The sequence below is a fragment of the Bos javanicus genome, chromosome X (genome assembly GCF_032452875.1).
Source record: "Bos javanicus breed banteng chromosome X, ARS-OSU_banteng_1.0, whole genome shotgun sequence".
In the NCBI taxonomy this organism is placed as follows: domain Eukaryota; kingdom Metazoa; phylum Chordata; class Mammalia; order Artiodactyla; family Bovidae; genus Bos; species Bos javanicus.
This window is the reverse complement of record NC_083897.1, coordinates 18,900,139-18,972,227: the sequence shown is the minus strand read 5'-3', so window position 1 is coordinate 18,972,227 and position 72,089 is coordinate 18,900,139. Positions and strand designations below refer to the sequence as shown.

Below are 72,089 nucleotides of genomic sequence, written 5' to 3'. Positions count from 1 at the left end.
TAACCACTGGACCACCAGGAAAGTCCTCATATATTGCTTTTGACAGTACAACAAAATTGGAGATGAATGTGGCAATGCCTTATAAAATTTGACATACATGCCCTACAAACAAGCAATTCCGATAAAGATGTTGCCAGTAGCATTAAAAAAAAAAGTGTGTTTTGATTAGGAACTCTCTTAAGCTGTATAGCACCATTGTCTACATTAATAAAAGGTGCCCCCTTGTGGTGAAAGCAATCTTATGTGTGCACAGTGCGGCAACCAGATGGTATTTTCCTGCTTAAAAAAAGCAACTCATAGTAAGTTCCATTGTTTGACTTGGTGAAATGGCTTGGGGCTGGAATGCAGCCTCAGTTACTAGCTTGGTAAGGGGCACTTCAGAAGTGAACAACCTTCTGGACCATAAGCAGGATCCCTGTTTGTAGTCCCTGAAAATTGGAAACATTAAGTATCATTATGGAAAATGCATACATACATGTATATATAGATATTTCTTTTTGTCCTCTTTATATATAGTCACTTTAAATTTCAGAAAAGTTTCAAGAATAATTCAGGAAACTCCTATGTTCTTTATTGCATTAGCTTTTTCTCTTTCCCTATCTACCTTTAGCTATATATATATATAAAATATGTACTTTCCAAATCATATGCATCATAATATATATAATACATCATATAATCATATGAATCATTTATATATAATCATATATGTACATATACACATATCACTATATATATGAATTTTGTAATTATTTGACAGTAAGTTCATTAAAAACAATAATGTATATCTAGAAAAAAACTACAACTAAGATAATATTTAAAGGTTAAATACCAAATGCTTTCTTCTGAGGTCACAAACTGGACAGAATTATCTAGTAGCACCATTTTTGTCCACAATGTCTTGGAGGTCTTAGCACAACTAGTCAATAAAAGGAAATAAAGGATATTGAGATAAGTGAAATAAAGCCCACTATTTGAAGGTCTGACAGTATATAGAAAATTCCAGTAAATCTACAAATAATTAGAAATAATAAATTTAATGATTTTGCTGAATCCATGAATAATGTATACAAATTTAAAGAAGACAATGACAAGTATTGGTGACAATGTGGAGAAATTAGAGTCCTCATATATTGCTAGTAAATGGTGCAGCTACTGTGAAAAACAGTCTGGCAGTTCCTCAAAAAGTTAGGCATAGAGTTAATAATACCATACGACACAACAAGCAATTTCACTCCTAGGCATGTACTCAAGAGCATTGAAAATATACATCCCCACAAAAGCTTGTACATGAGTGCTTATAGCAGCACTATTCATAATTACCCGAAAATGCAGACAACTCAAAAGTCCAGGAAGTGATGAATGAATAACCAAATATGGTATATCCATGTATTGGAATATTATTCAACCATAAAGAGGAATGAAGGACTGATACATTTGATGAACCTAGAAAACATAGCACTTAAGTGAGACAAACCAGCACAAAAGACACATATTGTGTGATTCTATTTGTATGAAATATCCAGAACAGGCAAATATATAGATGCAGGGAGTTGATTAGTGATTTTTGCAGCTTGGGGGAGGGGATAACGGGGAGGCACAGGGTTTCTTTTTGGGGTAATGGAAATTTTTTAAAATTCAGTTCAGTTCAGTTGCTCAGTCATGTCTGACTCTTTGCGACCCCATGGACTGCAGCACACCAGGCTTCCCTGTCCATCACCAACTCCTGGAGCTTGCTCAAACTCAGGTCTATCAAGTCGGTGATGCCATTCAACCATCTCATCCTATCATCCCCTTCTCCTCCTGCCTTCACTCTTTCCCAGCATCAGGGTCTTTTCCAGTGAGTCAGTTCTTCACATCAGGTGGACAAAGGATTGGAGCTTCAGCTTCAGCATCAGTCCTTCCAAAGAATATTTAGGACTGATTTCCTTTAGGATGGACTGGTCTAATTTCCTTACAGTCCAAGGGACTCTCAAGAGTCTTCTCCAACACTACAGTTCAAAAGCATCAATTCTTTGACACTCAGCTTTCTTTATAGTCCAACTCTCACATCCATACGTGACTCCTGGAAAAACCATAGCTTTAACTAGATGGACATTTGTCAGCAAAGTAATGTCTCTGCTTTTTAATATGCTGTCTAGGTTGGTCATAGCTTTTCTTTCAAGGAGCAAGCGTCTTTTAATTTCATGGCTGCAGTCACCATCTGCAGTGATTTTGGAGCCCAAGAAAAGAAAGTCTGTCAGTTTCCCCATCTATTTGCCATGAAGTGATGGGACCAGATGCCATGATCTTAGTTTTTTGAATGTTGAATTTTCAGCAGATTTTTCACTCTCCTCTTTCACTTTCATCAAGAGGCTCTTTAGTTCCTCTTCACTTTCTGCCATAAGGGTGGTGTCATCTGTATATCTGAGTTTATTGGTATTTCTCCTGTCAATCTTGATTCCAGCTTGTGCTTCCTCCAGCTCAGCGTTTCTTATGATGTACTCTGCATATAAGTTAAATAAGGAGGGTAACAATACTCCTTGACATACTCCTTTCCCAATTTTCAACCAGTCTGTTGTTCTATGTCCAGTCCTAACTGTTGCTTCTTGACCTGCATACAGATTTCTCAGGAGGCAAGTAAGGTGGTCTGGTATTCCCACCTGTTTAAGAATTTTCCACAGTTTGTTGTGATCCACACAGTCAAAGTCTTTGGTGTAGTCAATAAAGCAGAAGTAGATGTTTTTCTGGAACTCTCTGGCTTTTTCTATGATCCAACGGATGTTGGCAATTTGATCTCTGGTTCTTCTTCTTTTTCTAAACCAGCTTGAACTTCTGGAAGTTCTCAGTTCACATACTATTGAAGCCTGGCTTGGAGAATTTTGAGCATTACATTGCTAGTGTGTAAGAAGAGTGCAATTGTGTGGTAGTTTGAAAATTCTTTGGCATTGCCTTTCTTTGGGATTGGAATGAAAACTGACCTTTTTCAGGCCTGTGGCCACTGCTGAGTTTTCCAAATTTTCTGGCATATTGAGTACAGCACAGGTAGTGGTAATGGTTGTATAGAGGAGGGCATGACAACCCTCTCCAGTGTTCTTGACTGGAGAATCCCCATGCACAGAGGAGCCTGGGGGGCTACAGTCCATGGGGTCACAAAAAAAGTCAGACACAACAGAAGGGACTTAGCATGCATGCACACAATTGTTGTACAACTCTGTGAATATATTAAAAACTACTGACTTGTACAGTTCTTTTAAAGAGTGATATTGTAGTGTGTGGACTATATCTCAACAAAGCTATTGTAAAAAGCTAATTGTATTCCTATTTCCTAAAAATAAACTAGTGGAAATAGTATTTAACAAAAATAATACCATTTATTATAGTTTATAAATTACCAAATACCCAGGAATAAAATATTTGCAATATTTCAACACTGGAAAATCCAAAATATTACTGAAGTAAATTGAGTAGCAAAATAAATGGAAGGCTATAATATGTTAATGAATTCAAAGACTCAAAATTGTTACATTATATATTCTTCCTAAATTTATTTTTAGATTCAGTGTGATTCCAGTCAAAATTAAGCAGGCTTTAGAAAAAAATACAGGAGGATATCTTCCTGATATTCGGTTATTCTTAAACAAGATACAAAAGTTAACCATAAAAAATTGATAAGTGACTCTAAAATGTATATGAAAAGGCAAAGAATCTAGAATAGCCAAGTCACTATTGAAGAAATACAAAGCTGGATGACTTACACTACAGGACACCAAGGCTTATTGTAAAAAAAAAAAAAAAGAAGCACATGGTATTTGTGCACGGAGGCAATGGCACCCCACTCCAGTATTCTTGCCTGGAAAATCCCATGGACAGAGGAGCCTGGAAGGCTGCCGTCCATGGGGTCGCTGAGGGTCAGACACGACTCAGCGACTTCACTTTCACTTTTCACTTTCATGCATTGGAGAAGGAAATGGCAACCCACTCCAGTGTTCTTGCCTGGAGAATCCCAGGGACAGGGGAGCCTGGTGGGCTGCCGTCTATGGGGTCACACAGAGTCGGACACGACTGAAGTGACGCAGCAGCAGCAGCAGCAGACAAATAGACAAATGGAATACAATAAAAAATCCAGAAAAAATTTTACACTTATATAGTCACCTGATTTATGACAAATCCACTGTCTCAGTTCAGTAGGGGAAAGAATGGTCTTTTCAATAAATATTTTTGGGTCAATTAGATATCCATATTGAAAAAAATTAACATTATCCCTTACCTCCCAGCAAACATAAAAATTAATTCAGTATAGATTATAGACTTAAATTTGAAAGCTAAAACAACCTTTCTGAATGTTGGAAATATTCTATACATTGATCTGGGCGGTAGTTACATTGATATATACATATGTAAAAATTCATCTACCCTATGCTTAAGATTTTTGTTCTCTACTGGATGTAATCTATTTCTCATGTTTTTAAATATAAGAAAAGAAAAAGAAAGGATTGCATATTTAGATAAATAATAGAGAAGTTGCAGAACATCAAATACAAAGAAAAGCTCTTAAAACAACCAAAGAAGAAACACAAAATTAAGCTGACAGCTAATTTATTAACAGTAAAAATAGAAGCTAAAAGACCATGGAATAACATTGTTTTCAACACTATGATTCAAATTTATCACATTTTAATATTTCTAATATAAGGGTGTTTCCTACAACTAATTTTAGTCTTATAAATTGTTGTTGACCAAGTGGCCATTGTGACATAGTATCATTGCCTGCTCCTGTGCAAAAAGAAAAAGTATTGCAGCAAATCTTTCAGAACTAATGCCCATAGATAAAGGAATGAGAGTTGAATAGTCGTAACTATTACATAACTAATGTTTGGGGCACATAGTACAATATTGTGAGGATAAACAAACACATGGGTGATTCTGTAAATGAAAGGGATTAACAAAAATAATTTTTTAAAAGAATGGGGAAAATACATTTTCAGAAATGAAAGGCATAGAATTTCCCCCTAATATATCATTGTTAAAAGAGTACATCTAAAGGATACTTTACAAGAGGAAAATGATACCAGTAAAAATGTCTGAGATGAAAGAAGAGATGATGTGGCTAAATCTAAACGAACTATAGCACAAATATTTAATTTTGAGTTTAAAAAATGAATGAAGCTTAAGTAATGACATGAAGAGTACTTACCCTGATCACAAGAAGAGGTGATTATTTGTAATTAAAAGGTCCAAGCTCTTTGCATTCTTTCATTAATTTCTTCTATTAGTTAAAAAGTTAAATTCTCTATTTCTATTCTTTTAGTGGTTGCTCTGAAAAGTTAACATCCATGTTTAATAATATAGAAAATTAACCGATACAAAGAAATTAGAACAATATAATTGACAAGAACTTAGACTCTGACAATGCCAACTACTAGTGAAGAAATGCGGAGAAGGCAATGGCACCCCACTCCAGTACTCTTGCCTGGAAAATCCCATGGACGGAGGAGCCTGGTGGGCTGCAGTCCATGGGGTCGCTAAGAGTCAGACATGACTGAGCAACTTCACTTTCACCTTTCACTTTCATGCATTGGAAGAGGAAATGGCAACCCACTCCGGTGTTCTTGCCTGGAGAATCCCGGGGACGGGGGGAGCCTGGTGGGCTGCCGTCTATGGGGTCGCACAGAGTCAGACACGACTGAAGCGACTTAGCAGCAGCAGCAGCAGCAGCAGTGAGGAAATGGGAACACATATATTGAGGAGCATAAATTAAGAATTATTTTGGAAAACAACTTGGCAGTGCCTTTGGATTAGTTTCCCTGTAATCTGACTCTGGCCAAGGACTCATATAAAAGTAATATATGTCAAGAAGTGGTCCAAAAAATATATGGACAGGAAAAGTGGGGAAGTAAACTGTGGAGGGGGTGCAGGGAAGAGAGTCAAGCAATATTTTCTACCAACCAAAATCTCCCAGAGGATCCCTTTGGCATATCCATCAATAATTAGTTTAAATTACAAGATACTCACTCTTCAAGCTTACAAACAAAGGGGGTTCTGATAGCCTGTGGGCAGTCCTATGAGAAAGAGCCACAGATTCTGGCTATTGGGAACAAAAGCAGAGAGGAGCTGAGGTGCATGAAAATGGTAGCACGTTCTAAAACAGCATTTAACAGCATCTGCTTCGATAGGCATTAGTTTCAGTATTCAATAGCACACCTAGAGACTGCCCCTCCAGTCCCTCTTACAGTTGTTTGCAGTAAGTGCTCAGATATACCTGCTTAAAATATCTGGAGTATATTCTCCTGTTTGCAGATATCTGTTTATCTGTGCTGTTCTGAAGAAGTAGGCAGAAACATGGACCTTGTCTCAAGATGATGATGAAATAGAATCATGCGAATGATGCACATCTAATATTTTTGGTACCTATTAGGAGCTCAACACACATAAGTCTTCATCACTTTTAATATTAGATATTAACATGTTTTATTTTAGGCAGAGTGAACAATGCTGCCCTGATGTTATGGCTACTTACACAGCAAGTTCTTTGCTTGTCATCTTTATGGCCTTGATTATGTAAATTGTGTGGATATCAATTCATCAAATAATGGGTTCAAATGACCCCTGGTGGCCTGAGGTTCTGGGATTGCCCAGGAGCCTCCTACTCAAAGCACTCTAGTGATCTGATAAAACTGACCATTCAGGCAGAATATCCATTCAGCTCATTTGGGAGATAACCGGATGGTTGAGGAGAGAAAGACTTTGAATGCATCCAGAGTATGAGTGCCATTCAAATAATCAAAGTACAGAAAAGAACTGAGAATGATGGTTATAGTCAAGATGTTATGCATCTTTGACTTTCAAGATAGGCTGTCTCTGCGTGATTCTATGAAGGGAGCACAAAGTAGAGTACTGGAGCCATTTGGAGGATTCTAGGCAATCCTCCATGTTGAAAGTAAATTTGAATGTTCATATCCTTTAACCATATATTCTCTAAACAACTGGTCCAGAACCACTTTAGACTAAATCCTCTGCTTAAGATTTCTTAGTGGGTATGATTGTGGGCTCCACATTTGTGGGTAGTTACATATGAAGTTTTATTTGATGTTCAGTCCTTTTGTTTTCTCTCAACATCTCATGGCAGGTATTCTTTTTATTTTATTCAATATTCTACTTGGCAAATTTGCTAGAGTTAGCAAATTAATTGAGTATACCTGTGTTTCTTCTTTTGGGAGGATGGGAACCCTTCATTGTTGTAGACCTCCGTGAACTCTGAAAAGGTCTCAATTCAACTTCACAATTGTCTTTATCTCTAGAATGTCATTTAACATCCAATACTTGAAAGTTGATTGATAAGCTTTCATATTATGAGTTAAATATTGCTCCTTATAAAGACCTAAAAATGATTTTTAAAATTCTAGCTGTATTATTTTCATACTTTCAGATGTCAACAATCTCCACCAACCTCATTGTTTGGGGATGAGAGTGGGATGTGAAAGTAGAAGCGAAAGTGTTCCAAATGTCTTGATTATGGTAAAATAGAAGAGAGCAGAGGCACAAAGCAAATATATTCTGAAAGCCTCATTTTTGTTGACAGAGGTGAAGCAGGACAAAAGAGAACATTTTATTGTGGCAAAGAGTACTTATCTCTAACATCATACACAAAAATAAACTCAAAATGGATTAAGATCTAAATGTAAGACCAGAAACTATAAAATTCTAAGAGAAAAACATAAGCAGAACATTCTCTGACATAAATTACAGCAAGATCCTCTATGACCCACATCCCAGAGTAATGGAAATAAAAACAAAAATAGACAAATGGGACCTAATTAAACTTAAAAGCTTTTTCACAACAAAGGAAACTATAAGTAAGGTGAAAAGGCAGCCTTCAGAATGGGAGAAAATAATAGCAAATGAAACAACTGAAAAAGAATTAATCTCCAAAATATACAAGCAGCTCATGTAGCTCATACCAGGAAAATGAACGATCCAATCAAAAAGTGGGCAAAAGAACTAAACAGACATTTCTCCAAAGAAAACATACAGATGGCTAATAAACACATGAAAAGATGCTCAACACCTTCCATTATTAGAGAAATGCAAATCAAAACCACAATGAGGTACCATTTCACACGGGTCTGAATGGCTGCCATTAAAAAAAATCTACAAACAATAAATGCTGGAGAGGGTGTAGAGAAAAGGGAACCCTCTTACACTGTTGGTGGGAATGCAAACTAGTACAGCCATTGTGGAGAATAGTGTGGAGATTCCCTAAAAAACTGGAAATAGAACTGCTATACTACCCAGCAATCCCACTGCTGGGCATACACACCAAAGAAACCAGAATTGAAAGAGACACGTGTACCCCAATGTTCACTGCAGCACTGTTTACAAAAGCCAGGACATGGAAGCAACCTGTCTGCTGTCTATCAGCAGACAAATGGATAAGGCAGTTGTGGTACATATACACAGTGAAATATTACTCAGCTATAAAAAAGAACACATTTGAGTCAGTTCTAATGAGGTGGATGAAACTGGAGCCTATTATACAGAGTGAATCAAGTCAGAAAGATAAACACCAATACAGTATATTAACGCATATATATGGAATTTAGAAAGATGGTAATGTCAACCCTATATGCAAGACAGCAAAAGAGACACAGATGTAAAGAACAGACTTTTGGACTCTGTGGGAGAAGGCGAGGGTGGGATGATTTGAGAGAATAGCATTGAAACATGTATATTACCATATGTAAAATAGATGACCAGTGCAAGTTCAATGCATGAAGCAGGGCACTCAAAGCTGGTGCTCTGGGACAACCTAGAGGGATGGGATGGGGAGGGAGGCGGGAGGGGGGTTCAGGATCGGGGGACACATGTGCACCCATGGCTGACTCATGTCAATGTATGGCAAAAACCACCACAATATTGTAAAGTAATTAGCCTCCAATGAAAATAAATTACTTAATTAAAAAAAAACTTAAAAAAAAGAGTACTTATCATTGGGATATTATATCTTGATTGAAAATTTAAAATTTAATAATGATAGGGGCAAACAGATATTGCCTCACACTACTAGTGAGAATGTAACTTGAAAATCTTGCTGAGGTGAGACTTTGATGGGTCAAAATAGTGTTATATGGACTTTGATCTATACGCTCATTTTAGGACTCTAGCCTAATGACCTTATAAAGAATGTGCTTGCTTCTAGTGAGTTTAAATATGCAATCCTCCACTCAGCTTGCACAACAGGTATGGCTGCTGTCTTTAGCTCAATGCCCAAATTCAGGCTAACTATATCCATAGGTCCAACAAGGTTCTGAAATTCTAAATGTCCCTCCTTTGATCATGTGACAGTATGCTTTCAGCTGCCATGAGACAGAGAAACAGCAGCAGCAGGGAGAGGGAAATAGGTTCTGGGGTCAGTAGGGCACTGGAGGCAGGGTCTTTGCTATCAGAAGGCTAGATGGCAGGCCATTGGAGTTGGGGTGGCATCCTTGAGGTTGGGGGGGGAGAAAGTGAAAGAGAAAGCTGCTCAGCCATGTCCGACTCTTTGCGACCCCACGGACTACAAGGTCCATGGAATTCTCCAGGCCAGAATACTGGAGTCGGTAGCTGTTCCCTTCTCCAGAGGATCTTCCCAACCCAGGGATCAAACCCAGGTCTCCCACACTGCAGGCGGATTCTTTACTGGCTGAGCCACCAGGGAAGCCCAAGAATACTGGAGTGGGTAGCCTATCCCTTCTCCAGTGGATTTTCCTGACCCAGGAATCGAACTGGGGCCTCCTGCATTGCAGGTGGATTCTTTACCACCTGAGCTACCAAGGAGGGCAGAATGGATTTGGTGACTGTCTGTGGATAATCAATAAGAGGGAGGGCACGAAGAGCACTTGGGTTAAGTGAGGGATGGTTGTGTGACCTGCAAGGGGACTAAAAGGAGCAGAATATACAGGGAAGATTAGGAGTTCTGGTCCGGGCTTGTGACTGCTGAATCCAGCCAGGCAGCCTCCTCTGGCCCATAACCTCCCTTGTCATGATGTCAGGGATTTCCTCCACATACAAACGTAAACACAAAGTCCAGATACTTTCCGTCTGGGGTCTGTGATTAGCTGTTGTGGTGGGAAGGTAGAGAGAGGTCTTGATGGATCCCACTATGTATTAACTGGTATACTGCTTTTATTTCCTCCTCTTCAGGCATTCCACTTCACCATGCTACTAGTCTGACTTCATGATGGGCTTTCATTTAACTTTATTTTCATTTCATTTCATTGAGCATGTGTGTTTTGACTGATTTTGTCCTTTCCATACCCGGTGTCATTAGATGCGCTGCTTTTCATTATAGACTCATTACTGTTCAGAACTGCTTGACATAAACTGAAGTAGTCACACTACCACCGTGATGGAAGCCAAAGTATGTCAACACCTGTATAAGCAAGCAGGGCATCAGATGCCTGCAAAGGTTACTGGAGGAAAATGTAGCACCCAGGATTCCTGGTACTCTCTCATACTACTCTTTCGGTTCCCTCCAAGTTTCTGGTAGACAAATCAGGGACACTCACAAAGGGTCCATATGGAATCCCCTTCCCTACTTCATCTCTTCCCTAGGGCTGCCTTTGTGTACAGGGGTTAACTTAGGCCACTGGGGAATAATGAGGTGTTTCACCAGTACAGCCTATAAAGATTTCCCTGAGACCCAAGAGTCCCCTGTGACACTGAAGCACCCAAAGGCCACTTTATTCTCATATTAAATTTTTGTGGATTTCAGCATGACAAAATCTCTCTGTATTATTTCAAACATGGGTTTCAAGTCATTATTGGCCTCAAGCACAAACAAAAATGATTAATTATGTTTTTCTATAATCCGTCATGTGTTCATCTTCTCTTTTGACAATCTTTATATTTCTCTCTCCTTCTTAGGTAATGATTCTTGATTGTATATTGAGGATATTAATAGAATGAGGTGAGGGAAACAACCTAACCTAAGAATGACAATTGTAAAGGGGGCACTTATAAAGTTATGAGGAAAAAAGCCTCCCTTCTGCCTTAAAAATGCCATTCCTTTGTATCAGTACAGAAACTTGCTAAGACATTTAAGATTAATTCTTGCAAAATGTTGCCTCTCCCCAAAACATTTGTTATCACAAAAAAGGACCTGGTATGGTACAAGTGGTATAGACAAAAGAATAATGCCTAACAGAGCCATTCTAGCAGGAAGAAGAAAACTGCAGGGGCATTTTTGTTGAGGGAGGCAAGGGGTTACCAACACTGTTAAAAGGATACCGAGTTGTCCCAGGCCATTCTACCTACCTTGAGAGACAGATGGACACAGACTGTAGGGAATATGCTGGATCTACACCATAAACTGCTTCCAAGCACTTCTCAAACCACTTTAGCAGAATCTACGTTTAAAACCAAACAGTGAATATGCTTAACACAATTATCTTTCACACCCATCCAGAATGGCTGACCTCCAGCAACTTAAATTGGAATCTCAAAATTAGCCAGCTGTCAATTATTTTAAGAACTTATGTATCATAAAACTCCAATTCAGTAAGTGATGCAAATTTTGCCTCTCACGTTAAAATTTTGGCCTGCTGCTGCTGCTGCTGCTAAGTCGCTTCAGTCGTGTCCGACTCTGTGCGAACCCATAGACGGCAGCCCACCAGGCTCCCCTGTCCCTGGGATTCTCCAGGCAAGAACACTGGAGTGGGTTGCCATTTCCTTCTCCAATGCATGAAAGTGAAAAGTGAAAGTGAAGTTGCTCAGTCGTGCCTGACTCTTAGCAACCACATGGACTGGAGCCTACCAGGCTCCTCCATCCATGGGATTTTCCAGGCAAGAGTACTGGAGTGGGGTGCCATTGCCTTCTCTGAATTTTGGCCTATTATATGCCAAAGGCAAGTTAATATTGTTTCCACTATTTCTGGTGATACTGAAAAAAAAATCCTAATACAAAATGAGGACAATGTATTAGTACCTCCAGCTCCACCTAAGTCATATGAACCACTGCTCAAGTTTACCTGTTCAAATTAAGAGAGAGTCAATAAAGTGAAAAACCACTGTAATGATTAATTCTTCTCTGCCCTATTCAGGAAAAATCACCCAAAGTAGAAATGAGGCAGACTTGATTCAGTATCCTTCTGTAACTCCATCTTTTTATCAGACTCTACTGAAATTTTAACCTTCCCTAGACATAGATGAAGCAGCAGCACTGGTGATTTAACAGGTTAGCATGAAGAGAAGTAGTAAGGAGTACCATTTTTGCTTTTCTGCCCATTGCAGAAAGTTATAATTTTATTTTCCTGCAGGCTCTCAACCAGGTTTCTACCTAGATTAATAAGAGCAGTTCTGAACTTCCTCCTCTTCCATTTAACAATCAAGGCTCCATAAATGTAAATGCTTTTTCTGAACCACCTGTCATTCTGCTAGTTTCCTGAGTAATAGATTAAATAAAACTTTGACAGGTTTTCACCAACAAATGTATGTGATTCCTCATTTGTAAAAATTAGCTATTATGCTTTCAAAAGCAGCTTTTTGGAAAAGAGAAACTCTTTCCCCAAAGTCTCCTAACTGTTCTTCCTGACATTGCCTTGACCAAAAATTTGATCCAGATCCATTTCCCAAGGAAGGGGCACGGAACTGACTGGTTTGGAGGAGTCAGCATCTGAAACTGAATGATCACCAGCAGGGTCTCCATTACCAGGACCACCACAGGGCTATCTTTTTTGCTGGATAATACAAGACACCATATCAGCCACAGAATGGCAGAGGACATACCTTCTGAGCAAGTCATGGACCCCACTTATTGGACCATGGAGGGAGAGGTGTCATATTCATGGAGACTCAATTTCTTTCTGAACATCATCTGATATTTATTGAAAATAAGGGAAAAAAAGTTTGTCCCGGTAGTGTAGAAGAGCTAGGCAGAATGCAGCGGCTACTGTGCTGAACAAAAGGCACACATCAGAGAGACAGCTGCACATTCAGAAGAGAACTGGATTCTGGGTGAAACCAACAGGTCCACAGGAGACAATGAGTGACTCGATTTGACTGCCAGGCAGCCCTGGGACCTGGCGGTCACACCCAGCAGGAACAGAAGATGTCTCTGGGATAGGAAAGACCTGGGTCTCATCACAGATGAAAGGCTGGCCGGCCCCTCCAGGACGGTGGTGAGCTGTTGGAATCCTTGTTTGTCCAGAGGCTGTGGCCACCTCAGACACCTCCCGGGTGAGTCCAGATAGCCAAAGACTATAGGCTGCAGGTGGGATGCGGTGCATGGTGATGGCCACAACAGCGCAGGTCTCTGGCCACCCAGAGGCGGGCCTGGGAGTCTGGCAGGGGGCGGGTGGTTGGCAGCGGCCGGGTGTGGGTGATCTGCCCAGTGGATAACAGGAGCCCGGCTTGCAGTTGGAGAGCAGGACCGAGTCCAAGTGTGCAGGGGAGAGGCCGGGCTGACCCGAGAGGGCGGCTGCACCAGCTAGAACCTGGAGCGCTATTCCTGGAACAAAAGCCAGCACTACGCGGGAGGGGACATGAGCACGGGGGAAATCGCGGCCACCCGAAGGTGAGGGGGGACACGGCGGGAGGACGCCTGTGGCGATCTGGGAGGCGGCGACTGGCGCGGCGGACCCTCCCCCGAGCACCCGCCCCCAGACCCGAGGCGCTCCCGGCCTAGAAGTCCTCGTCTTCCACCCATCCAAACACCCGCTTTATCTCGGCCAGAAAACCCAGTAATCGTTGAGGAGGGGGCTCTGCTTCCTGATATAGGGGATCACTCACTGCAGGGCTGGCCCGGTCATGCAGGTGATGAGGAACGTCACCTTCAGGGCATCGTTGGTGAACAGGTTCTCGTCCACTAGCATGTAGGCGCCCGTCTGCACGATAAACTCCGGGAGCCGGTCGGTGTCGCAGTCAAACGTCTCGGGGAAGGGATCGGGTTCCTCCACCGACGCGTCTGGGGCCGAATAGGCAGGGCCAGGAGGCCCTTGATCAGCTGCACTCAGCTGTCCATTGAGCCTCGCTCGCTTTGCTGGGCTCTGCAAGGTGCACGATGGTCCTCGAGGAGGCGTGGCAGGAAGTGCGTGTATTCTGAGGCTTCCCAGGCCTGGGGTGGGCTGGGCCATGGGCGGTCTCCAGCGCTCGGGAAGCTCCGCCCACGTGGACTGGCGGTCAATAATGCGCAGGCGCAACAGGAAGCCTATCTCCACAGGGGTGGGGCTCCGTGCAGGAGGAGGGGGCGGAACTAATGGACTCTCGAGGCAATGGAGGGGGCGGGGCAGTGGAGGGGGCGGGGTGGGAGGGGCAGTGGAGGGGGCGGGGTGGGAGGGGCAGTGGAAGGGGCGGGGTGGGAGGGGCAGTGGAGGGGGCGGGGTGGGAGGGGCAGGGCCGAGTGGGTGGGGCAGGACCAAGGATTCTCTAGGTGGGCTCCAGAGAGGGACAGGGGCATGGGTCAGAGCCAAAGACACTGAATGTTTTTTCTGTTTAATATCAAATTATTTCTATTATCATATTTTATTTTTCATTGAAGTGTAATATTATATAAGTTACTGGTTTATAATAGAGTGATTCCCAATTTTTAATCATTGTACTCCATTTATCATTAGTATAAAATACTGGCTATATTCACTGTGTTGTACAATATATTCTTGTAGCTTATTATTATTTCTGTCATGTCCTATGGCATGCAGGATCTTAGTTCCATAACCGGTCATCAAATCCAGGCCCCCTGTGTTGGAAGGGCAATCTTAACCACTGGACTGCTACAGAAGTGGCTCTTAAAGCTTAGTTTATACCTGATAACTTGTGCCTCTTAATTACCTATCCCATACTGACCCTCTTCAATCTCCTTCCTATTGGTAGCTACTATATCTGTGCTACTATATCTGTGAGCCCACTTCCTTTCTGTTAGATTCACCAGTTTGTAGTAGTATCTAGATTTCCACAGCAGTAAAGAATCTGCCTGCCAATGCAGGAGACACAAATTTGATCCCTGGGTCTGGAAGATTGCCTGGAGAAGGAAATGGCAACCCACTCCAGTGTTCTTGCCTAGAGAATCCTGTGGACGGAGGAGCCTGATGAGCTGCCGTCCATAGGGTCGCACAGACTTGGACACGACTGAAGCGACTTAGCATGCATGCATGCATTGGAGAAGGAAATGGCAACCCACTCTAGTATTTTTGCCTGGATAATCTGAGGGACAGAGGAGCCCGGTGGGCTGCCATCTATGGGGTCGCACAGAGTCCGACACAACTGAAGTGACTTAGCAGCAGCAGCAGCAGCAAATCCCATGGACAGAGGAGCCTGGCAGGCTACAGTCTATGGGGTCACAATAAGAGTCAGAGAAGACTTAGTGACTAAACAACAGCAGCAGCAACATAAGCGACATCATGTAGTATCTGTCTTTCTCTGTCTGACTTATTTCAGATAAGTGTAATATCCTTCAGGTCCATCCATGTTGCTGCAAATGGCAAAAACTCATTTTTTATGACTGTGAAGAAGGCTGAGTGCCAAAGAATTGATGCTTTTGAACTGTGGTGTTGGAGAAGACTCATGAGAGTCCCTTGGACTGCAAGGAGATCCAACCAGTCCATTCTGAAGGAGATCAGCCCTGGGATTTCTTTGGAAGGAATGATGCTAAAGATGAAACTCCAGTACTTTGGCCACCTCATGTGAAGAATTGACTCATTGGAAAAGACTCTGATGCTGGGAGGGATTGGGGGCAGGAGGAGAAGGGGACGACAGAGGATGAGATGGCTGGATGGCATCACTGACTCGATGGACATGAGTCTGAGTGAACTCCGGGAGTTGGTGATGGACAGGGAGGCCTGGCGTGCTGCGGTTCATGGGGTCGCAAAGGGTTGGACATGACTGAGCGACTGATCTGATCTGATCTGATGGCTCAGTATTCCATAGTATATGTATACCACATCTTCTAAATCCATTGATCTATTGATGAACACTTAAGTTGTTTTCATATCTTGGCAGTTGTAAAAAAAACGTTGCTATGAACATTGGGATACATAAATCTTTTCGAATTAGTGGTTTTGTTTTTTTGGGGGTATGTACCCAGGAGTGGAATTGCTGGGTTATATGGCAGTTCTATTTTTAGTTTTTTTAGAAACCTCCATACTGCTTTCCACAGTGGCTGCACCAATTTATATTTCCATCAGCAGTAGAGGGTTCCCTTTTCTTCACATCCTCACTAACGTGTATTTGTGTTCTTTTGATGATATTCATTCTGACAAGTGTGAGATGATGGCTAATTGTGGTTTTGATTTCCATTTTCCCGATGATTAGTGACAAAAAGTATAGACTCATATGATTCCTTTTTTATATTAATGTCAAAGATAGTCAAAACTAAATGTTTATAGAATACAGAATATTGGTTATCTCAAGACAATCATCCACTTCAGCATTCTTGCCATGAGAACCCCATGAACAGTATGAAAAGGCAAAAAGATATGACACTGAAAGATGAACTCCCCAGGTCGGTAGGTGCCTAGTATGCTACTGGAGAAGAGCAAAGAAATAGTTCCAGAAGGAATGAAGAGGCTGAGCGAAAGTGGAAACAACACCCAGTTGTGGACATGTCTGGTGGTGACAGTAAAGTCTGCTACTGTAAAGAACAATATTGCATAGGAACCTGGAATGCTAGGTCCATGAATTAAGGTAAATTGGAAGTAGTCAAACCAGAGATGGCAAGAGTGAACATCAACATTTTAGAAATCAGTGAACTAAAATGGACCAAAATGGGTGAATTTAATTCAGATGACCATTATATCTACTATGGCAGAAAAGAAACCCTTAGAAGAAATGGAGTAGCCCTCACAGTCCAAAATGCAATACTTGGGTACAATCTCAAAAATGACAGAATGATCTCTGTTTGTTTCCAAGGTAAACCATTCAATATCACAGTAATCCAAGTCAATGCCCCAACCACTAATGCCAAAGAATCTAAAGTTGAATGGTTCTATGAAGACCCACAAGACCCTCTAGAACTAAACCCAAAAAAGATGTCTTTTTCATCATAGGGGATTGGGATGCAAATGTAGAAGTCAAGAAACATCTGGAGAAACAGGCAAGTCTGGCCTTGGAGTACAAAGTGAAGCAGGTCAAAGGCTAACAGAGTTTTGCCATGAGAACGCACTTGTCATAGCAAACATCCTCTTCCAACAACACAAGAGACAACTCCACACATGGACATCACCATATGGTCAATACCAAAATCAAATTGATTATGTTCTTTGTAGCCGAAGATGGAGAAGCTCTGTACAGTCAGCAAAAGCAAGACCTGGAGATGACTGTGGCTCAGATCATGAACTCCTTATTGCAAAATTCAGACTTAAATTGAAGAAAGTAGGGAAAACCACTAAGCCATTCAGGTATGACCTAAATCAAATCCCTTACAATTATACAGTGGAAGTGACAAATGGATTCAAGGGATTAGATGGGATAGACAGAGTGCCTGAAGAACTATGGACCAAGGTTCATGACATTGTACAGAAAGCGGTGATCAAAACCATTCCCAAGAAAAAGAAATGCAAAAAGGCAAAATGGTTGCCTGAGGGTGGCTTACAAGTAGCTGAAAAAAGAAGAGAATTGAAAGGCAAAGGAGAAATGGAAAGATATACCCATCTGAATGCAGAGTTCCAAAGAACAGCAAGGAGAGATAAGAAAGCCTTCCTAAGTGATCAAAGCAAAGAAATAGAAGTAAACGATAGAATGTGAAAGACTAGAGATCTCTTCAAGAAAATTAGAGATACCAAGGGACCATTTCATGCAAAGATGGGAACAATAAAGGACAGAAACGGTATGGACCTAACAGAAGCAGAAGATATTAAGAGGTGGCAAGAATACACAGAACTATACAAAGAGAGTTTAATGACCCAGATAACCACCATGGCGTGATCACTCACCTACTGCCAGACATCCTGGAGTGCGAAGTCAAGTGGGCGTTACGAAACATCACTATGAACAAAGCTAGTGGAGGTGATGGAATTCCAGTTGAGCTATTTCAAATCCTAAAAGATAATCGTGTGAAAGTGTTGCACTAAGTATGCCAGCAAATTTTGAAAACTCAGCAGTGGCCACAGGACTAGAAAAGGTCAATTTTCATTCTAATCCTAAAGAAGGCCAATGCCAAAGAATGTTCAAACTGTTGCACAATTGCACTCACTTCACACGCTAGCAAAGTAATGCTCAAAATTCTCCAAGCCAGGCTTCAACAGTACGTGAACCATGAACTTCCAGAAGTTCAAGCTGGATTTAGAAAAGGAAGAAGAACCAGAGATCATATTGCCAACATCCATTGGATCATAGAAAAAAGCAAGAGAGTTCCAGAAAAACATTTGCTTCTTTGACAAGGCTAAAGCTTTTGACTCTGTGGATCACAACAAACTGTGGGAAATTCTCAAAGAGATGGGAATACCAGACCACCTTAACTGCCTCATGAGAGACCTGTATGCAGGTCAAGAAGCAACAGGTAGAACCAGACATGGAACAATAGAGTGGTTCCAAATTGGGAAAGGAGTATGACAAGGTTCTATATTGTCACCCTGCTTATTTAACTTCTATGCAGAGTACATCATGAGAAACGCTGGACTGGAAGAAACACAAGCTGGAATCAAGATTGCCGGGAGAAATATCAATAACCTCAGATGTGCAGATGACACCACCCTTATGGCAGAAAGTGAAGTGGAACTAAAGAGCCTCTTGATGAAGGTGAATGAGTAGAGTGAAAAAGTTGGCTTAAAGCTCAACATTCAGAAAACTAAGATCATGGCATCTGGTCCCATCACTTCATGGGAAATAGGTGGGGAAACAGTGGAAACAGTGTCAGACTTTATTTTTCTGGGCTCCAAAATCACTGCAGATGGTGATTGCAGCCATGAAATTAAAAGACGCTTACTCCTTGGGAGGAAAGTTATGATCAACCTAGACAGCATATTAAAAAGCAGAGACATTACTTTGCCAACAAAGGTCCATCTAGTCAAAGCTATGTTTTTTCCAGGAGTCATGTATGGATGTGAGAGCTGGACTCACTGAAGAATTGATGCTTTTGAAGCATGGTGTTGAAGAAGACTCTTGAGAATCCCTTCGATTGCAAGGAGATCAAACAAGTCAATCCTAAAGGAAATCAATCCTGAATATTCACTGGAAGGACTGATGCTGAAGCTGAAGCTCCAGTACTTTGGCCACCTGATGCAAAGTGCTAACTCATTGGAAAAGACCCTGATGTTGGGAAAGATTGAAGGCAGGAGGAGAATGGGATGATGGAGGATGAGATGGTTGGATGACATCACCGACTCGATGGACATGAGTTTGAGCAAGCTCTGAGAGATATGAAGGACAAAGAAGCCTGGTTTGCTGCAGTCCATGGGGTCACAAAGGGTCAGATACAACTGACTGACTGAACAACAACAAGACAAGGGGAATTATATTCTGCAAAGTTGCATAAAGGAACCTTATGAAAGAGATAAAATGTTTTCCAAAGTGGCTGTACTCCTCTGTATTCCCATCAGCATTTTATGAGAAATTAATTTATTCTTCAAACTCAGTGACAGTATTGTCAGGTTTTTGGTTTTTTTTTTGGTTCTGATTTTGGTTTGTTTTTACTTTAGCCATTCTAGTAAGTGTTAAATGGTAACTCATTGTGGGTTTAGTTTGCCATTCTTTTTTAAAATTTACCTTTAATTAGAGGATAATTGCTTTACACTGTTGTGTTGATTTCTGACATACAAAAACATGAATCAGCCATAAGTATGTATATGTCTACTCCCTCTTGAACCTTCCTCCCAACTCCCACCCTATCCAACCACTCTAGGTTGTCACAGAGCATCGGGTTGAGCTCCCTGTGTTATACAGCAACTTCCCACTAACTCTTCTACATATGGTAAAGTATGTTTCAATGCTACTCTCTCAGTTTTTCCCTCTCTCCTTCCCCTCACTGTGTCCACAAGTCTATTCTCTATGTCTGTGTCTCTAGCAATTCTTAATTCTTAAAGATTAACATCTTTTTTGTGTGCTTACTTACCATATGCAGAAAGTGAAGAAAAACTAAAGAGCCTCTTGATGAAAGTGAAAGAGGAGAGTGAAAAAGTTGGCTTAAAGCTCAACATTCAGAAAACTAAGATCATGGCATCTGGTCCCATCACTTCATGGGAAATAGATGGGGAAACAGTGGAAACAGTGTCAGACTTTATTTTTCTGGGCTCCAAAATCACTGCAGATGGTGATTGTAGCCATGAAATTAAAAGACGCTTACTCCTTGGGAGGAAAGTTATGATCAACCTAGACAGCATATTAAAAAGCAGAGACATTACTTTGTCAACAAAGGGCCGTCTAGTCAAGGCTATGGTTTTTCCTGTGGTCATGTATGGATGTGAGAGTCAGACTGTGAAGAAAGCTGAGCGCCGAAGAATTGATGCTTTTGAACTGTGGTGTTGGAGAAGACTCTTGAGTGTCCCTTGGACTGCAAGGAGATCCAACAAGTCCATCCTAAAGGAGATCAGTCCTGGGTGTTCATTGGAAGGACTGATGCTAAAGCTGAAACTCCAATACTTTGTCCACCTGATGCAAAGAGCTGACTCATTGGAAAAGACCCTGATACTGGGAAAGATTGAGGGCAGGAGGAGAAGGGGACGGCAGAGGATGAGATGGCTGGATGGCATCACCAACTCGATAGACATGGGTTTGGGTGCACTTCGGGAGTTGGTGGTGGACAGGGTGGCCTGGCGTGCTACGGTTCATGGGGTTGCAAAGAGTTGGACATGACTGAGTGACTGAACTGAACTGAACTTACCATATATATACATATATATGTTTGTGTGTGTTTGTGTGTATCTTCTTTTGTGAAGTGTCTGTTCAAATATTTTGCTCATTTTTAGTTGGATTGTTTACTTTTTTACTGGTGAGTTGTGTTGTGGTAGTCCAAGCACAAGTCCAAGACTTTCCAGACTCAGTATTTCAGAAGGGAGTGACTTTATTAAGATCAAGGAGCAGAGATAATGAAGGCACTGCAAATGGAGCAGGGAAGGGAGAGCCAGCTGGATGCTGTTAGAGCAGCGGGCTGGCTCAAGGGAGAGCCAATGCTTTTTGTGGGTTAGTAGCCAATTTGTATAGCCTCAAGATAAAGAAAGTTCCTGCTGGAAAGGTGGCATTAGGTAATTGGCTATGGCACTGTAGGATGAGTACCAGGTGGGCATTTATGCCTAACTCGGGGTCACAAAGCTTGCTGGTGAAGATCAAGGGGTCTTTTGACAACAGTTATAAAGGGCTCAGTCAGTTCTGGAGGTGACCTTTGTTATGGGTTCCACTTCTGTGACTTGGTGCAAGGCCTCGCATCTGTGGCCTCACATCTGTGGCCTTGGGGCAGGACTCCACAAGCTGTATTCAAGTCTTATAAAGGTATATGATTTACACACACTGCCCCTACTCCTGCCCCCAGCCTGTCTTTATTCTTTTCATTCTCTTAACAGTGTTTTTTGAAGAACACAAAATTTATCTTAAGAAGTCCTCTTTACCCAATTTTCCTTTTATGGATTATATTTTTCATGTCATAGGTAAGATGTCTTTGCGTAATCTAAAGTTGTTCAGGTTTTTTCCTTTCTTCTTCAAGTAGTTTTATAATTTTAGGTTGTGCTGTTAGATCTATGAACCATTTTCAGTTAATTTTTGTGTATGGTATGAGGTATTGATAGGGCCTCCCTGATAACTCAGGGGTAAAGAATCCTTCTGCAATACAGGAGGCATGGGTTCAATTCCTGAGTCGTTGAAGATCCCCTGCTGGAGAAAAGGGCAACCCACTCCAGTATTTGTGCCTGAAAAATTCCATGGACAGAGAAGCCTGACAGGCTACAGTTCAAATGGTTGCAAAGAGTCGGACACAACTGAGTGACTGAGTACAAGTACAATGAGGTATTGACAGAAATTTATTTTTTGTATATGGGTATCTAATTGGTCCTGTGTCATTGCTGAAAGTACTGTCCTTTCTCCACAGATCTGCACTGACACCTCCATATATGTGTGGGTCTATTTGTGGATTCTATATTCTGTTCCATTTACCTATTTGTCTATCTTGATGACAATATACACTGTCTTAAGTACTGTAGCTTTATCATAAATCTTGACGTCAAATAGTATTGTTGCAGGAAGGGAGAGCCACTCAAGAGCCCAAGAGTGGGCTCTAGTCTAACACTTGGAAATGAATTGTCTGAGGAGACACACATGCTAACAAAGCAAGAGACTTTATTGGGAAGGGTCAACCAGGAGGAGGGCAGCAGGAGAACTGCTCTGCCATGTGGCTTGAAGTCTTGCATTTCATTGTAATGGGGTTTGTTTCTGGGTTTTCTCTGGCTGGTCGCTCTGATTTGAGTCCTTCTTGGTGACTGTACAATGCTCAGCCAAGACGAATTCCAGAGAGAAGGATTCTTTTGACATTTTCCAAATTCTTTTGGTTGGTGGTAGCTTACTAGTTCTGCATTTCTTAACAGGACTTCCTGTTGTAAGATACCATGTTGTAAGGTAACTATAATGTTGTAAGATAACTCTCCAAAGTCATTACTATGGTGCCTGGCTAGGGTGGGTGGTTTCAGTCTGTGGTCCCCCTAACATTCTTAGTCTTCCAAGTTAGTTCTGTTTTATACTAGTTTTAGTCATTGTGTGTCCTTTGCATTTCCATATGAGTTTTAGCATCAGTTGGGTTAGACGGTAAAGAACCTACCTGCACTGTGGTAGAGCCGGGTTCAATCCTTGGGTTGGGAAGATTCCCCTGGAGAAGGGAATGGCTACCTACTCCAGTATTCTTGCCTGGAGAATTCTGTGGACAGAGGAGCCTGGTGGGCTACAGTCCATGGGGTAGCAAAAAAGTCAGAGACTACTTAGCGACTAACACTTTCACACTTCACTTTAGAATCACTTACTTTTACATATTTACATTGAAAAATTTCCTGATACTTTGAATCTATAAATCAATTTGGAAGATAATTGATATCTTAAAAAATTGTTTTCCAACCCATGAATAGATATCTCTCCATTACTCAGATGTATTGTCATTTATCTCAGGAAGGTCATATTTAACTCTAAGTGTTTCACATTTTTATGGTGTTTAAAACTTCTTTAGTTTCTGGAACCTCCTTGGCAGTCCAATGGTTAAGACTCTATGCTCCCACTGCAAGGGGCATGGGTTCGGTCCCTTGTTGGGGAACTAAGATCTCGCATGCCAAGTGGTATGGCTTAAAAGCAACAAAAACATTTTTAGTTTCAAAGTTCTCTTGTTTGTTACTAGAAACACAATTGATTTTTGTGTATTCACCTTGTGTGCTGCAAACATGCCTAGTTCACTCATTAGTTCTAGTTTTCTGTTGTTGTTGATCCTAGATCCTAGGCAGTCTGTTTTCTATATACATGATCATGTCCTCTTTGAACAAGGAGTTTGCCTTCTCTCTTTCTTTCGATCTAGATGCCTTTTGATTCTTTGTCTTCTCTCTTTCTTCCTTCATTTCTTTTTTCCTTCCTACCTTTCTTTCCTTCCATTATTTCACTGGTTGGAGTCTCCAGTACAATATTTAATTGAAATGGTGAGAGTAAGCATGCTTCTTGGAGAAGGCAATGGCAACCCACTCCAGTACCCTTGCCTGGAAAATCCCATGGACAGAGGGGCCTGGTGGGCTGCAGTCCATGGGGTCGCTAAGAGTCGGACACGACTGAGTGACTTCACTTTACTTTTCACTTTCATGCATTGGAGGAGGAAATGGCAACCCACTCCAGTATTCTTGCCTGGAGAATCCCAGGGATGGGGGAGCCTGGTGGGCTGCCGTCTATGGGTTCGCACAGAGTCAGACACGACTGAAGTGACTTAGCAGCAGCAGGCATGCTTCCATTCTTGAATAACGTTGGAAAGCATTCTGGCCTTCACATTTTACAGTATATTAGCTGTAGGTTTTTGTAGATGCCCTTTATTAAATAGAAGATTTTCCTTCTATTCCTAGTTTGATGAGAGGGTTTTTTTTTTTTTCCTTTTAGGATCATATGACATAGGAATCTTCCTTGTAGGCATTTTCCCTAGAGAAATGAAAATACATGCTCACAAAAAATCTGAATGTTTATAGCTGATTTATTTATAATTGCTAAAAGCTTTAAACATGCCAAATGCCCTTCAACTGATGAATGAATCACCAAACTGTGGAACATACACCCACACTGCGACAGACTTTAGAGTCGGTCCCAACCTCCTGATGATCCTTTTGAGTGTGGGCGGGAATTGTGATTTGCTTCTAACCCATAGAATGACAAATGTTACCCCTATGAATAGGTTACATTATACTCAACTCCATCTTCCAAGCTGACTCCTTTTCCATCTCCTGCTGGCCATAAAAAGCAAATTGCAGTGTTGGAAATTGTCTCTAGAGTGGGCAACTGACAGAGAATTTCCAGCAAGCTATGTAACAAATCAAGAGATTTCTTAACATTTAAGACTCCTTTACATTCCCTGGTCATGGTGCACTATTCTTTGAATATGCTGCTCTTGATTATGTTGACTAATATTTGGGAGATTCCACTATGGTGCAAGGCAAAGAAATCTACAACCAGCGGTGCAAGACTTCTCTGAGAGTTCCATGAATAAGCAGCAAAACATGTTCACAGAATTGCATTCAAGTGGCTACAGAAGGTCGAGGCAGACGATACACTAGGGCGGAGACAGAGGGATGGAAGCAGTGAAGTGGAGGACAACTCAGCGCCCTAGACAGTGACTCTATCCTCCCTCACGACAGAGCCAGGCGTCCAAGGCTCCTCCCCTGGTCCCCGCCCCTTGCGCACTACCCGCCTCCTTTGTTCCAGCTACCTCTCTTCTAGAGGGCGTTGGCCCGCTCCCTTCTCCTGCAGAGCACCCCTTCTGGGTCCTCTTTGGCCCTTGTTAGACTCCGTGTCGCACCTGCGCACTAGTGACAGCCAGGCCACCTGGGCGGAGCTAAACTGCAGCCGGAACCGCCATGACTCCGCCCACGCGGGGACCGGTCAGCCCGCTTAAACACGCACTTCCCGCCACACCTCCTCACCAATCCCCGCTGAACCTCATCTAGCCCAGCAAAGAGAGCCAGGCGCGATGGACGGCCGAGTGCAGCTGATCAAGGCCCTCCTGGCCCTGCCCATTCGGCCTCAGACACGTCGGTGGAGGAACCCGATCCCCTTCCCCGAAACGTTTGACGGCGACACCGACCGGCTCCCGGAGTTTATCGTGCAGACGGGCGCCTACATGCTAGTGGACGAGAACCTGTTCACCAACGATGCCCTGAAGGTGACGTTCCTCATCACCCGCATGACCGGGCCAGCCCTGCAGTGGGTGATCCCCTACATCAGGAAGCAGAGCCCCCTCCTCAACGATTACCGGGGCTTCCTGGCCGAGATGAAGCGGGTGTTTGGATGGGTGGAAGACGAGGACTTCTAGGCCGGGAGCGCCTCGGGTCTGGGGGCGGGTGCTCGGGGGAGGGTCCGCCGCGCCAGTCGCCGCCTCCCAGATCGCCACAGGCGTCCTCCCGCCGTGTCCCCCCTCACCTTCGGGTGGCCGCGATCTCCCCCGTGCTCGTGTCCCCTCCCGCGTAGTGCTTGCCTTTGTTCCAGGAATAGCGCTCCAGATTCCAGCTGCTGCCGCCGCCCTCGGGCCACTTAGGCCTCTCCCCTGTACACTTGGACTCGGTCCTGCTCTCCAACTGCAAGCGGGGCTCCTGTTACCCACTGGGCAGACCACCCACACCCAGCCGCTGCCAACCGCCCGCCCCCTGCCAGACTCCCAGGCCCGCCTCCGGGTGGCCAGAGACCTATCCTGCGGCAGCCATTACCGTGCACCGCATTCCACCCACAGCCTGCAGCCTTCGGGGATCTGGACTCACCCGGGAGGTGTCTGAGCTGGCCACAGCCTCTGGACAAACAAGGATTCCAACAGCTCTCCACCGTCCTGGAGGGGCCGGCCATCCTTTCACCTGCGATGGGACCCAGGTCTTCCCTACCCTAGCGACATCTTCTGTTCCTGCTGACACTAGGTCCCAGGGCTGCCTGGCAGCCAAATCGAGTCACTCATTGTCTCCTGTGGACCTGTTGGTTTCACCCAGAATCCAGTTCTCTTCTGAATGTGCAGCTGTCTCTCTGATGTGTGCCTTTTGTTCAGCACAGTAACCCCTGCACTCTGCCCAGCTCTTCTACACTACCGGGACAAACTTTTTTTCCCCTTATTTTCAATAAATGTCAGACGATGTTCAGAAAGAAACTGAGTGTCCATGAATATGACACCTCTCCCTCCGTGGTCCAATAAGTGGGGTCCATGACTTGCTCAGAAGGTATGTCCTCTGCTATTCTGTGGCTGATGTGGTGTCTTGTATTATCCAGCAAAAAAGATAGCCCTGTGGTGGTCCTGGTGATGGTACCCTACTGGTGATCACCCAGTCTCAGATGCTAACTCTTCCAAACCCATCAGTTCCATGCCCCTTCCTTGGGAAATGGATCTGGATCAGATTTTGGCCAAGGTGATGCCAGGAAGAAATCAGCTAGGAGACTTTGGGGAAATACTTTCTCTTTTCCAAAAAGCTGCTTTTGAAAGCATAATAGCTAATTTTTACAATGATGAATCCCACACATTTGTTGGTGAACACCTGTCAAAGTTTTATTCAGTCTATTACTCAGGAAATTAGAATAACAGATGGTTCAGAAAAAGCATTTACGTTTATGGAGCCTTGATAAGTGGAAGAGAAGGGAGTGCAGAACTGCTCTTGTTAATCTAGGTAGAAATCTGGTTGAGAGCCTGCAGGAAAATAAAATTATAACTTTCTGCAATGGGCAGAAAAGCAAAAATGATACTCCTTACTATTTGTCTTCATGCTAACCTGTTAAATCACCAGTGCTGCTGCTTCATCTTGTACATTCCAAAATCTCTATGTAGCATAGAGATACAAGAGAGTGCTAACAACATGGATTAATGTTTTTACAGAAACATACTGAAATTTGAAATATTATATTACATTGGTGCATTCTGCCCTCTAATCTTTTATCAGATTGTATGTCTTAGTTGGTTAACATATGATATACTTATAATGCCTAATATTAGTATAATGCTTTCACAATTCATTTTCTATCCCTTTTCAATCTTCTCTGCAAATTTTGATTAATTGATTGGTTCACTAATTGACAGGCACTTATTATTTATCAGGTACTTCCTATGCCCCAGGCATTGTACTATGAACTATGGATACACCATTACAAAATTATGGCCTAAGTCTTCAAGGAATTTAGAGTGCATATAGCTGTAGTGGAAAAAATGTCTATATGAAATCTCAGCTTTGGATTTAATTAAGAAGTTCTTGAATCCATGCTTGGTCACTCCACCTGTATGACATTAGGCAAATTTCTTAACCTTCCTAAGCCATATTTCCTCTTATGTAAGTGGGTAAAATAATACATATGTATTGGGTTCCTTTTGAGAATTCAGTTAAATAACAAATATAAAGTCTGAGAACTCAGTGTGTAGGACTTGCTGTAACTATAATACCAGTAGGAGTTTAAATAATTTTTAGGTTATGATAATGACTTGGGGCTTTATATAACACAGTGGGAACATAAGATAAAGAATACTTATATCTGCCCTAGATGAGTCAGGGACCATCTTAATAGAGGAAGTAGTAAATGTGTTGAGATGTGATGCCAATTAAAGAGGGTCACCTCAATCTGAAGTTCAGAAGAGTGAGAGAATGTGGTTAGTATATAAAAGTCAGGAAGAGGTCATGGTAGGAGTTGAGATAGCAAAAGTACAAAGCTACATCGTGAAAAATCTCTTATGTAATTTTAAGGCATATATCAATTATTCTGTATTCACTGGGGAACAATGGAAATATACTGAATAGGGGACTGATATGATTAGATTTGTCTTTTAATGTTCACTCTAGGGCTTCCCTGGTGGCTCAAACGGTAAAGAATCTGCCTGCAATACAAGAGACCCTGGTTTGATCCCTGGGTCGGAAGATCCCCTGGAGAAGGAAAAGGCAACCCACTCCAGTATTCTTGCCTGGAAAATTCTGTGGCCAGAGAAACCTGGTGGGCTACAGTCCATGGGGTCCCAAAGAGTCAGACACAACTGAGCCTTTCAACCCCTTTCACCTTTTTACCTTCACCTGGGGCTGATATTGAAGATAGATTCTGGGAAGATGGAATGTAGGTCAAGTCCAGTAATGAATATTTTGCAGGTGATAATTTTTCAGGGCTTAGAGACAAAGAGGATGGAGAAATAAAAGTGCCATTCAGATCATTAGAACTTGATGATTGGTTGGGATGTGGAAGTTGGGGAGACCTAAGGATCTGGGATGGGAGCAAGTTTCTGGCTTAGGAATTGAACCATTCTTGGATGTGACATAGGCTAGCCTCTCTCTAGCTTTTCAACTCCTTTGCCTGGAACATTTTTCATTTCCTCTTTGCTGTTTCATAACTTTCACCAGACCAGTTCCTACTCACGGGATCTGTTCATGTCTCTCAGAAGTTCTTCCTGAGCTATCAAGTCTATTTTGGTAGCGTCTCTAGTAAGCAGGAGAAGGCAATGGCACCCCACTCCAGTACTGTTGCCTGGAAAATCCCATGGATGGAGCAGCCTGGTAGGCTGCAGTCCATGGGGTCGCTAAGAGTCGGACACGACTGAAGCGACACAGCAGCAGCAGCAGCAGCAGCAGCTAGTAAGCATCTCATAATTCCTCCACCTTTTGTACGGCACTATGTTGAAATAGAATGACACATTAAATTGTGGATATTCAACTCAATATTTTTTTACAGATTTAAAAATCAACTGTAGATTGAGTTACAGTTTACATGCAATAAAATCACCCATGTTAAGTGTACACTTCAATACAATTTGAAATGCATTTTGAAATAATATATAATACATACAAGATTCCCCCTTTGTCTTCAGTTTCTCTTTCTGTGATTTCAGTTACTTGCAGCCAACTGTGGTTTGAAAATAGTAAATGGAAAATTCCAGAAATAAACAATTCATAAGCTTTAAATTGAGTGCCATTCTGAATAATGTGATCAAATCTCTCATCATCACGGCCCACCTCACCCTCTTCAGACCGCCTGGGATCCCCAGGCATGACATCATCTGCTCCTGCCATCCAGCACTCCACATCATCATGGCTTGATGATCCAGGATCACTTGAAGCAGATAATCCCCCTGACATATCAGGTCAATGGTAGCCTAACATTGTGTCACAGTGCCTATGTCATTCACTTCATTTCATCTCATCTGTAAGCATTTTATCATCTCACATCATCACAAAAGAAGGGTGAGTAAAGCACAATAAGATTTTAAGAAAGAGGGAAACCACATTCACATAACATGTATTCCTGTATATTGTTATACTTGCTCTATTTTATTAATAGCTATTGTTGTTAATCTCTTACTGTGCCAAACACAAATTAAACTGTATCATAGGCATGTATGTATAGGGAAAAAACATAGTATATAGAGGGTTCAGTACCAACTGTGGCTTCAAACATTCACTGGGGGTATTGGAACATATCCCCTGGGGATGTGTGTATATGTGTATAAGTGTATGTGTGTTTTAATTGCCTCCTATGCATCCTGCTGGCGAGGGAGGGATTCCTTCTCTAGGGTTATGGGGATGGCTGAGCACATGACACTTGACACTGGGCAAACAAGATCAACAATAGTTTATTGGTCACATATACTCATAACTCAGGGGAGGAAGACACTGCACACCACATGAGGGGTTGCGTTAGGGAACTGAGGGAGCAAGCAGGGGCTTTGGGGCAGGCTTTGTAGTATCAAGAGGATACGGTGCCCCTGTTTCCCAGGGGAGGATATGATTGGCTTGTTTGGATAATTCCTCATGCTGGTGGGAAATTGAAACCCTCTACTCAGGGATAAGCAAGAATTGTGCCTGGTCTCCATGATCAGAGAAGTTGCTTGTTTGGAGAATCTTCTACATGGAAGCAGATTGGAGAGGGGAAATTGTGGTTAGGACATTTGAGGTCCTCCTGGTTTCCCCAGATGTTGAGGGAGCACACAATATTGGGCCTTAAATTTAGGCCTTATACCACCATATGTAAAGATGTATGTACATATGTATATGTGTGTGAATACCACTGTAATCCAGATATAGAACTTCTGTCACTCCAAAATGTTTGTGCTACTTTGCAGCCAGTCACACCCATAGTCCAAGCAATCTAGCACTATAGATTAATTTTTCCTATTCCAGGACTTCACACAAATGGAATATGCCTGGCTTCTTTCACCTTAGCACAATGTTCATCCATGTTATAGCATGCATCAGTAGTTCATTGCATATTACTGCTAGATAGTAGTCCAATGTATGTATATACCATATTTGTTTTATTTATTAACCTTTTTGATGAAAATGTGGGTGCAAGTCTTTATTTGAGCATATGTTTTTATTTCTAGGGCAAACTTCTAAGATACATGATTGATGTATATTTAACTTTAAGAAACTGCCAAATTGTTTTCCAAAATGGTTTTTCCACACTCCTACCAGCAATATATGAAAGTTTCAGTTCCTCCACATCCTCACCAATACTTGATATTGTCATTATTTTAATGTATTTTTAATTTTAGACATTCTAGTGCATGTGAATCTTATGTCATTATATTTTTAATCTTCATTTCCCTGATGAATAGTAATATTATGCCTATTCCTCATGCCTTTATTACCCATTTATATATCTTCTTTGATGAAGGGTCTGTTCACATCCCTTAGCCATTTTTTGATTGTCATTTTTCTTCTTATTACTGAGTATAATGGTTCTTTACATATTCTAGGTAACAGTCCTTTGTCAGATATATGTATTCCAAATGTTTTTTTCTAGATCTGTATCTTGCTTTTCAATTTTCTGAAAGTTAAATTTTCAAATATGATGTTTTTCATAGCTTATATAAAGTCCAGTTTATAATTTTTGCCTTTTGTGATTTGAAGCCCTCCAGAAAGCAGATGCTGAGATAGAATTAGACATTCTTTATTGGGGGAAACACCTGTGGAAGATAAAGAAGAGAAGAAGGGACAGGTGGGAAGAGCCTTCAGTCCATGATGCTAGGCTGTACAAGGAGAGAGAGAAGAAAGGAAGAGCCTTACTCTGAAAAAAAAAAAAAAAACATCATTCAGGTGATTATTGTCTGTTATTGGAGTCCTGTGTCAGACAGGAACAGTCCAACTCTAGTACCTGTCCTCTCCTGAGTCATTAGCTGGTATCGGCCTGAAGAGAGCATGACCTCAGTGTGAAGACTACTTTGGATCTAAAAGTACAGCAGCTGGAAGGCAGCTACTCATTCTTACTGTCATAGAAGGTTGTCTAGAAAGGAGATCTGAGTGGTAATCTTCTATGGGTACTTCAGTGTGCGTCTTGTGCAGCACGGATCTACTTCTCTGTGCAGGTTAAGGGAGCATCTTCATGATTCCTATGGCCTCTCTTCCCGAGAGGAAACTTAGAAGATGTGTGCTTAGTTGCCCAGTCATGTCCAGCTCTTTGCCACCCCATGGACTGTAGCCCACTAGGCTTCTCTGTCCATGGGATTCTCCAGGCAAGAACACTGGAGTGGGTTGCCATGCCCTTCTCCATTAGAAGATGTGGGTTAGTGTAATGAGCTACAGCCTCTGTTGCTGTAATTGATCTCCAGGCCACAATTGTGACTCGCTCTCTTCCTCCTCCACTATCCAGCCTAAAATTCCATCATTTTCAGATTTCATCTTGAAGGTTTTGATGGCTTACCTGGTTATGAGGGCTTGAGTCCTTGGCAGCCATATCCTTATAGGTTGGGGTTGCTACAAATGTGCAGCAATTCACAGTTGAAATTGAGCAAGGGAATACCAGGAAGTACTAAGCGAATTACCTGGGTTCAAGCCAACTTGAGTTTGTTTCCTTATTAAGGCTGAAGAATATTCCATTGTATGTATGTACTACAGTTTGTTTATCCATTCACTTATCGATGGACATTTAGGTTGTTTCCTTATCTTGGCTATTGTGAATAATACTGCAATCAACATGGAGGTGTAGGTCTCTCTTCAAGATCTTGATTTCAATTCCTTTGGGTAAATACCCAGAAGTGGAATTGCTGGATCATATGGTAGTTCTGTTTTCACTTTTTTTTGGGGGGGGGGTACCAACATACTAGGGCTTCCCTAGTGGCTCAGACGGTAAACTGTCTGCAATGCAGGAGACCTGGGTTGGGAAGATCCCTTGGAGAAGGAAATAGCAATCCACTCCAGTGTTCTTGCCTGGAAAATCCCACGGACCGCAGAGCCTGGTAGGCTACCGTCCCTGGGGTTGCAAAGAGTCGGACACGACTGAGCGACTTCACTTCACTTCACCTCCATACTATTTTCCATAGTGGCTGCACCATTTTATATCCCCACCAACAGCGTGCCAAGGTCCATCTTTTCTCTACATCTTTGCCAGCATTTAGTTGTTGTCTTTATGATAATAACCATCATAACAGGTGTAAGGTGACATTTCATTGTGGCTTTGATTTTCATTTCCCTGATTATGCAAGTTAGTTATGTTGAGCACTTTGCATAACTCTGTAAATACTAAAAGCCATTGGCTTGTACACTTCAAATGGCTGAATTTTATGGTATGCCAATTATATCTCAATATAGTTGTCCATTTTGTTATGATATAGGCTTTCATCTCTAATTCAAGGACATTTTTAAAATGGAAGAAAGTTAGTCTTGTGAAAATTTCCAAAAAACCCCCCACTTCTGTAGATTTAATGAATTAGTTTGTAGAAATTTAGTAAGATGTGATAGTTTTCTAGACATTGACCAGGTTTATACATAAATTAACAATCATGTTAGTGCATTATTTTTCTCCACATCTATAAATGATTTTTTTTCTATGAGCTCTGTCATTCTACTGGTTTCCTGAATAATGCATTAAATAATTTTGACAGGTACTCATCAACAAGTTGTGTGAGAATTATGGTTTTAACAGTTTGAGAGTTATACTTGCAAACTATTTGTTAAACAAGTTTTCTCCACCAGGATTGCTCTGGAATCTAAGATCTCAAGACATGCACCACTCAAAGGCCACTTTGTCCCCTCTGTGTCTGTATTTCCTATATGAAATTTTTTGTATATGTGTCACAAAATTTGTGTAATATCTTAACTTTAAGAGTTCAAGTCAATATTGGCCCCAAGCCCTATCACAAAAAAAGTTTAATTGCATTTTCCCTCATGCATCTTATGTTTTATTTCCCCTTCTTTTCATCAGTCTTTATGTTTTTCTCTCCTTTGATATTCACCTCTGAGGTGGGGCTTAATGGTGGAGGACAGAGTAAATTGTTGAGAAGGAAGTTAGGGAAACAAACCATGAACGACAACTGTAATAGGTGAGATGGCAAAGTAATTGCTATGAAAAAGTTTGTATTCCTCCTCCCAAATCCATATGTTGTAGCTCTAATCCCCAAAGTGATGGTGTTTGAAGGTAGGGCATTTGGGAAGGTTATTAGGCTTAGATGAGCTCTAAGGTTGCATGAGATTGCAGTGCCCAGATGAGATTAGTATACTTATACTGAGAGGAAGAGATAGGACTTCTCTCTCTCTCCCTCTCTCTCCACCATGTATCTAAGAATACAGAGAAAAGGCAGCCACTTCCAAACCATGAAATGAGCCCTCAAAAGACACCTGATGTACCTGCACCTTGAGTTTGGATTTCCCAACCTCTAGAACTCTGAGAAAGAAATGTTTTATTGTTTAAGCCACCAAGTCTATGTGATTTTATTATAGCAGACTGAACTGAGACACTAATGAAAAATAACCTCCCTTCTCTACTTACAAATGCTGTTTCGTCTTCTGTCCCTTTATGGAATCTTTCAAATGCTTTCAAGATCATGATTAACTCTTGAAAAATATTGCCTACCCCAAAACATTTGTATCACAAAAAAGGAACTGGGATGATACACCTGGTATAGACAAAGGAATAATGCCTAACAGAGCCATTCTGGCAGGAGGAAGACTGCAGGGGCATTTTTCTTGAGGGAGGCAAGGGGTTACCAACACTGTTCAAAGGATAGCCAGTTGTCCCAGGTCATTCTACCTACCTCGAGAGCCAGATGGACAGACTGTAGGGAACATGCTGGATCTATACCATAAACTGCTTCCAACCACTTCTCAAACCACTTTCGGATGTGAGAGTTGGACTGTGAAGAAGGCTGAGCGCCAAAGAATTGATGCTTTTGAGCTGTGGTGTTGGAGAAGACTCTTGAGAGTCGCTTGGACTGCAAGGAGATCAGCCCTGGGATTTCTTTGGAAGGAATGATGCTAAAACTGAAACTCCAGTACTTTGGCCACCTCATGCGAAGAGTTGACTCATTGGAAAAGACTCTGATGCTGGGAGGGACTGGGGGCAAGAGGAGAAGGGGACGACAGAGGATGAGATGGCTGAATGGCATAACTGACTTGATGGACGTGAGTCTCAGTGAACTCCGGGAGTTGGTGATGGACAGAGAGGCCTGGCGTGCTGCGATTCATGGGGTCACAAAGAGTCAGACACGACTGAGCGACTGATCTGATCTGGTCTGATATTTAAAACCAAACAGTGACTATGCTTAACACAATCAATCATCTTTCATACCCATCCAGGTCAGCTGACTGCCAGCAACTTGAATTGGAACCTCAAAATTAGCCAGCTGTCAATTATTTTAAGAACCCATGAATCATAAAACTTTATTTCATTAAGTGATTCAAATTTTGCTTCTGACTTTAAGACTTTGACCTAATACATGCCAAGTTGTAAGTTAATGGTGGTTTCAGTATTTGGAGGAAAAAAAAATCAAGACACATAATGCAAGTAACATACCTCCATCTCAATGTTGTCTTGTGAACTACAACACATGAATGGCAAAAGCTTACCTGTCCAAATGAAGAAAGAGATGGATAGAGGGAAAAAAGTGAAAAAAAACACTGGTGTGATTTATTTCTCTATCCTATGTTCTGGAAAAATCACCAAAATTTAGAAATGAGACAAAATGTTAGATTGTACAACCTTTGAACATCACACCAGAGATTTGTCTATTTTATCTCACCCCTGTATCATCTGACACAGTATATTTAACTTTGTTGACCAACCATTTGTAAGGGAGCACAGGCTTTCTACAGTACTATAAGAGTTTAAACTGTAGATAAGTAAGGAAGGAGGACTTTTTTTCTGCTCATTAGGGAAGTTTATATTTTTACTGTTCCACAGGGTTTATCAACTAGGTTTATGTGTAAACAATATCATTTTTGCACACCTTTTCCCATCCCACTACCTACATAATGAAGGTTCTATAAATGTTTTTCAAAAGCACCTGTATCATTCTGCTGGCTCCCTGAATATTGGGATAAGTAAAACGATGACATTGTTCACTATCTTTGTGGGATTAATGGTTTGTAACAATTCGGGTGCTTTCCAGTGGCTTTTTGGAAATGAGGAAAGCTTTTCTGAGAAGCCTCCAGACTGACTTCTCACATCACCATGGCCAAAGTAAAGATCCATTAAAAAGGCATGAAACAATTCTAACTGGTTTAAAGGATTCATCATCCATGATTGAACAGTTGCCAGTGGGGTCTCCATCCTCAGGAACACCTCAGGATACTGACTTTGATATTTTATATGCGAGACTCAACAGAAAGGAGAGTGTCTCTAACATCACCCATGGGAAAGCAAGAAATACATCTTCTGAACCACTTTTACATGAATAGGGAAGGAGAAATGTCATATTCATTGAGACTCAATTTCTTTTTAAATAGTGTCTGACATTTATTGAAAATAAGAAAGACTTTTCTCCAAGTAGTGCTGAGTTGGGGAGATATGAGTTATATTGTTGACCAACAAACACATAACTAAGAAAATACTGCACATTCAGAAGACAATTGTATTCTGGGTGAAACTAAGGGTCCACAGGAGACAATGAGTGATTCGGTTTGACTGCCAGGCAGCCCTGGGACCTGGCAGTCACACCCAGCAGGAACAGAAGATGTCTCTGGGAGTAGGGAAGGCCTGGGTCCCATCACAGGTGAAAGTCTGGCCGACTCCTCCAGAGCAGTGGCAAGCTGTTGGAATCCTTGTTTGTCCAGAGGCTGTGGCCAGCTCAGACACCTCCCGGGTGAATCCAGATCGCCAAAGGCTGCAGGCTGCGGGTGGAATGCGGTGCACGGTGATGGCCGCCACAGCGCGTCTCTGGCCACCCGGAGGCGGGCCTGGGAGTCTGGCAGGGGGCGGGCGGTTGGCAGCGGCCGGGTGTGGGTGGTTTGCCCAGTGGGTAACAAGAGCCCAGCTCGCAGCTGGAGAGCAGGACCGAGTCCAAGTGTGCAAGGGAGAGGCCGGGCTGACCCGAGAGGGCGGCGGCAGCAGCTGGAATCTGGAGCGCTATTCCTGGAACAAAGGCAAGCACTACGCGGGAGGGGACACGAGCACGGGGGAGATCGCGGCCACCCGAAGGTGAGGGGGGACACGGCGGGAGGACGCCTGTGGCGATCTGGGAGGCGGCGACTGGCGCGGCGGACCCTCCCCCGAGCACCCGCCCCCAGACCCGAGGCGCTCCCGGCCTAGAAGTCCTCGTCTTCCACCCATCCAAACACCCGCTTCATCTCGGCCAGGAAGCCCCGGTAATCGTTGAGGAGGGGGCTCTGCTTCCTGATGTAGGGGATCACCCACTGCAGGGCTGGCCCGGTCATGCGGGTGATGAGGAACGTCACCTTCAGGGCATCGTTGGTGAACAGGTTCTCGTCCACTAGCATGTAGGCGCCCGTCTGCACGATAAACTCCGGGAGCCGGTCGGTGTCGCCGTCAAACGTCTCGGGGAAGGGGATCGGGTTCCTCCACCGACGTGTCTGAGGCCGAATGGGCAGGGCCAGGAGGGCCTTGATCAGCTGCACTCGGCCGTCCATCGCTCCTGGCTCTCTTTGCTGGGCTTGGCGAGGTTCAGCTAGGGTCAGCGAGAAGGCGTGGCGGGAAGTGCGTATGTGTGGAGGCGGGCCCGGAGTGGGTTGGGGCCTAGGCGGTGCCTGGCGCCGCGGGGCTCCGCCCACAAGGCCTAGTTCTTGCTATGGCGCAGGCGCGACACTGGGTCTAGTTGGGTGGGTCGGGAGTAGCGGAAGGAAGCGAGGCTAATACTAGCTCGAGGAGGCGGGGTCAGATTATAAGGGGCTGGGCTAAATTTTCCTAAGGCGGTACTCAAGTGTGGGGCGGGAGCCACAGGAGTAGTCCAGGCGGAGCTCGCAGCACTTGTAGAAGCCAGGGATGGCCCCTCTGGAGTAGAGAAGTAGGCCTGGTGCCCACTCTCTCTGTGGGCTCCTTATTTGTCTTTCTGAGTTTCTTGTAAGACCCTCGGCCTCTGGAAGCCCCTTGCCTAAGATTCTGTTGTGAACACATTTTCTTGTTTATTCATACATCTCTCAGCCAGAGATTATTGGCACCCATGCTGCGGATGTGGTTGCCTGCCATATTAATGTTAAAGCCCCAAATATTAGCTAACACAAATTAAAGCAGCATATTCATAGAAAGATGTACCATGACCAGGGAATGTAAAGAAGTTTTAACGTTAAGAAATCTCCTAATTTGCTATATTAAAAGACCAAAAGAGACTAATCAGTAGAGAAAGGCAAATGTAAGAGGGATGCTTTCCAAAATCAATTTTATACATGTTCAATATAAGGATAAAGGAAATGAAAAACTAAGAGTTTTACGAAATAGGAAAGGAGGAGAGGAATTTAACCATTACCTGTTATATCTGAATTCCATGTTGTGACTGAGTATAAAATTAATATAAATTTATCACCAGCTTCCATATATAAATAAAATAGCCAGTTAAAATACATAATGGTAAAAGACTCTATTCAGTAAAGAAATTCAAAGCAAATAGTGCCTAGGAATGTATTTTTAAAGTGTAAAAACCACATGAAAAATGTTTTAAATGCTAAAGAGGGGTGCAAAGAATACTCAAAAAAAATGGAATGATAGCCCCAGAGACAGGTTGACTCAGTGTCATAAAGTTGTTAAATTTCCCTGAGTTAAATTATACTTCCAACACATGACTAGTAATGGGATCTTGTCCTGAGGCAATACTGTGTTTAATCAAGTACAGGCACTATTTTTCCCTCCAGCATCACCCTACAAAAACACCAAGAAGATTTTGTTTTGATTAGATGAACTGATTTTAAGATTCATGTGGAAGAGTAAACAATGAAAAATGCTATGAAAAATTTTGAAACATAGGGTTAGTGAAGGATGGCTTGCTTCAACAGATAATCACAAATAAATGATTATTTACTGGTATATTTTCATTGTCTTTTTCTCCTGAATAAAATATAAGATGTTGGCAACCTCAGGTAGCCATGATGTGAAAAAATTGCCTCTGATTTTTTTAAGTAAATGCCCTGAGGATAGGGCTTTCCCATAGCTATCTCCCACTTAGATTAAATAAACACTGTCCTGAGAATGGAAATTTTTCAGGAAGCTACAATATCACACTTTGAAGAAAGTCTCAACTGTGCTGGAGGTAACAAGTTTCTATGAGAATCTTATCCTGCCTACTTTCTCCCAACCCACCTCCTCCCAAACTCAGACACCTCTCCTTACTGCACCAGCCATTCCACCCTCCTGTTTCTTAAATACACAAGCTCATTTACTGAGACACATTCTTATCTCAGACTGGAAAATAAAAAGACAAGGGCCCATGTGGCAGTTGAGGCGAGGAGGTTTGTTCAGGAGTTCTCTGGGTTGAAAGAAAGGCTAAGTATGAAGAGGACTTAAGTTGTTTGGGGGAAGGTTTTGCCAACAGCAAGAGAACCAAGAGTATCAAAGTACAGGGAAGATTCAGATAAAGAAATCCCATTTTTAAAGTTTGGTCAAATTCATTTTCAGAAGGATTGTGCAGATTTCAAGCTCCTTTAAACAGTGTATGTCCTTCCCATCGTGTAACAACTCCACCAGCAGTGACTTTCTTTTAATAGCAATTGAACATGATGGATTACATGGCGGGTCTATAAGTGCATTAACTGACAATATTTCATTACCACTACAGTGGAAATATTTTTGTATCTTTATATTTCAGTTGTCTTTTATCTTCTCAGGTGAATCTGTTTATATGATGCACATTTTTTGGTCTAAGTTTTGCTTACCTGTTTGTATTAAGTATTAGTGTACATATTATGCATCTGTAATAATTGTTGTTGTTGTTTAGTTGCTCAGTCATGTCCAACTCTTTGCGACCCCATGGACTGCAGCATGCCACACTTCCCTGTTCTTCACCATCTCCCGGAGCTTGCTCAAACTCATGTCCATCGAATCAGAGATACCATCCAACCATCTCATCCTCTGTCATTCCCTTCTCCTGCCTTCAGTATTTCCCAGGATCAGAGTCTTTTCTAATGAGTCAGTTCTTCGCATCAGGTGGCCAAAGGATTGGAGCTTCAGCTTCAGCATCAGTCCTTCCAATGAATTCCTTTAGGACTGATTTCCTTTAGGATGGACTGGTTGGATGTCCTTGCTGTCTAAGAGACTCTCAAGAGCCTTCTCCAACACCACATTTCAAAAGCATCAATTCTTCTGTGCTCAGCCTTCTTTTTGGTCCAATTCTCATACCCGCACACACTGCTGGAAAAACCAAAGTTTTTACTATACAACCTTCATTGGCAAAGTAATGTCTCTGCTTTTTAAGATGCTGTCTAGGTTTGTCATAGCTTTTCTTTCAAGGAGCAAGCATCTTTTGATTTCATGGCTGTAATAATATAATCCATAATAATATAAAATATTTTTTCACTGCCTTGAATTATCATTTCTGGACAAATATAACTGTTGACATTTTAATTAACCAAATGGATTTCTGTGATTGTTATATTCAATTTGACACTGAACCAAGACAAAGGAAACACCCCAATTGTCTCTTACAGATTTTCTTTAAATTTTTAATCCTATAAGTTTTTGACTCATCTGGAATACCTTTTTAAGATTGTACAACTTGAAAATCTTGCTCGTTGCACACCATTTTTTAATAAAAGCAAGTTTTATAACATTAGTTAACAAATTCACATGAGGATGAAAGTGATTTTAATGGTTTTCACTGGTTTTGGAACATCAGCTTGTGAAGTGAGAATTAAAATCTACAGGCTGAGATGATACAATACTAAAAATTTGAGTTCCATCAACATTTTTGTACCATTCAGTCTTCTTTTAAGGCTGAGATCCACTTTATCAAGTGCTGCCTGTTCACTTGAGGGAGACTCCTCAACTGCCAAATAAGAAAAGACCTCATCAGGCAATCCATAAAATACATTACAAATGACCGTTAATCATTTAATAAAATATTCATCTAAATTTTATTCAAACAAACTGACAAGATAAATTAAAACATTGTTTTTCACGATAAGATTTCTGATTGAAGGCTGGAAAATCTAACATTCAGAATGCAGAAAAACAGTCACTTGCACATCATTCATGAAGGGATGAAGAACAATAAAAATATCATGAGGAAAGATTTGTAAGTATAAGTGAATACTAGGAATGAACTTTAATCAGATAATCGATACAACATTACATTCAGCTAAATATTTAAGACCAAATTAAAGGCACTTGTCTATTTTAAAAGAAATATAAAATACAACATTTGTATTAGTCAGGGTCCTCCATAGCAAGAGAACTAACAGGATGTACTATGTGGTGTGTGTGTGTGTGTGTAAAGAGAGAAAGAGACTGAAAGAGAGTCAGAAAGAGATGATTATAAGGAATCGGCACACATTTACAACAGAAAACAATTGAATGGGAAAGAATAGAGATCTCTTCAAGAAAATTAGAGATACCAAGGGAACGCTTCATGCAAAGATGGGCACAATAAAGGGCAGAAATGCTATGGACCTAACAAAAGCAGACAATATTTAGAAGAGGTGGCAAGAATACACAGAAGAACTATACAAAGAGAGCTTAATGACCCAGATAACCACGATGGTGTGATCACTCATCTAGAGCCAGACATGCTGGAATGCAAAGTCAAGTGGACCTTAGGAAGTATCACTATGAACAAAGCTAGTGGAGGTGATGGAATTCCAGCTGAGCTGTTTCAAATCCTAAAAGATGATGGTGTGAAAGTGCTGCACTCAATATGCCAGCAAATTTGGAAAATTCAGCAGTGGCTACAGGACTGGAAAAGGTCAGTTTCATTCCAATCCCAAAGAAAGGTAATGCCAAAGAATGTTCAAAGTACTGCACAATTGCACTCATCTCACACACTAGCAAAGTAATGCTCAAGATTCTCCAAGCCAGGCTTCAACAGTATGTGAACCATGAACTTCCAGAAGTTCAAGCTGCATTTAGAAAAGGCAGAGGGACTAGAGATCAAATTGCCAACATTTGCTGGATCATTGAAAAAGCAAGAGAGTTCCATTAAAACATCTACTTCTGTTTTATTGACTATGCCAATGCCTTTCACTGTGTGGACCACAACAAAATGTGGAAAATTCTGAAAGAGATGGGGATACCAGACCACCTTACCTGCCTCCTGAGACATCTGTATGCAGTCAAGAAGCAACAGTTAGAACCAGACATGGAACGACAGACTGGTTCAAGATTGGGAAAGGAGTACGTCAAAGCTGTATATTGTCACCCTGCTTATTTAACTTATAGGCAGAGTACGTCATGCGAAACGCAGGGCCAGAGGAAGCACAAGCTGGAATCACGATTGCTGGCAGAAATATCAAAAACCTCAGGTGTTATTTATAGTGGAGGGGGAGATGGTGCAAATATTTGCTCTGTGCTCACGCTTGGGCAAGCAATTTCCCTACAAGGATCATAATTTCCTCGCCTATAACATGAGAGTGTTGTCCTGGAATAGTAGTTCCCAAACTCAGCTCCACAAAAATCTGTATGCTTTTAGTCATTCATAATCTCGGGCACTCTGTCCCTAGATATTCTGGTTCAGAGGTGTGGAGTTAGCAAAGTCAAGGCCTGGACAGGTGTGAAACAAGAACAAAAACAGTCCCCCAGGGCTTCCACAGGCCCCATGTAAGAAATCTGTGATGTAGATATTAAAAGGTGCTCCTCCAACAAGGTAGCCAGGTTTCCTCACTCTCGGGCTCTGAAAGCCTTGAACAGTCTAATGCAAGTTGTGAACTATCAGTAGATGTTAATATCATGCAACATTCTGAAAGGTGTTTGACCATAGACCCAACACCTACTAACAGTCCAGGCACAACAGCATTTTCCAGATTACAGTTTAGAAAACCCTAGATTAGGTGTCTTAGCTCAGATTGTCTAAACAAAGTATCATAGACTAGGTAGCTCAAACTATGGAAATCCATTTCTCACAAATTTGGTGGCTGTTAACTCCAAGACTAAGGTGCCTGCATATGATTGCCTTCTCCCTATGTCCTCACATGGCCTTTCCTCAGTGTGTGTAGGCAGAAAGAGATCTCTCTCTTTTCCTCTTCTTATAAGGCCATCAGTCCTCTTGGATTACAACTCCCGACTCATGACCTCTTCTAAATTCATCTCCAAAACTTTCTATCTTCAAACATAATCACATTAGAGTTGTCTTGAAAAGACTGATTGGGGTGAGGAGTGGTTACACAAGTCAGGCTATAGCACTAGAAGATATCCAAGCCCACTCTGAGCCTATATCCTAAGATTCTCAGTGAACCATTTTGTCCTGATGAATCATTGTTCACAATATGAAGGAATTACCTGTGGGAAAATAGTGTAGATAACCTCAGTTCAATTCAGTTCAGTCACTCAGTCGTGTTCGAGTCTTTGCGACCCCATGAACTGCAGTACGCCAGGCCTCTCTGTCCATTGGTAGACTGCTGGAGTCCACCCAAGCCCATGTCCATTGAGTCGGTGATGCCATCCAGGCATCTCATCCTCTGTTGTCCCCTTCTCCTTCTGTCCTCAGTCCCAGCATCAGGGTCTTCTCAAATGAGTCAGCTCCTCGCATCAGGTGGCCAAAGTATTAGAGTTTCAGCTTCAACATTAGTTCTTCCTTTAGGATGGACTGGTTGGAGCTCCTTGCAGTCCAAGGGACTCTCAAGAGTCTTCTCCAACACCAAAGTTCAAAAGCATCAATTCTTCGGCGCTCAGCTTTCTTTATAGTCCAACTCTCACATCCATACATGACCACTGGAGAAAACATAGCCTTGACTAGATGGACCTTTGTTGACAAAGTAATGTCTCTGCTTTTTAATATGCTGTCTGCTGCTGCTGCTAAGTCGCTTCAGTCGTGTCCGACTCTGTGACCCCATAGACGGCAGCCCACCAGGCTCCCCGGTCCCTGGGATTCTTCAGGCAAGAACACAGGAGTGGGTTGCCATTTCCTTATCCAATGAATGAAAGTAAAAAGTGAAAGGGAAATCGCTCAGTCGTGTCCAACTCTTAGCGACCCCATGGACTGCAGCCTACCAGGCTCCTCGGTCCATGGGATTTTCCAGGCAAGAGTACTGGAGTGGGGTACCATTGCCTTCTCCGAATATGCTGTCTAGGTTGGTCATAACTTTCCTTTCAAGGAGTAAGCGTCTTTTAATTTCATGGCTGCAATCACCATTTGTAGTGATTTTGGAGCCCGGAAAAATAAAGTCACCCACTGTTTCCAATGTGTCCCCATCTACTTGCTATGAAGTAATGGGACCGGATGCCATGATCTAAGTTTTCTGAATGTTGAGCTTTAAGCCAACTTTTTCACTCTCCTCTTTCACTTTCATCAAGAGGCTCTTTAGTTCTTCTTTACTTTCTGCCATAAGGGTGGTGTCATCTGCATATCTGAGGTTACTGATTTCCCCCGGCAATCTTGATTCCAGCTTGTGCTTTCTCCAGCCCAGCGTTTCTCATGATGTATTCTGCATATAAGTTAAATAAGTAGGGTGACAATATACAGCCTTGATGTACTCCTTTTCCTATATGGAACCATTCTGTTGTTCCATGTCCAGTTCTAACTGTTGCTTCCTGACCTGTATACAGGTTTCTCAAGAGGCAGGTCAGGTGGTCGGGTATTCCCATCTCCTTCAGAATTTTCCACAGTTTATTGTGATCCACACAGTCAAAGGCTTTGGCATAGTCAATAAAGCAGAAATAGATGTTTTTTTGGAACTCTCTTGCTTTTTCAATGATCCAGCAGATGTTGGCAATTTGATCTCTGGTTCCTCTGCCTTTTCTAAAACCAGCTTGTACATTTGGAAGTTCATGGTTCACGTATTGCTGAAACCTGGCTTGGAGAATTTTGAGCATTACTTTTGCTAGCGTGTGAGATGAGTACAATTGTGCAGTAGTTTGAGCATTCTTTGGCATTGCCTTTTTTGGGATTGGAATGAAAACTGACCTTTTCCAGTCCCGTGGCCACTGCTGAATTTTCCAATTTGCTGACAGATTGAGTGCAGCACTTTCACAGCATCATCTATTAGGATTTAATATAGCTCAACTGGAATCCCATCACCTACACAAGCTTTGTTCATAGTGATGCTTCCTGAGGCCCACTTGACTTCACATTCCAGGATGTCTGGCTCTAGGTGAGTGTGAGTGATCATACCATCATGATTATCTGCGTCGTGAAGATCTTTTTTGTACAGTTCTTCTGTGTATTCTTGCCACCTTTTCTTAATATCTTCTGCTCCTCTTAGGTCCATACCATTTCTGTCCTTTATTGAGCCCATCTTTACATGGAATTGTCCCTCGGTATCTCTAATTTTATTGAAGAGATCTTTAGTCTTTCACACTCTATTGTTTTCCTCTATTTCTTTGCATTGATTGCTAAGGAAGGCTTTCTTATCTCTCCTTGCTATTCTTTGAAACTCTGCATTCAAATGGGTATATCTTTCCTTTTCTCCTTTGCTTTTCACTACTCTTATTTTCACAGCTATTTGTAAGGCCTCCCCAGAAAGCCATTTTGCTTTTTTGTATTTCTTTTTCTTGGGGATAGTCTTGATTCCTGTCTCCTGTACAATGTCACAAACCTCCGTCCACAGTTCATCAGGCACTCTGTCTATAAGATCTAGTCCCTTAAATCTATTTCTCACTTCCACTGTATAGTCATAAGTGATTTGATTTAGGTCATACCTGAATGGTCTAGTGGTTTTCCCCACTTTCTTCAATTTCAGTCTGAATTTGGCAATAAGGAGTTCATGATCTGAGCCACAGTCAGCTCCCGGTCTTGTTTCTGCTGACTGTATAGATCTTCTCCATCTTGGCTGCAAAGAATACAATCAATCTGATTTCAGGGTTGACCATCCAGTGAACTCCATGTGTATAGTCATCTCTTGTGTTCTTGGAAGAGGGTGTTTGCTATGACCAGTGCGTTTTCTTGGCAGAACTCTATTAGCCTTTGTCCTGCTTCATTCTGTACTCCAAGGCCAAATTTGCCTGTTACTCCAGGTGTTTCTTGACTTCCTACTTTGGCATTCCAGTCCCCTATAATGAAAAGGACATCTTTGGGGGGTGTTATTTCTAGAAGGTCTTGTACATAACCTCACAGAGGTGTATTTTCAAAGTGTTCTTAGTGCCTCCTTTGAAAGAGGTTGCCAAAGAACAAAGTATTACCATGATGACCAGTCCTTTTGGGTGGGGGCGGGGAAGTTGTCCTTTCTACGAATACTGGGACCAAAACAAAAACCAATATTCAGAACCTGCTCAGAACGCTAGTCCATATCACGTTACCACTTCTAACTCAGATGGTGTCAAGCCATGCCTTATTTATCATCATGTCAACACAAATAATCAATAAACGATCTGTAACAGGAATAGAAATAGAGAAGAGTTTTCTTTGAACCAAACTAAGGACTATAGCCTAGGGAAAAACTTATCAGTAACTCTCAGAAGCTGTGCTGGAGAAGCATGGTTTTCATCACAGCTTTGTATCTTTTCAGAACAAAGAACCATCAAACAGCAACATGCAGGGGTACATTCCTTCAAGATTTCAAAAGGGATAGATTAGCACGTACAAGAGAGAATCAGTAGGACCTTGGTATCTGGGAAGAAAAACTTATCTTTAAAGGAATACTAGCATAAGCATCATAGGAGAGGGTAGCATTTATCCCTACCTTCAAAGTGGACATACTTTACTTCTGGATAATGAATTCTTTTCTTAAGGGCTAAAGCAGATGTACACTGCATGATAAACAGGTCATAAGACAGGCTGTTCTAGTTAGCATAAAGTTCAAGCTAAATCACATATAAGCCAGAATGATTTCCCAATACCTCAATTGTGAAAATTCCTTCCTTCAGTCACAAAGTTGTACTGATCCCAAACAGTGGTCTCAAACTCTAATCCTGCATCTCAACTTTGCACAACATTCAAGTTGTGGGCTATATGCTTATTTTCTCCTCTACCCTCCTGGAGGTAGAAAGGAGATTCCATTTATTTTCTACTCCTCTTAGGATATGGAGAGAGCACACTGAGCTGAAATTCTAACCCCTTGCAATTCCGCAGATGTTTCCTTTACACCCATTTTTGATTGTGTCCACCCTAGGGGATTAGAAGGGATTCATACACCTTGAGTAAGCACATGCCTTCCATACTGACTTTGTTTCTATATATTGGCTCATGTCTTTTTATGAGTCCATATTCTGCTTGTGGGAGTCTGCTTCTAGGTATTGGCTCATATTTCCACATACAGACTGTGGTAAATTGACTGAAAAAAAGGCCACAGCAATTCCTCCTGTTCCTGGATGTGCAGCCCTTTGCTTATATGTTGAAGGCAGAGCTGAGGATTTGCTGATGGAGTTAGTGTGGGACATGAAAGAAACAGAGGAGTCAAGGAGGATGCCAAGGTGCTTGGCCTAAGCAATATGAAGAAAAGAACTTTCATTTACAAAGGGGAAGAAGACAAGAGGAAGAACAGAGTTGGGAGGGGCAATAAAGCAGTCAGTGAGGAAAACCTTCATGAATACCAAACCTATTTTTTTTTTTTAAAAGTAAACTTATAAAATCCGAAAAACTAAGATTCCCTTAAATGTTCCTATATATATGCAATATATTAAGTAAGAGTTCAACTAAAATCCAAACTCCAAACAGGTGAGTTAATTACATATTTTCATTTGGAACAAGAGTCACATCCCCTTCGGGTTGAGCTATTGTGGGTATCCAGGGAGGCTGACCTGTAGCACTGTCTCATAAAAACACATGATTTGTGAAAGAAATTGGAGTGCCATTGCCCTAAGTAAACAGTGAATTATGTGCATATATGTGATGATGATGTCAGAGAAAGTAACTTAATGATCTGAGTGTTAATTTGATTTTCTGGTATTGGTAATAGACTAAAAGCAAATGCCTCTGGTAACATCAGATACCCCTTCATTTTTATCTTTTCAAAGCTGATGCAGATGACCAGATGATTATTTTCTTTCAGTCTTTTAATATAGAAAATTAAGAGATTTCTTAGCATTCAACCTTGCTTACATTCCCTGGTCACGGTGCACTCTTTGAACATGCAGCTCTGGATTATGCTGGCTAGTGTTTGGGGCTTTCCCATTAATGATGCAGGCAACATCTGCAGCGTAGGTGCCAATAATCTGTCTGAGAGATGCATGAATAAGCAGGGAAATGTGTTCACAGAACCTCATGCAAGCCAAGGAACTCAGAAGGCCAAGTGAGTGGCGGGCTCAGCAGGGAGGGTGGGCACCTGGCTGACTCCTCTGCTCCAAGTGCAGAGGGCCTCGCCCCGATCCTGTAAGATGCAGAGTCCTGGGCCCTGGCCCCTGCCCTTCACCCACTGCCCGCCTGGGGAAACCTAGGCCCTGCCCCTCGTTTCTGATCCCGCCTCCTTATGGCCATTAGCCCCGCCCATCCGCAGCCCTCTTCTCCCGCCCCTTCAGTCCTAGCTCCGCCTCCACATTGCGCCTGCGCACTTGCAACCATCTGCTCTTGAGGGCAGGGCCTGCGCAGGCGCCAGTAGGGCTCTCAGCCCTGCCCACCCCGGCCCTGGGCCCGCCTCCATGGAAACCGCAGGTGAGGCTTGGTGTGTCAATTAAGATCAGAATGGTAGTGGGATTTCATGGTGTTTGGCAGTCTAAATGCAAATGCCTCAGGTAAAATCATACCCACTGACCTGAAATAGGGCCAATGGGAGATGGCTTACAGTCTTTGTGACACTCGTTCTGTAGCAGGAGAGGATAATTAAGGGATACAAAGTTCCAGCTGCAATTAGAGAAAAAGAGAAGTGATCTGAGCTTTGCATCCTGATGAACCTCTCGGGCAGGAAATGAGACACTGAAGCTTGAGGCCCTCTAGACTGAACGGCAAGAACAGAATTGCTGCCACCTTCAGCCCAAGATCTTTATGACACCCAGCCACCCTGAAGAACTACAGGCAGAACACACTGCCAGTCTTACTCTCCTTTCCTGTGGGGATGGGGGGGGGGGGGGTGTAACTGACCACAGTAGGGCTATTTGCTGGGAAAATGTTTTGTTTTTTTTTTCATATTTATTAATTTGGCTGCGCTGGGGCTTATTTGTGGCATGTGGAATCTATTTTCCGAGCCAAGGATCGAACATGGGCCCCCTGCATTGGAAGCATGGAGTCTCAGCCACTGGACCACCGGGGAAGTCCCTGCTGAAATGTTTAAACTTGGTAAGTTATACGTAAGACCTGCAATTTTAGTTAATTGCATTTCTAATTCCAGTTAGAACTGGAAAGTGTATCCATATGTTTAAAGAATAAACAATGCCAAAAAACTCTACCCACTTAGCTAATTTAATTCTGCTATTACAAAATCTTTATAAGACCTAATGGTGTGGCATAATAAAAGATGTCTCAGGCACAAGGGACCGAGATTCTAATGCAGGCTTCAGCAGGAATTAATTGTGTGCTTGCTGCTTCTAGTTTGGTCCTACCGACTTCTCAACTAATCTTCTCTGAAACCATGCTGGTCACCCTACCTCTCCTTGCCCTTGGGAATATCCGAAGATTTCTCCACGATCCCCAAATATGCATTCATGGCCTTCATGAAGTGGCTAAAAGTATCACTTCTCATAGGGAGGTGTTAGATCACCTGCTACCTTTAGGGGATTGGGCTTCCCAGGTGGCTTGGATGATAAAGAATCTGCCTGTAATGCAGGAGAGCAGGGTTCGATCCCTGGGTCAGGCAGATCCCCTGGGGAAGGGAATGGCAACCCACTCCAGTATTCTTGCCTGGAAAATCCCATGGACAGAGGAGCCTGGCGGGCTACAGTCCATGCGGTCGAACAGAGTCGGACATGAATGACTGACTAACATTAAGGGGAATACTTCCCTGAACAAAGGGGCGAGCTTAACAAAGAGGGGAACTTTTAGCATGGCCTGGAGACCCCATCCCTTTGCCACCCACTCCTGTTCTTAACACATCAGCCTTCAGAGCTTAATGCTCCGCCCTGGTTCAGGTGACAATGCCCATGAGAGAGCCGCAGCTTCCTTGATCATGCTGGTGTTCATTGTGAGTAAGAAACACATACAAGTGAGATCTTCTGAAGCAAATGGATTTTATTGGCAGAACACAAGTATTTAACAAAATACAAGAAACTTAAGCAACAAATACATTTTAAAGACACAGAAATGAGGCTAGCTCAGGGAAACTCAGCAGTATGTCTTTCTCTCTCTTTTTTTTTTTTTTTGGCCATGCAATGCAGCATGTGGGATCTTAGTTCGCCCACCAGGGATTGAACCCCTCCCCTCTATATTCGAAGCACGGAGTCTTAACCACTGGACTGCTGGGGAAGTCCCAACAGTATGTCTTTTTACATTCTCTTCAGTAAAGGTTACTAGTGAACCTTTGCAGGCTCTCACTCATTCTTGTGGGTCTAGTCCCAAACTATAGCAAAAGTATTACTGGCTCAAATAGGATAAGATGAAAAGTATACCAAACCAAGTAGCTTCGCCAGGAAACTCAGTGACACAGAAAATAGAAGGCTGTGGGAAGGTTTGAGAGAAAAAGAGGCCTGCTAGAGAGACCAATGAGCCTGAGACAGGGCCTTCCACCCTGTGGAATACAAATACAGCGCACACACATGTTGACATGCCCCCATGGGTACACAATTTTTAAAGATTTCTTGAGTAAGCACAAAAGCATATATTACAGAAAATGAAAACAACCCAAAGTCCAAGCCATTCCCAAAGGCACAATACCCAAAGTCAATTTCTGGTCAAATGACCACTCGCTGATGTCACAGGGTCACTCCTTGAGCCGAAGTCCTCCACATGAAGTTGACGACTTCTGCAGAACTGCTGTGATTCTATGAAATTCAAAACCCTATGGACTAAAGGTTAACCTTATACACCACTAATGCAAATACTATGTATCCATAGAAAAACCAAGGCAAAACCAGAATACAGAAGCTGTAAATGGCATTACCCATTTCCCCAAGGAGAAACAGTCTTCCCTCTCAGTTCTAAAGTCTAAAAACACTTGGGGGTGGGCATTCATTTGTGATCATGGAAGAGTCTTTTTTATTATGTTTTTAACCCGCTTCATTGAGGTATGAGGAATGACTGACATACAAAAATATAGTACACATTTAAGGTATACAATCTAATGAGTCTGGAGATAGTTTACATCCATAAAGCATCTCCATAATCTATATCATAAACACACCCATCCACTCTGAAGTTTCATTCCACCTTCGTAATTTATTGTTATCTGGTAATAAAAACATGACGGAATAAGACCTACCCTCTTAGCCTTTCCAGTACACATCAGTTCTGGGGTCCGGAGGAGATGCCCAGGTGCTTGGTTCCTAGCTTTAACTATATCCTATATCCTGTAGCTCAGTACTCTGACAATCTACTAGAGGAAAATCTACAACAGGCCTTTCAGCATTCTGGAAGGTGCTCTGTCTGACTGATTGGGAGAGGCTGAGTAAACCAGTGAATCTCCTTAGGATTCACTGAAGTGATCCCACTGCTGTTCCTTTCCAAAGCTGATGAGAAGTAGGACAGTAGGCTTGCACATGAATAAGGAGAGGCGAAGGAAGCTCAGAAAGCCAACCCAAATCTAAACTGTGAGGTGGCCTGGCTGGCGACGCTCAGTAACCCATTTTGTGTGTGTGCTGGAGTCAGCATAGTCGACTGGGAGGGCAAATTCAAGTCCAGACGGTTGAAGAGACCATTCATATTGTACAGGAATGCACCTATTTTGCTCATTCTGTCCACTCTTTTGGACAGAGCTGCACACTACAATTCCATAACTAAAACTCTGCAGGATCTGAGTCCTTGCCTCCTACCAAATATTCGAGCAGGTCCTGTGCACCACAAGACACAGAAATCGGCCCTCTGCCAATTGGAGATCAAATCTCTGCTCCTTCAGAGCCCTCGAGAAAGGGATGGTGAGAGATGAAGTTCAGCTCCACTTGCAAGCAGACTGCTGACATCAGCAGAGCGATTTAAACCATCTCTAAACAAGGTTTGTGGTTTTAATCCTCATCCTGAGTGATCCTATTGATCACAGAGAATTCCCCCTGAGGACATATGTATGGGTAAAAAGCTCCTAGAGGATAAGCAGTCGCTCATACTTTTTACTTGTCCTTCAGGAGCTCTTTCCACAAGTTCCTCTTGAGGAAGTTCTCTGCACAGGTCTGACTATGGCCAGGACTTTGGAATCAGCACTTGGAGGGAGGGTGAAGATACCCAGGGGTATCTCACGGGGAGCACATTGTAAGGGAAACTAAAATAAGGAAAATTAAACTGCTCATGCTGAAAAGGGACAAGACATTCTTTCTTGCCTTTCCTAAAAAACGGTGGAATACGGGTCAGTTCTTTGTCTGACTCTGCTGCTACTAAATCACTTCAGTCGTGTCTGACTCTGTGCAACCCCGTAGACAGCAGCCCACCAGGCTCCTCTGTCCCTGGGATTCTCCAGGAAATGGGTTGCCATCTCTGACTCTCTGCAATGTATGCAACTCTTTTCTGTAAGTTAAATAAGCCTCTTGGTAATCTGAGAAACCAAGAGTGTTCCGTCAGGGACCTGGCAGCAAAAGCAGTGACCAAGAGCCCATAAAGCTACAGGAAAAGGGCAGAAAATATCGCTGCAGAAAAACAATCAATAGTGTAAGCAACAGCAGTTCCTTCTCAGAACTCCCTTAGATTACATACTGTGCAACAGTACAGCAGGACAGAGAGCTCCCCTTCCACAACAGCTGTTTTCCACGGGTCTAGGCCACACAGAACAAGGAAGAGACAGCCAAGCCTTCACTTGCAGACAAAATCACAATTCACTTGGGAAAATGGACAATAATCCTGTTCCCATAGTAAATGTCCTAGTTTACAAGAAAGCCATATTTTCTTATAGTATACCCATCAGGGTCCATTATTATCTTCTGTCCCTCAGCTGTGCTAACCCAAAGGAAGGCCACAAGAATGGAGAAAGGAGACAGGAAAAGAGCCCTGAACCCACAATGCCCACCACAGTCGTCACACCAGAGACCGTTGTCCTCCCCACTGTCAGTCTTTCCTTATACTCTCAGAGCCTCCTCCTCATAGCCCTGCTGGGCCCAAATTTCCCTAATCAAGAGAAAGCAAAAGCCTGAAATGGGGGAACCATGGGACCTTTTCCCTCCCCACGTTGAGCTCCCCTTTCCTCTCCCCGACTCCAGTAGCACACCACCACAAACAATGCTGAACTGTCCCTCCACTGTTGTACCAACACCACTTTCTTCCTTCAGAATGCAGAGAAGGCCCCTTGAGACAATGTCACCCCCATCAACAGGAAGACCCAAATGGAAGAGAAGCCACCAGCAGCCAGCCTTTCTGCTAGAAAGGCTTTGTAGCAGACACACGGGGGGAGAGAGAGCCACAGCCTGAGGGTGTAGCCCTCTCCAGCAAGAGGAATACAAGGGCTTCATGCTCCAGCTGGGGCACCTGACTCGGGAGGTTCCTGGACATCCAGGCTCATCGGCATATGCGCAGAAAGAAGCAAATGGCCCCGGATTCATGGACAGTTCATTGACAAGACCCATCGGACCTCTTTCTTCCAACCAATGTGCAGAGTGTGCTCAGTGGAAGAGTGCAGAAAGTGAACGTGGAAAGTTCCAACCACATTCCTACAGAGTTGGGACTCCTCGGGAATCCCAATGTGCCCTCGCTCTGCACAAAGGCACAGAATTCTGACATCAGGCTACCGCCAACTTCTGCCCCTGACTCAACATTTCCCACACCCCACATGCTGCCGTTGCCAATATGCACCTCCTTTAGGAGTTTACCAAGGCACCTGAGGTGTGTGAGTGTTGAAGGAAGAAGTGTCTGGCTGCTAGATCACTAGAACACACCAGCAACAGCAGCTCACTTTCATGTGCCTCTTTATGGCCACAGGTAGTGCCAACAGAAGAGTTGAGTGGTCTACTCAACCAAGTGTAGTCACCATCAGTGGGCACCTCCCGGGAGACTCTCTCAGACTACTGCTCTAGGCCACAGTATAGGAGGGGGAAAGCTCACCTTTCCCCAGATGCTTTTGACAGCCTAAGGCAGTGCATAGACTGTAGCAGGAACACAAGAACATCCCTAACAGTGAACTCCAAAATTCTGAGGAATGCTGTAACATAGGGTAAAGCCTTCATCATCAAAGTCTCACCTGTGCCACAAAGTAATCCACTCTCATGTCACACTCAGCGATGTGCACTATTATCTTCAGTCCCCATGCTACAATGATCCCAGGCAGTACCAGGGACTGAGAAATAGGTAGCAGACACTTTTGACCACAGAAAGTCCAATGCACCTTTCACACTGAGGGCCTATGTCCTCCTGTCCAGCTTTCTCCTTGTGCTCTGAGAGCAGCTCTATAGAGGGTCACTCTTCCCGGCCCCTTCCCCACCTCTAGGCTTTAGGAACCCCAACGAAGGTCCGTATGTAGTCAGTCATTCCATCTTTCCTGATCAGGGGCGTGCTTTCCCCTTTGAGCCCCTAATCTCTCCAGTACTTCTCCTGAAAAGAACCGACAATCAAAAGTGGCTGAGAACCGCTCACGAAACTCATTTAGTTCAAGACTAAATTGGTACAGCTACTATGGAAAACAGTATGAAACTCCCTCAAAAAGTTAAAAACAGAACGACCGTCTAGTCCAGCAATCCCACTTGTGGTGTGTATCCAAAGGAATACCTCACACCAAGAATTTATGGAACATTAACATTCCCACGAGTGAGTAGACATTCACTGAGGTACTGTCTCATGAGCCTAAGTGACATGGCTGGCCTAGGAATGAATTCCTGGAAAGGAACCAGAAACCCAGATTCCATCTCAAATTCAGAAAAAGATTACCTTCTCTTTCCATGAAAGCCCTGATTTGTGAGACTGTCACCAATTTGAGAGTCACCTTTGTGGAATCCTCAACCTTGTGACTTATTTTTGAGTGCCCATACACAGAAGATTTACTGACTAAACCATCCATTTAGGTTTTCTTGACCCCTGCCTCCAATGAAGTCAGCTAAGATGACTTTGATGGGCAGTGGGAACAAGTGTGTATGGAAGGGCAAGAAGACCTCACGGTTATTCTTAAGTTTCACAACTGTTTTGACTAGGAAATAAGCCAGTTTTGATCACCATCATGTCACTTGGTGAAGGAACATGGGCCTAGGACAGGTTTTTCTAAGTATCTCAGGCTTCAGGTTTTCACTGAGTAGGAAACTATCACCACCCCCATCTTTCACAGCTTTAAAGTAATTTCACCAATTACAGGGATAAACAAAAAGTCTTTAAACATGCCCTCTAAAGACTACACACTTTAGTTTCCAATCACAAGGAAATGTGCATTTTCTTTTAACCTTTGGTGAATGAAATTCAGGTTCTGTGATGCCTCCTTCTGGATAAAACCCGTGCTAATAGAGCAACAGAGGAGCCCGAGGTTTCTATGAAACTAGAGGTTAGAAGTGTCTCTGAATGCACCTTGGAAGAGTTCACATTTCTATTTAGCGCTTTCCCCCACCCCAACTGTGAAAACTCTTCCACACATTTTCAACAAATTAACCACTGCCCAGGAAAGAAGTAACTTTACACAGACAATGAAAGAGAGACCTTTTCGGCACTGCCAGTTAACAAGCACCTTCTTGGTGCCTGAACTTGGTGCTGAGCCACATCAGCTTCGGCATAAGGCGTCAGAGATGGCCAGAAAAGAAAGTTGCTCAGAGCAAGGCAAAGTGTGAGTTGCTGGGCTACCTCTTGGCATCATAGCAGGATTAATGAGGCTGGTTTCCAAGAAGGCCAGTAATATCTGAGGAAGTTTGCTGGCCCTGTGAAAGGAAACAAACGTTTGGTTGAAATGGGGGTCTGGACATGTAGGGAGACGAGCTAAATGAAGCCACAATGTTCTGTTCCCATATTCTGGAAATGGTGTACTAATTCCCTCCGTACCTCCTGTGTGCTGAGTGCTTTACAAAAACCATACAAGAGATATCCCTGAGAGCAAGGTTTGATTCCCATTTTGCAAATGTGGAAATTGAGGCTCAAAGATGACAGTAAGAAAGAGTCAGACTCAGACAATAAAATTTATTTTTAATGAAACACGATGTATTGTCTCAGCAACACCTGCAAAGCAAAGCAAAGCAAAGCAAAAAAAAAAAAAAAAAAAAAAAGCCCGACAAACTGTGGAAAGGTAAATATTTAATGAAGTCCTGACCCGCATATTACTTGAATTGTTAGCCTACACCTCCAGGACCCCTGCAAAGTAAATGCCCACCCACTTATAGAGGGGATAGACTGGCAGACTATCATTCTCTGCCACTCACTTGGTGTACAGGCCTCATCTTTCTCCCCTTTCCTAAAGAGAGCTGGCTTTAAATTACATTCAAATCCATGTTCCCCTACCTGAAAAAAAAAAACACAGCACTCCCACAGTCTCTGGATTCCTGAAGTTTGTTTTTCACAATCCCATCCAGTCCAGCCTGCTTCTGCCTGGTATTACAAATGTTTTCCAAAAGGATAAAAAGACAGATCAGAGCTCTGATGTGAAAATGGCAAGATCAGGCTTTTTGGAAATGTGACATTCTAATAAATTCAGTACGTCTGTAATAATGGCACTCACGGTGAACTGGAAAAAGACGCCATTGACTAGTTAAAGACATTATAAACAGTGTCTGAGCAGCGCTCAGGGAGTGATCCTGACATTGTTGGAAGTTCCGATCTTAGAGACTCAGGGAAGACATTTCAACACCATGTTAAATAATGTTACAGCTGATGGGATGGATGCTACCCTCCTCCCAGCATTTGTGGCCCCACATAACATAAGGTTGCACTTACTCATCTGGCAGGTCTGGACAGCTAATTCCGGGTCCACTCTCTTCTCATTACAGGCCCATCGGCTGGCCAGTACTAGATTTTTCCATCACAGGTCCTGAAGGAAACAGTGATTATACAGATCTACAAGGAGACTTGCTTACAGATGGACAGCCTAATACAGCTGCAGGAAAATTAGGTAACTTGCAAGCTCGTAACATGAGTGGCTGGGGAAAACTTCCCCTTTCCCTTATCCACAAAACACCAAGGCAGTCAAGGGCCGTCAGCTGTCCTAACACCGCACGCAGTCCCTCAGAGCCTTACTGTCTCGTTTCACGTGGAAAATAACAGAAATACCCTCAATGGTAAAGAAAGGTCACAAAAATGGCCAAGATCAACATTTGAACCAATCCCCGGCAACGATATATCCACCCCAAACGCCCTACAATAGAAAGCAGAATCAGCTCCATGGTGGCCGCCAGTCACCAGACTGTCTGGCACCCCCACCCACCCAGCCAAAAGCACCCGCCCTTCCCTCTCTTTAAGCCGCAAACACTACAAAGCATTAAGACTATAACTGGGAAGGAGGCTCCGAGACCCACATTTAAACCAAGAAAATCTTCTTCAAGTTTCAGCATGCCGTTACAATAATGCCCAACACCAAACCCGGAAGTGCCTGAGAGATCTTCTCCGCCATCCACCCAGGAGCCCGCAGACACGTCTGTCAAAGTGTCCGTCAGGACACACCATCTACCCGACTCTCCACTCACACCGCAGACAGCCAAATACGAATAAAGTTAGTAAAACTTACACTTTTGCCATTTCCGGAAAGGGAGCCGCCATGTTAAATCCTAACCGAGGAAAACGGTCTACGGAAGCCCCATAGCACAATCCAGACAGTCAGGAGCTTAGGCACGTGCTAGGGCTTCTTCCGCCTTTCACGCCCCCGCCTCCCAACATCGTCATTGGTGGGCCTGCGATGATTGACGGGGACAATGGCCATTCCTCTCAGCTAGGTCTACTGGTGGGAAACTGTCCATTTCCCAAGGCCCAGCTGACGTCATGAAATCCCTGCTCGTATTCCTATGTCTTTCTATATCCGTGTCCATCCCTCAAGGCCTAGCTCTACTTCTTAGGCCTTTGCACATACATCATGCTTTGTTTCTTGTCATCTTAGTCTTTGGAAGTATGAACATTCCATTTACCCAGGCCTAGATCAACTAGGTCCCCCTCCAGGAAGCCTTGGAGCAGGCGATGGCACCCCACTCCAGTACTCTTGCCTGGAAAATCCCATGGATGGAGGAGCCCAGTAGGCTGCAGTCCATGGGGTCGTGAAGAGTTGGACACGACTGAGCGACTTCCCTCTCGCTTTTCACTTTCATGCATTGGAGAAGGAAATGGCAACCCACTCCAGTGTTCTTGCCTGGAGAATCCCGGGGACGGGGGAGCGTGGTAGGCTGCCGTCTATGGGGTCACACAGAGTCGGACAAGACTGAAGTGACTTAGGAGCCAGGAAGCCTTCCAAGTTTTACTCCTTCCAGGCAAAATGTGAGTTCTTCATATTAGATACGGACATGGAGATGTATCAGAGCAGAGATGCAGAGGACTTGTTTCTGAGCCCTGGGGTCAGATAGTACTGGGCTGTGCATGTTGTGTGGGACCCAAGGCTTGCACCTGGATATTTTGCAAGTCAGTTCAGGTTGCAGACATTTGGGGAAGACCAGGGAACACTGACAACAGGCTAACTCTTAGAAGCTTGCTAGGATTGGTACGACCGTTTTCAGGAATTTCATATCCTTTCCTGCTTTTCTATCTCTGAAAATCTTGTCCTTCCTACAAGGCCCAGGCATAAATCACTTCCCTAATTTTTTCCTGAATTCATGTTCCCACCCTAACCACAAGAGTTATTTCTCCTATTGCTATAGGAAGAAAGATATGAGGATTTCATATCTCTGCTGCAAATGTCACTAAGCTTCACAGTTATCCAAAGTGAGACTGGAAGCCCCCTTCCTTCCAGGAGGCCTCTTGCTGAGAGATTTCTGCACCTGCTCACAATTTGTGAATTGTACAAACGAGAAGGCGCAGTTCCCCTAGGCTTTACTACTTTGAGTGTTTAAGTCATCTACACTCTACATGGTGTGTGGACCACAGAGGCACGGTGTCCCTTAGCTGGAATGCATGGTCACAGTGCACAGTGCTCCTAGGAAAGTGATCAAATGCTAGCACTGTCCCTCCCATGGGAAAGATCATTTGAGGCTTCGTGGTGTGCAGTGTTATGCAGCAGTCCATGATGTTGCCCTACACACTGTGACGGCTAATTTTATGTGCCAACTTGACTGGTCATGGAGCATCCAAATTAAACATTATTTCTGGTTGTATCTGTGAGGGTGTTTCTGGTTGAGTCTCATTTGTATTCCTCCCTGTTCTCATTCTAAAGAATGAACACCATAACGACCTGTTTTGAGTGGCTCCAGGAACTAAGAGTGTACTTCACATTTTGTGGAACCATTGTTTTGTTGCATCCTAGATGTGCTTCTTCTAGGGAACGAGAACTTCTAAACCAGCAGAGATCAGACTTGCAGGGATACAAAGTACAAGTGTTGCAGATGGATCAGATTTATTTATGAGAGACACCACCTTTGTTTCTGCCCCTCTGTTCTGAAGCTTGCAAATCTTGGCAATGGGAGAAACAGCACCATAAATGGGTTCCTGGATCATAGTGGATATTACCTCCTAGCAGCCTGAGCTACAATGCTCCTTGCCACATGCTCCACACAGCAAGCATACCGATTCACCCTAAACGTTTTGGGCACCACAGGATCTGCTACATGATAAGAGCCAAGAGGCTGACCTAGTAGCATGGAGAGCCTGTTTTAGCTGTGGATCCACATTAGCCTGGGCGTGGTGGGAATAACAAGTGCTTTTTGAAGTCTTGGATGGTGGCCAAAATCTCTGCAATTCCCATAAGGATAAGCTACCCCATTTTACTTCCTCTATTGATAAGGAAGGTGATTCGCTCCTTCTCAACCTCATAGCTCTTTCTCCAGTGGCCAGGGAGCATGGGGCAGTAGACAGGAGATGAGAGTCTGTCTCTGCCTGGAAATTTCTGAAGTCAGGAGGTTTCCTGGAGCAGTCTATTCCAGCAGGGTGAGCAGAGACCATTATGTGGTGGATTACGGAAGAAAAGGATGGGGACAAACTGCCACACCCAGTCTTAACTCTGCATCCCTCAGAAGGTGCAGAAGATGATCTCAGTGTTTTCAGAGATAGAACCAGTTGGAGCACAGAGGTTAGAGGAAGCAACAGAACGTTAGGATAGCCCTGACACTTACCAGCCACATAGAAATAGATGACCATTCATCACCACATTTATCCTTACAGCAATGATTGTGTGGGAGATACATACAGCCTGGCCTTAAAAAAAGCCCTCAATAAATGGGAAAAAAATATGCACACTCCTCTCAAGTCTTCCCCAGGCCTAAAATCCCTTGGTCTCCTATAAAACACAAAATGTGTCAATTGATTAATTATTTAATTGATACCTGCCAATCCTGTATTAGGAGTACAGATGAGAAGAAGACCCACTCCCCCACATCCAAATCTCAGCATGTTTCTCTCCTGCCTGCTGACTTGGACTTGCATAGCTTAGTCGGGTAGCTCACATCTTAATGGATAAGTCATTCTTTAACACAAGTAGGTAATAATACTGAGATAAAGAGGTGAATTCCAGCTCTGATAAGAGAACAGAGAACTTTCTTTGACATCTGCATCCTGAGGAACCCCTCAGGCAGGAGGTGACACGTTGCAGCTTTGGGGGACCCCTAGACCAGGATGGCAAGATATGAGTTGTGGACACCCACAGCCTATAAAATCTTTATGAATAATCAGAGAGAGACCCGAGCCCACCCACCCAGCGGGCACATCTTCAATCAGGACAGACTGTGACACTCTTGCTTTCTTTTCCCCAGGAGGATGATTTCAATGAGCACAAGGTTTTAATGACTGCCCTCTGCCCTCCCTGCCTCGGCCGCCGCACAACCAACTTGCGCCGCCTCACTCCAAGGCCATGTGAGCCTTGTGCCTGCACATGCCCGCCAGGTCTCATGGCCACGTGGAACAGGGTGGGCCTGTGGATGTCAGCACAGAAGGCAAGGTCGACGGCTTCACCCAAGAAGCAGTTCAGGCAGCCATCATCCCCATGTTGGACCAGGTCAACACCTGCCTGGACCACCTGGAGGAGAGGAATGACCACCTCCCTGGCCGCCTCCAGGAGCGCTTGAATCTAGCTGGCAGACACATCTTGAGTTCCAGCAGCTGCTCAGGGAGGCCCCAAGCGATTGGCAGCCCCTAGTGGAGCCCTCCAGGGGCCCTGGGGCCAGGCCTCAACCCTGCCTGCCTGAGCCCTCACCACCTGGCTTAGGGTGGCCTGCAGATGTCTTGGGGGATCTGCCTGCCTGGGCCATCCTTCTGGTACTTCCCTTTGTGGGCCTGGCATATCCCACCTCCTGGCATCCCCACCTAGGGTCAGGTGTGGGCCTGTGACCCACCTAACTTGCCTGCCTGCTCAACTCCTGGATGCTGCTCACTCTGCCCAGGCCTTGAGTGTTCACACTGAAGTAGTCTCCAACAGTGTGTGCACACTCACCACACATACACACATAAAAGGTCTGTAATAGTCTCAAGTTTTTATAATATGGGCAAACCTCATACAAAAGAAGGGGTTAGGCTTGATTTGGTGGATTCTAAATGGAGGCCAAATGTCCCTTTTGAGAGGGTCCTTGGCTTTATCAGGGGAGTTCGGATGCCTTCTGGCTTGACCTCAACCGCAATTACAAAAAATGCACATACTAAGCAGTGTGCAGTTGTTACCTGATGCTAAGTGTTCCTGGGAACTGGTAGAGTAATCCTAGATGAGAGGGTCAGGGTCTCCCTGAGCCTTCTGAGTTTCAACCTCTGAGAAGAACCCTTTTTTCCTAACCTCCAAAAGCACTCCCTCCATTCTGTGCTAGGTACTACTGCGGGGGTGTCCTGGATCCCTTAGCAGTAGTTTTGCCTTAAAGGCAGTTTCCAGTTAGCCTCTGGAAGGTGTGTGGCTATCCTGCTTCACTCTGTAAGTTGCCAGGGTTAACTGGTACAGGTAGTTTGGGGTGAGGCCAAGAGGAAGTTTCACAAGTGTTACAAAGGATTCACCTGACCATCCTCCATTCTAAGGACTCTGGGTGTGAATAAATCATGCCTGGGAATTGAACGTGAGCTATTCCTTTGTTAGGCTAGTGTAGTGAGTAAAATGCCAGGCACTTCTGTTGGCCAGACCTAAGAATCTTTTTGGTTATAGAAATCAAATTAGGCCTGGGTGGATTATCTGTAGATTTCATTCACGGGACCTCCAAGGTTAATTACCTGTGGCCAGAGATCTGTACATGTGTTTCAGTCCACTCAGAATGCTATAACAAAATGCCACAGACTGGGTGGCTTAAATAGCTCACATTTATTTTCTCATAAGGCTGGAGCCTGAAAGCCCAAGAATAACACTGCCAGCAGGATTGGTTTCTGGTGAGACCTGTCTTCCTGGCTTGCAGATGGTCCCCTTCTCTTTGTGCCTTCACATGGTCTCTCTTTTACGTGTTTGTAGAGAGAGAGAGAGAGATCTAGTGTCTCTCCCTCTTACAAGGACATTCATTCTATCAGAATAGGGCCCCACCCTGATGACTTCATTTAACCTTAATTATATCCTTAAAGGCCCCATCTCCAAATATAGTCAGATTGGGAATTAGGGCTTCGACATATGAATTATGGGGAGGGGGAGCACAATTCAATCCATAACATGTCAGATGATCCCCAGATGTATGTTATATCTTCTTTGCTACTGATGTTAACTGTCACCACCTAGGCTCATCTATGCCTGGCCCCCTCCAATATGCTACAAATCAGAGAGCCCATTTCCATGGCATCACTTCTCAACGGCAAACTCAGTCTCAGCGGAAGCCTTTGCAAGCTTTTGATGCTTCCCTCACCCACTAATTTCTCAAGGTAAGGGTTACAGGAAAGATGCTTTAATTTCTTTGGAGGGCAAAGTTAGCAGTGAATGGGTAGACCCGCATAAGATTCAATACGGTACTCTCATGTGCAGAAGTTTTGAATTTCCTCCCCTACATTATGCCAGTAGCCTTCTAACCACTCAATACCAAATGTCACAGGCTAGCATCTGGTCCAGGTTTGCATTAGACAACCCAGAAAACAGAATGACAGCCTGCTGCCTGAGCTCACCACTGCAAATGAAATTCATGAATGCCTACCACTCTTTCCATTTAACTCTATTCCTTTACTGACACTGCATCTCACTTGCCATCCCTGGGTAATATACCTTAAGTCAATCTAGAAGGATGACAGCATCTTTGGACGGTAAATAATATTACCATCTCCATGAGGTGGCCCCTTTCCCTCTGCACATAAATACATAGGGCCCATGGGATAGAATGAATGGACAGCAGTTATTGAATCATATCATGAAAATGACCGTTTAATACTTCTCATTAGGAATGACTTCATCTTTGCACCATAAGCATTTATCTTTCCAACTTGGGGACAAAAGAGGGTTAATAAACAGTTAATTTCAGTACTCCCTTTCTGGGAAAAAAGATTAGTGCAAGCTCTTCAGGATTCTATCATTCTTGTTGTCAGCGAGTGTAAACGAAATGGAAATATGATTCAGTCGGGACCATTGAGAGGTGAAAAGTGTACTAGGGTGCTTCTAAGAAATGTTTCCTCTCCCCCAAGAACTAAATGCACAGAGGGGTGGTCCTTTTGTTTTCCCTGTGGAAATGGTTGGATCTGGATGTGACTCCTGGGAACTGCTGTAGCCATCTTGCCAAGAGCCTGACAATGAAGCCAAATCATGGAGGATGACAGATACAAGGGAATCACAGAGAAGTGGAACTGGAGCTCTGTGTCTAGAGCCTACTATACCTCTGGATTTCTCCCCTGATGACACTAAAAAACAGGGAAGCTCTTAATAAGTATGTAACAGGTATTAGAAACCCACATATGTGGTTTCCTCTGTGTGTCTATCTGTGTGTGTGTATCTTGCTCAATGTAAATTATTAGAGTCACTGGGCTTCTTGCTGGTGCAGTGGATAAGAATCTGCCTACCAATGCAGGGGACACAGGTTTGATCCCTGGCCCAGGTAGATTCCACATGCTGCGGAACAACTAAGCCCGTGTGCCACAACTACCAAGCCCACGTGCGGCAACTACTGAGGCCTGTGCGCCTAGAACCTGTGTCCACAGCAAGAAGCCACTGCAGGGAGGAGCCCATGCGCCACAACAAAGGGTAGCCCTCACTCTCTGCAACTAGAGAAAGCCCACATGCAGTGCAACCAAAAAACGAAGACCCAGCACAACCAAAAACAAAGTCATTTAAAAAATAATCAGAGTCACTGAAGTCAAGTATTAGCCATCATCCAAATAGGCACTGATTTACAGGAGTGTAATGCAAATCAATTAGATGATTAAACGGAGGCTGAAGAAGGGAAGGAGATTTGCCTAAGGTCACTCCGGAAGTTAGTAGCAGATATAAGACTAGAACCCTAGTATTGGCCTGGGAGAGGCTGCAACTCTCCAAATATTCTAGGATGCTAATGAAGAGTAGAAGGGACAAGAAAAAAGGATCTCAAAATGACAGACTTTCAAGAGGCACCTCTCTAAATGACCCGTCATCAGATATATTTTTAAAATATGCATTCTTAAAGAATATATCAACAGAAGGATGGCTTGGGAAAACTAGCTGTCTCACCTGACATATATCTCTGCCCATCTCAAGATTTAGTAGATGGCACTGTGGGCAGAGTAGGCTCTACAGGAAAGGTACCCTTCACCTCTCCTTTCCAAATCTAGACTTCACTTTCCCTCAGTTCTCCTCTTCCCAGGCCCGAGACCTGGCCTGTGAGGAATACTATAAACACCCAGGCAGATGCTTTATCTGTGGCACTGATTCATGAAATACAAAACTGTTGTTTTTCAAGACTCAAATGAATTCAGTACTCATTCATCTTCTCCACCTGTGCAGGCACAGACTAAAACAAACACACAGACTGTCACCTAGGGGTTATTTTTCAGTTTAGTTCAGTTCAGTAGCTCAGACCTGTCTGACTCTGTGCGACCCCAAGGACTGCAGCACGCCAGGCCTCCCTGTCCATCACCAACTCCTGAAGCTTGCCCAAACTCATGTCCATCGAGTCAGTAACGCCATCCAACCATCTCATCCTCTGTCATCCCCTTCTGCCACCACCTTCAATCTTTCCCAGCATCAGGGTCTTTTCCAGTGACTCAGTTCTTCACATTGGGTGGCCAAAGGATTGGAGTTTCAGCTTCAGTATCAGTCCTTCCAATAAATATTGAGGATTGATCTTCTTTAAGGTTGACTGGTTGGACTCCACTCACTCCAAGGGACGCTCAGGAGTCTTCTCCAACACCAGAGTTCAAAAGCATCAATTCTTCAGCACTCAGCTTTCTTGATGGTCCAACTCTCACATCCATACATGACCACTGGAAAAAACCATAGCTTTGACTAGATGAACCTTTGCGGAAAGTAATGTCTCTGCTTTTTAATATGCTGTCTTGGTTGGTCATAGTTTTCCTTCTAAGGAGCAAGCGTCTTTTAATTTCATGGCTGCAGTTACCATCTGCAGTGATTTTGGAGCCCCCAAAATAAAGTCTGTCAGTGTGTCCATTGTTTCCCCATCTATTTGCCATGAAGTGATGGCACTGGATAACATGTTCTTAGTTTTCTGAATGTTGAGATTTACCCTAGCTTTTTCACTCTCCTCTTTTACCTTCATCAAGAGGCTCTTTAGTTCCTCTTCGCTTTCTGCCATAAGGATGGTGTCATATGCATATCTGAGGTTATTGAAATTTCTCCCAGCAATGTTGGCAAAGAGAATGCACTGGTCATAGCAAACACCCTCTTCCAGCAACACAAGACATGACTATACACATGGACATCACTAGATGGTCAATACTGGTATCAGGTTCATTATATTCTTTGCAGCTGAAGATGGAGAAGCTCTATACTGCCAGCAAAATCAAGATCAGAAACTGACTGGCTCAGATCATGAACTCCTTATTGCCAAATTCAGACTGAAATTGAAGAAAGTAGGGAAAACAACTAGACCATTCAGGTATGACCTAAATCAACTCCCTTACGATTATATAGTGGAAAGGACAAATAGATTCAAGGGATTAGATCTGAAAGAAAGACTGCCTGAAGAACTAGGGTCGGAGGTTTGTGACACTGTACAGGAGGCAGTGATCAAGAACATCCCCAGGAAAAAGAAATACAAAATGCAAAAAGGTTGTCTGAGCACTCCTTAGAAATAGCTGAGAAAAGAAGAGAAGCTATAGGCAAAGGAGAAAAGGAAAGATATACCCATCTGAATGCAGAGCTCCAAAGAATAGCAAGGAGAGACAAGAGAGCCTTCCTAAGTGATCAATGCAAAGAAAGACGAGAACAATAGAATGGGAAAGAGTATAGATCTCTTCAAGAAAATTAGAGATACCAAGGGAATGCTTCATGCAAAGATGGGCATAATAAAGGGCAGAAATGCTATGGACTTAACAGAAGCAGAAGATATTAAGAAGAAGTGGCAAGAATACACAGAAGAACTATACAAAGAAAGCTTAATGACCCAGATGACCACGATGGTGTGATCACTCATCTAGAGCCAGACATGCTGGAATGCAAAGTCAAGTGGACCTTGGGAAGCATCACTACGAACAAAGCTAGTGGAGGTGGAATTCCAGCTGAGCTGTTTCAAATCCTAAAAGATGATGGTGTGAAAGTGCTGCACTCAATATGCCAGCAAATTTGGAAAACTCAGCAGTGGCTACAGGACTGGAAAAGGTCAGTTTCATTCCAATCCCAAAGAAAGGTAATGCCAAAGAATGTTCAAAGTACTGCACAATTGCACTCATCTCACACACTAGCAAAGTAATGCTCAAGATTCTCCAAGCCAGGCTTCAACAGTACATGAACCATGAACTTCCAGAAGTTCAAGCTGCATTTAGAAAAGGCAGAGGGACCAGAGATCAAATTGCCAACATTTGCTGGATCATTGAAAAAGCAAGAGAGTTCCATTAAAACATCTACTTCTGCTTTATTGACTATGCCAATGCCTTTCACTGTGTGGATCACAACAAAATGTGGAAAATTCTGTAAGAGATGGGAATACCAGACCACCTTACGTGCCTTCTGAGAAATCTGTATGCAGGCCAAGAAGCAACAGTTAGAATCAGACATGGAACGACAGACTGGTTCAAGATTGGGAAAGGAGTACGTCAAGGCTGTATGTTGTCACCCTGCTTATTTAACTTATAGGCAGAGTACATCATAAGAATGCTGGGCCAGATGAAGCAAAAGTTGGAATCATGATTGCTGGCAGAAATATCAAAAACCTCAGGTGTTATTTATAGTGGAGGGGGCGATGGTCCAAACATTTGCTGTGTGCTCACGCTTGGCAAGCACTTTCCCTACAAGGATCTTAATTTCCTCGCCTATAACATGAGAGTGTTGTCCTGGAACAGTAGTTCCCAAACTCAGCTCCACAAAAATCTGTATGCTTTTAGTCATTCATAATCTCGGGCACTCTGTCCCTAGATATTCTGGTTCAGAGGTGTGGAGTTAGCAAAGTCAAGGCCTGGACAGGTGTGAAACAAGAACAAAAACAGTCCCCCAGGGCTTCCACAGGCCCCATGTAAGAAATCTGTGATGTAGATGTTAAAAGGTGCTCCTCCAACAAGGTAGCCAGGTATCCTCACTCTCGGGCTCTGAAAGCCTTTAACAGCCTAATGCAAGTTGTGAACTATCGATAGATGTTAATATCACGCAACATTCTCAAAGGCGTTTGACCATAGAACCAACACCTACTAACAGTCCAGGCACAACAGCATTTTCCAGATCACCGTTAAGAAAACCCTAGATTAGGTGTTTTAGCTCAGACTGTCTAAACAAAGTATCATACACTAGGTAGCTCAAACTACAGAAATCTATTTCTCACAAATTTGGTGGCTGTTAACGCCAAGATTAAGGCGCCAGCATATGATGGCCTTCTCCCTATGTCCTCACATGGCCTTTCCTCAGTGTGTGTAGGCAGAAAGAGATCACTCTGTCTCTTCCTCTTCTTATAAGGCCATTAATCCTGTTGGATTAAGACTGTCCCCTCATGACCTCTTTTAAATTCATCTCTAAAATTTTTTATCTTCAAATATAATCACATTAGAGTTAAGTCTTGAAAAGACTAATTGGGGTGAGGAGTGGTTACACAAGTCAGGCTATAGCACTAGAAGATATCCAAGCCCATTCTGAGCCTCTATCCTAAGATTCTCAGTGAACCATTTTGTCCTGATGAATCATTGTTCACAATATGAAGGAATTTCCTCTGGGAAAATAGTATAGATAACCTCAGTTCAGTTCAGTTTCACTCAGTCGTGTCCGACTCTTTGCAACCCCATGAACCGCAGCACGCCAGGCCTCCCTGTCCATGGTAGACTGCCGAAGTCCACCCAAGCCCATGTCCATTGAGTCGGTGATGCCATCCAGCCATCTCATCCTCTGTGGTTCTCTTCTCCTCCTGCCCTCAGCCTTTCCCAGCATCAGGGTCTTCTCAAATGAGTCAGCTCTTCACATCAGGTGGCCAAAGTATTGGAGTTTCAGCTTCAACATCAGTCCTTCCAATGAATACCCAGGACTGATCTCCTTTAGGATGGACTGGATGGAGCTTCTTGCAGTCCAAGGGATGCTCGAGAGTCTTCTCCAACACCACAGTTCAAAAGAATCAATTCTTCGGCGCTCAGCTTTCTTCACAGTCCAACTCTCACATCCATACATGACCACTGGAGAAACCATAGCCTTGACTAGACAGACCTTTGTTGACAAAGTAATGTCTCTGCTTTTTAATATGCTGTCTAGGAGAAATCTGTGTACAGGTGAGGAAGCAACAGTTAGAACTGGACATGGAACAACAGACTGGTTCCAAATAGGAAAAGGAGTATGTCAAGACTGTGTATTGTCACCTGCTTATTTAACTTATATGCAGACTACATCATGAGAAACGCTGGACTGGAAGAAGAACAAACTGGAATGAAGAATGCCAAGAGAAATATCAATAACCTCAGATATGCAGATGACACCACCGTTATGGCAGAAAGTGAAGAGGACCTCAAAAGCCTCTTGGTGAAAGTGAAAGTGGAGAGTGAAAAGTTGGCTTAAAGCTCAACATTCAGAAAACAGAGATCATGGCATCCGGTCCCGTCACTTCATGGAAAATAGATGGGAAAACAGTGGAAACAGGGTCAGACTTTATTTTTTTGGGCTCCAAAATCACTGCAGAAGGTGACCGCAGCCATGAAATTAAAAGATGCTTACTCCTTGGAAGGAAAGTTATGACCAACCTAGATAGCATATTCAAAAGCAGAGACATTACTCTGCCAACAAAGGTCCATCTAGTCAAGGCTATGGCTTTTCCTGTGGTTATGTATGGATGTGAGAGTTGGACTGTGAAGAAGGCTGAGCACTGAAGAAATGATGCTTTCAACTGTGGTGTTGGAGAAGACTCTTGAGAGTCCCTTGGACTGCAAGGAGATCCAACCAGTGCATTGTGAAGGAGATCAGCCCTGGGATTTCTTTGGAAGGAACGATGATAAAGCTGAAACTCCAGTACTTTGGCCACCTCATGCGAAGAGTTGACTCATTAGAAAAGACTCAGAAACTGGGAGGGATTGGGGGCAGGAGGAGAAGAGGACGACAGAGGATGAGATGGCTGGATGGCATCACTGACTCGATGGACGTGAGTCTCAGTGAACTCTGGGAGTTGGTGATGGACAGGGAGGCCTGGCGTGCTGCGATTCATGGGGTCGCAAAGAGTCGAATACGACTGAGCGACTGAACTGAACTGAACTGAACTGAACTGAAGTTGGTCATAACTTTCCTTCCAAGGAGTAAGTGTCTTTTAATTTCATGGCTCCAATCACCATCTGCAGAGATTTTGGAGCCCAGAAATACAAAGTCACCCACTGCTTCCAATGTTTCCCCATCTGCTTGCCATGAAGTGATGGGACCGGATGCCATCATCTCAGTTTTCTAAACGCTGAGCTTTAAGCCAACTTCTTCACTCTCCTCTTTCACTTTCAGCAAGAGGCTCTTTAGTTCTTCGCTTTCTGCCATAAGGGTGGTATCATCTGCATATCTGACGTTATTGATATTTCTCCCGTCAATCTTGTTTCCAGCTTGTGCTTTCTCCAGCCCAGCGTTTCTCATGGTGTACTCTGCATATAAGTTAAATAAGCAGGTGACAATATACAGCCTTGACGTACTCCTTTTCCTATGTGGAACCAGTCTGTTGTTCCATGTCCAGTTCTAACTGTTGCTTCCTGACCTGCATACAGGTTTCTCAAGAGGCAGGTCAGGTGGTCTGGTATTCCCATCTCCTTCAGAATTTTCCACAGTTTATTGTGATCCACAGAGTCAAAGGCTTTGGCATAGTCAACAAAGCAGAAATAAATGTTTTCCTGGGACTTTCTTGCTTTTTCAATGATTCAAAAGATGTTGACAATTTGATCTCTGGTTCCTCTGCCTTTTCTAAAACCAGCTTGTACATTTGGAAGTTCATGGTTCATGTATTGCTGAAGCCTGGCTTGGAGAATTTTGAGCATTACTTTGCTAGCGTGTGAGATGAGTGCAATTGTGTGGTAGTCTGAGCATTCTTTGGCATTGCCTTTCTTTGGGATTGGAATGAAAACTGACCTTTTCCAGTCCCGTGGCCACTGCTGAGTTTTCCAAATTTGCTGGCATATTGAGTGCAGCACTTTCACAGCATCATCTATTAGGATTTGATATAGCTCAACTGGAATCCCATCACCTCCACTAGCTTTGTTCATAGGGATGCTTCCTGAGGCCCACTTGACTTCACATTCCAGGATGTCTGGCTCTAGGTGAGTGTGAGTGATCATACCATCATGATTATCTGGGTCGTGAAGATCTTTTTGTACAGTTCTTCTGTGTATTCTTGCCACCTCTTCTTAATATCTTCTGCTCCTCTTAGGTCCATACCATTTCTGTCCTTTATTGAGCCCATCTTTACATGGAATTGTCCCTCGGTATCTCTAATTTTATTGAAGAGATCTTTAGTCTTTCACACTCTATTGTTTTCCTCTATTTCTTTGCATTGATTGCTAAGGAAGGCTTTCTTATCTCTCCTTGCTATTCTTTGAAACTCTGCATTCAAATGGGTATATCTTTCCTTTTCTCCTTTGCTTTTCACTACTCTTATTTTCACAGCTATTTGTAAGGCCTCCCCAGAAAGCCATTTTGCTTTTTTGTATTTCTTTTTCTTGGGGATAGTCTTGATTCCTGTCTCCTGTACAATGTCACAAACCTCCGTCCACAGTTCATCAGGCACTCTGTCTATCAGATCTAGTCCCTTAAATCTATTTCTCACTTCCACTGTATAGTCATAAGTGATTTGATTTAGGTCATACCTGAATGGTCTAGTGGTTTTCCCCACTTTCTTCAATTTCAGTCTGAATTTGGCAATAAGGAGTTCATGATCTGAGCCACAGTCAGCTCCCGGTCTTGTTTCTGCTGACTGTATAGATCTTCTCCATCTTGGCTGCAAAGAATACAATCAATCTGATTTCAGGGTTGACCATCCAGTGAACTCCATGTGTATAGTCATCTCTTGTGTTCTTGGAAGAGGGTGTTTGCTATGACCAGTGCGTTTTCTTGGCAGAACTCTATTAGCCTTTGTCCTGCTTCATTCTGTACTCCAAGGCCAAATTTGCCTGTTACTCCAGGTGTTTCTTGACTTCCTACTTTGGCATTCCAGTCCCCTATAATGAAAAGGACATCTTTGGGGGGGTGTTATTTCTAGAAGGTCTTGTACATAACCTCACAGAGGTGTATTTTCAAAGTGTTCTTAGTGCCTCCTTTGAAAGAGGTTGCCAAAGAACAAAGTATTACCATGATGACCAGTCCTTTTGGGTGGGGGCGGGGAAGTTGTCCTTTCTACGAATACTGGGACCAAAACAAAAACCAATATTCAGAACCTGCTCAGAACGCTAGTCCATATCACGTTACCACTTCTAACTCAGATGGTGTCAAGCCATGCCTTATTTATCATCATGTCAACACAAATAATCAATAAACGATCTGTAACAGGAATAGAAATAGAGAAGAGTTTTCTTTGAACCAAACTAAGGACTATAGCCTAGGGAAAAACTTATCAGTAACTCTCAGAAGCTGTGCTGGAGAAGCATGGTTTTCATCACAGCTTTGTATCTTTTCAGAACAAAGAACCATCAAACAGCAACATGCAGGGGTACATTCCTTCAAGATTTCAAAAGGGATAGATTAGCACGTACAAGAGAGAATCAGTAGGACCTTGGTATCTGGGAAGAAAAACTTATCTTTAAAGGAATACTAGCATAAGCATCATAGGAGAGGGTAGCATTTATCCCTACCTTCAAAGTGGACATACTTTACTTCTGGATAATGAATTCTTTTCTTAAGGGCTAAAGCAGATGTACACTGCATGATAAACAGGTCATAAGACAGGCTGTTCTAGTTAGCATAAAGTTCAAGCTAAATCACATATAAGCCAGAATGATTTCCCAATACCTCAATTGTGAAAATTCCTTCCTTCAGTCACAAAGTTGTACTGATCCCAAACAGTGGTCTCAAACTCTAATCCTGCATCTCAACTTTGCACAACATTCAAGTTGTGGGCTATATGCTTATTTTCTCCTCTACCCTCCTGGAGGTAGAAAGGAGATTCCATTTATTTTCTACTCCTCTTAGGATATGGAGAGAGCACACTGAGCTGAAATTCTAACCCCTTGCAATTCCGCAGATGTTTCCTTTACACCCATTTTTGATTGTGTCCACCCTAGGGGA

At 43.1% G+C, this 72,089-nt stretch overlaps 2 long non-coding RNA genes across 2 annotated transcripts; one reads left to right on the top strand and one right to left on the bottom strand.

Moving 5' to 3' along the window:
- The first annotated feature begins 46,930 nt into the window (after positions 1-46,930).
- On the top strand, positions 46,931-61,774 carry LOC133242315 (uncharacterized). Its single transcript, XR_009734833.1, has 4 exons — positions 46,931-47,926; positions 48,462-48,547; positions 56,224-56,345; positions 60,115-61,774. It is a non-coding gene; the product is annotated as an uncharacterized LOC133242315 (long non-coding RNA).
- On the bottom strand, positions 55,511-57,393 carry LOC133242316 (uncharacterized). The gene is made up of 3 exons (XR_009734834.1): positions 56,958-57,393; positions 56,171-56,264; positions 55,511-55,825 (listed from the first exon to the last, which is right to left on the bottom strand). It is a non-coding gene; the product is annotated as an uncharacterized LOC133242316 (long non-coding RNA).
- Positions 61,775-72,089: the final 10,315 nt, after the last annotated feature.